Genomic DNA, 72,089 nt, shown 5'->3' on the forward strand with positions numbered 1-72,089 from the left:
CTAGATAGTTATTTCTAGTACTAATTATTATTTCTAATATTAAATAGGAAAATATCATAGATTGTGAAATTAATTGTTTCCTAATTAATTTTGGTACAATCTAAGTTTAGTATATTTTCCTAGTATTATACTAGAATTAATAATTAAGTTTCCTCTTTACTTAATTATTTGTTTCTTGAATTTAATACATTTAATTAAATTAAAATTTTCAATATTTAAGTTGATTTTTTTAATCATGATACTTTAATATTGTTATTTTCATGTTATTTAATTAAAGTTGAAAATTATTTTAAGTTTGGAATCTTATTTCAGAATAACTTAAGTTTGAATAATTTTCAAAATATATTTTATTTTATTTTATTAATCATTTCCCAAAATTTTGAAATTGCATTTCTTTAATGCAGAAATTTCGAATTTTATTTGAAAAATAGATTAAAGTTGAAAATTATTTATTTAATTTTGGACCAACTTAAATCAATAATTTTTTTCATTTAATGATTAATTAAAATAAATGAACTAAAATATATTATAATTAGAAATTGAATTAATTAGTCCATGAAAATCTAGATAGATATTATCTGTTTTGCTTGAAGTATTTTTCTAGTATATTTAATTAAATAGAAAATTAATATTTAAGTTAATTTTTAATCATGATACTTAAATATTTGAAATTTTTCTTAGATATTTAATTATATAGAAAAATTATATTTTTTGTTAAAAATTAATTTTTATTAATTTTGGGCCAACATAAAATTAGAGTAATTTTCGAGGATTTATTTTTATTTTATTTTAAAGCATTTTCGAAATGCAATATATATTTATAGAAAATTAAATTTGAGTTGTAAATTAATTTAAATTAATTTTGAAACAACTTAAATTGAATAATTTTCTAAATATTTATGGAAATTATTACTAAGATGGAAATAATTCACGTTATTTTCGTATCCATCTAAGTATAATTTATAAATATTACATTAAAATTTATATTTAGAATTTTTCATTCTAAATTGGAAATTTTAATTAAATAAATATATATTTAAAATAAATGGATTAAAATAAATATTAGAAGAAAATACAACCCTTCATTAAATAATGAGCTTTATTATAAGGATATTCGATCTCCATTGTTGGTTTTACATAGCTATTATTTTAGTGAGTAATCCTCCCTAATGGAGGAATGTTCATTAGCAAGTTAGCACCGTTTAATCTTGAAAGATAAGTAATCTTGTAAGTTTTTTATATAGTTTATGATCACCCTAATGGTGGCGACTGTATAAGACTTGCAAGAATATGAAACAATGGTGGAAGCTCATAAGATAGAATAGCCTTGACTCTCGCCTAAACGGGACAACGCGGATTTCAATCTTGATCGAATAAAAGGTTGCTAGAATGTTGATCATTTTAGATGAGCTGACAACTCTATTCAATGAATGGTAGCTTTGACTCTCGCCTAAACGGGACACTGATATCAGTTTGTTGAAAACCTTGGAAATTATTTAGGATTGTATGTTTTAGTATTTTCACTTGTCATTCCTACTTGCTATATGCTTGATAATTTCTGAATTGTGTATGAATTTGTATTGAACCATGTTATTTTCTGTTATTAAATTGTAGTTTAATTTCGAATCTTCATTGTTGGTCTAACTTGATTTGTTTTTCTAATGAGATAAATCCCTAATGGATTTTCACCATTAGACTAACATAATAGTGTTAGATCTCGAAAGATAAATATTGTATATGCAACATCTAGCTGTTCATCAATTGATGACACCTTAGACTAGTATTTTACAATATGAAACAAGAAGATTATATAAATAAGATTACTTTGACTCTCGCTAATCGGAGCATCGTTGGATTCTTATTTAAAACGAAATTATCCTAATTCCTCTTAGCTTAATGACATATCATTGGATGAATGGTCTATAAATCATATAAAGTCTTATTTTCTTTAAGAAATTAGATGACACATATGATTATATTCCCGGAATTCTATCCCAAAATGATATAAATCCTCAATCTTAGATATCTCCTACTTGTATAGGCAAATCATAGAGTTAGATTAGTAGTGGTGGTCCAAGAAAGAGTTACTAATTATACAGTTACACTTTCACAAGTGTTTCATAACTATTTTCTTTCAATGGATTCAAACTGTATGAGTTGAGTATTCTGTGACCAGAATCCACTTGCACTATTCTAAGAACTCTTTGATGTAACTAACCTAAGTCATAAAAAGATACAACCACATATTTTATAAATCTAAGGCATTTGTATCTTGATCATAGTGGTTTTGACAAGATCATTCTTTGCAAAGAGATAATATGCCTATATCCACTGAAAGTAAGTTCATCTCATTCGCAGATGGATGTACATTCAGGGGTGGATATGAGTTTTCGTTGTATTCTTAAAACGATCACTCTAGATTTTACCTTATGCAAAAGAAATTTGAAATGTTTGAAAAATTTCATGAATTTCTAGCAATGGTGAAGGTAAGTGGTTAAAGATCTTGCGAACTGATAGGGGTGGAGAAAAAGTTAGTAGATATGCAGTTCAAAGATCATTAATTTGATTTTGAATTATATCCAAACTTACCTCCCCAGAAATTCGAGTTGCATATTGATGATTAGTTACTAGTAGTTGCCTAAATCCTTCTATGGTAATAAAATTTCAGAATGATGCAATGGTTGTATACTTTATGTAAATCATTACTAGATTCATGGATGACCTAATCAAAATCTTAAGAAAAGCTAGAACTGCTAACCTTGGTTTGCATGTTTGTTAGCTATTCTAAGTGATTAGGGGTGGAGCATCCCATAGTCATTAGATAAGAAAGTGTTTGTTTAAACAAATACTACTTTTCTAAGAAAATGACTAAGTCTGAAAATAAAGGAGATAATTTTTTTCTTGATTCCATAAGTGTTCTATCATCTTATTCGTTACAAGATGATCCTACTGCCTCTGTTGTCTTAACACAACTGAAGAGGTCTATACCATTTAGTTTTCTTAGACATAATTCACGGTACCTTGTCGTAGTGGGAGAGTTTCAAGGAACTCACCTTCTCATGACTTGGAAGACACTAGTGATTAAAATCCATTGTGAGTTTAAACAAGTAATGGATTGTCAAGATAAGAAACTAAGAAGAAAGCCAAGAGAACTATGGTTTGATCCATTCACATGGAGTAACCTAAAGTTTGCTGTTACAAGGACATGAAAGGAAATTTTCGTTAATAAGTCTATTCAATGGACTTAACAAAACTTCCTGTTCCTAGTATTATAGGTTTGAGTTTATCAAAACCTATGGCTTGTGGTATACCTGGAAATTACTTACTCTAATGCAAGCATGAGATGCTGATGCATTTTCTTTCCAATGGAAATCTATAGAAGCTTCACAACTTCTTAGATATAGATTTTATTTATCTAAGGAAAAGTCTCAACTATTCCAGAAAAGATAAAGCCATGAAAGAATTCTTAAGTCAACAGTGAGAGGTCTCAGATATGCTTTAGTATGCCTTAGACCAGACACCTGCCGTTGAGTGGGAGTAATGAGTAAGTATCAAATTAATCCAGGAGAGGAACATTGGAAGACAATCAAGTAAATTTTTAGGGTAAATACCATTTTGGACCCTCTGTTTTATAAAAGTTACCAATTAGACCCTGTATTTTGTTAAATGACAAAATGGACCCTGTATTTTTTAAAATAGTACAAATAGGACCTGAATTGATTTTTTTGTCAAAATAAAGTTTAATTATAATCCGATCTAAAAGTGCTATGACAAAACTGTTTACATTTTTTGTATCTGTTCGTATTAAGCATTGTCTTCAAGTTGGTTGTATTAAAAAAAGTTGTAAAAAATTAAGCTCAGGGTCCTATTTTTACTATTTTAGAAAATACAGGGTCCATTTTGTCATTTAACAAAATACAGGGTCCAATCTGTAACTTTTGCAAAACACAGGGTCCAAAATAGTATTTACCCAAATTTTTAAGATTAAGAAGATGAACTATATGTTAGTCGATAAGGGTGTTTTTGAAACTCTTAGACTACACCACATCAGATTTCGAGACTTGCCTGTGTGCTAGAAAGTCAGCTGATGAGATGGTGATTACTTTGGGGGTGGAGTAGTGATTTTGGAGAAGTGTAAGAACCTATCTAAAATCTCTTGGTCTACCAGAAAGAGACTGAATGTTAAAAGTTGCAGGAAAGATACTTATTCAGTCTAAGGAAAGTTCTATACATTTGTGGCACCGTTCCAACTTGCCTTAACTACTAGGGTTACTTCCTGAATAACCAAAGAGTAGTTGCCAAAAGTATAGAATCCAGTATCCCAAGAGAGTAGACATATAGAGAGGAATTTCACATTATCAAGGATTTTGTGATTAAGGAAGAGTAATAGTGGAGAAAAGGTTGTTGTTAATTCAACCTGTCAGATCCTATTACGAGGAGTTTACTACTATTACACTTGATTGGTATATCAAGGTGTTAATGATTATTTGAAATGTACTTTTTGTTTTATATTAGTGCAAGTGGGAGTTTGTTGGGTTTTATGCCCTAAATAAAACTCATTTCATATAATCAGATTTACTTATTAATAAAGATCAGAAATAACATTTTATGTTGCATGGTTCACATGATTTATTTCATGATTATATGTATATAATGTATGAATTCTTTTTAAGTCCAGAACATATGTATTCGTTAAAGAATATAGTGTTGTCAGCACAGTGGAATATGATCTTTATTATAAGTTCAAAAGTTTATTCCCTGATTTGTCAGAACATTGGATTTAGACTGACATGGTATAATCAGCGATAGGTATTCTTACACCTTGGAAAAGTGTTATGTCCTTTCTAGGACATTGGCAAAGTTTGCCAGTATCGGATGTATGGAGTATACATCGGAAGGGACCGATATTGAACTTTGATTAGATATATTAAAACTTACCGTAATATCTATTCAATTCAATATCACCTGTTGATCCTAGATCAAATGATCTCAATCCTGATATGGTTAGGCTCAATCTCAAGAGTGTTATTTGTGTTCTTTGATTTGTTAAGTTAAGCCTACTTTTGGGTCAGGGTGATACTTACATTTTGGGAACACGGTAGTGCAACTGAGTGGGAGCGCTAACATAAATATGGAATCTGTAGCTTCTATCTGGCAAATAGAAGTAAAGGATGATTTCCTTCGAGCTTAACCAAACGAAGATAAATGGTGGAGATCTCATTTCACTTAGCTGAAATATCATTTATACAGGGTTAAGTGTTTTAAGGATAAAATACATTGAAGGTGTAGCGGTAACAGTAGTGCCTTTTCAATGTAGATCATCTATATAGAGGATCATTGATCACATTAGGGTTATAACAATGGATAACTAATGACGTGTCTACATCGTGGAACATATAGAGCGTTCTATATGACTAAGAGTGCAATTCCAAGTTCTAAGTGTGGATTCAATGAGGAATTAATAAGTTAGGGAATTTACTTGGTAAATTCGGTTCGACTTATTGGAAGCTCGGTTATATAGACCCATGGTCCCCATACTAGGTGAGACCATACTGCTTGTAAGACTCAGTTAATTGATTTTAATTAATCAATTAAAATTCTAAAAGTTAGACTATGTCTACTTTATGAATTTTAACTAAGCAAGGGCGAAATTGTAAAGAAAAGAGATTTTAGGTTTATTTATTGATTAAGAGACTTTACAAGTCTAAATTAATAAATATATTAAATGGCAATATTATTTAATAATTATTTTTCAAGTTATTAAATAATTAGAATTGACATTTAAAAAGGTTAAATTGGAAAATTGGCATTTTTGAGAAAATGGGAATGGAAAATAACAAAATGGGAAAGTTGCAAAGTGAGGACCAATACCCTTTGTATGGCCGGCCCTATGCATGAGAAATACCATTTGTAGTTTCCATTATTTTAATGCCATACAATTCTAACCTAAACCTAGAGGGTTTTCTATAAATAGAAAGTGTTGGCTTGAGGAAATACACACACATCTTTGATCACTTTGTTTCTCTCAGAAAAGCCTCACACGCCTCTCTCTCTTTTCTTCTCTCTAAATTTCGAAACTTTGAGTGAATGAGTAGTGCCCACACACATCAAGTGGTATCTCAATCATAGTATGTAAGACTATGGAATTTCTGCATCAAAGAAGGAGAAAAGAAGATCCAGGTTCAGATCTTGGTGATGCTCTGCTACAGAAAGGAATCAAGGGCTAGAGATCTGAACGGAAGGAGTCATATTATTCCGCTGCATCCACTGTAAGGTTTTCTAACTTTATATGTGTTTATTTTCATTGTTTTAGAATTCATATTAGGTTGTTAATCCAACATACTTGTTAGTAAATCTAGATCCTGGTAAAATAATTTCCAACATTGACACCTTTAATTATATATATAAAATTAATTTAATTAAATATTTTCATTGTTTTAATTGTAAAGTTATTTCTGTTAGCCCAAGATATGTTTCCAAGAAGGGAGGTGAATTGGAAATTTAAACTAATTTCGGAAAATTAAAACTTTTAACACAAAGATATGCAATTAGCCAATTAATCAAGTAAAAGCAAGTAGTATGGCAAGCAATATATTAAGACAAATAATTAAACTTGTAAGGTAAAGAGTTTAAGGATTAGAAAATGCAAACTCTCGATTTTTACAAGGTTCGGTAGAAATATGCCACCTACGTCCTTGGTCTTCAAAGCTATGGACCTAGCTTTGAGTTCCCATATCGAGCCAAGTTAACGGGCTTGACTAACCCTTACAACCGGGAAATTTTCACCAAGGTATTTCCAAACCTCTTACAATAGTTTCGCACCCCCGAGGACTATTAACCTCTTTCTCGGATTGTTGAAGTGCCAATCTCACTATTACCGGGTTGTTTACAAAACCGGTGCCAACCTCACCTCAATCACAATATGGAAATGTGTTTGATATACAAGCTAAAATCACTCTAGAAATATGATGATACAATGGAAACCTAGAGTGAAAAGCAAGCACACTTAAGATGAATAAAATCAAATTTTGGCTCAAAGTGTGTGAAAAGTGTTGGTTTGGATTTCAAACTTAGAAGCTCCTTAATCTCACTTAGATAGGTTAGATATATGTAATAAATGCTCAACCAACTTATTTTTTGAAAGAAAAATCGAGTTTATATAGTGTTTGATAAAAAACTAGCCGTTTCTAGCCGTTAGCACGTTTCTCGAGGTGAGGTCAGCCATGAACCGGAAGTCCGGATGGGAACCGGAATTCCGGATTGATTACAATCGGAATTCCGGTTGCCATCCGGAATTCCGGATGACTGACCAGAGGCAAAAGTGCCATTTTTCGGGACTTAAACGCGCATAACTTCTTACTCGATTATCCGATTTCAGAAATTCCAACTTTGTTCTCTTAGTTAAACAAAATGTAATTTAGAAATTCAATCAAAATTTTTTTTGAACTATCGTGTGAGAAAACTTGTTGCACAAGTTAGTGAATGGGCCAAAATTCAAATTTATAAAAACTTAGTGTGCTATGCAAATCACTTTAACAAGACTAAAGTAGATTTATACCATTTAATTTTGAGTAGTCTTGATGTAGATGAGCCTCCTAGCTTGATTTGCATGTTTTTGATCCCAAGTTGACTTTTCCCGAGAGTTGACCTTGACTTTGACTTTGACTTTGACTTTGACTTTGACTTTCGGGTTGACTTTTTGACTTTGGGCTTTTGAAGACCTCTTTTGAATAGGGTCTTGAGTTGTTGATCCCTTGATGAATCTTTTGCTCTTGATATGCTTGTTGAATCCATTTAGTGTTGCTTTCAAAAGTTTGGTAAAAATACCAAAATATTTATTTTCTCTTTAAATTTGCTACAAAATCAATAAATCATTAGTAACAAATAATAATCAAATATTTGTTAATCATCAAAACAAGGAGATCGAAAAGTTTGAGTTAACAATCTCCCCCTTTTTGATGATATCAAATATTTGATTATTTTGAAAGGGAAAGAAAAATTTAAGCAAAGTAAGTTGGATTAGCTCCCCCTTAATGTGTGCAAGAAAAAAAAATTTACCTTTTAATTTTACCTTGCATGAATTTGTAAACTCCCCCTCAATTTTTACTTATGATAAATAGATTAGATACCAAAAAAAAATTTAAGGAGATGCCAAAAATTAATCAATAGTTGTTCTCCCCCTTTTGATTCATCAAAAAGGGTGGCAAGGAATTCACAAAATATAAAAGAAAAAAATAACAAAAATAAAAACAAAGCAACAATCCAATGCATTAAAAAAAATAACATCCAAAATAACATTCAATACAACAAAAAAAAATAATAAAAAAAATAAAACAAAGAAAAAGACCAACTAACACAAAGTCAAGAGGCATAAAGCCTTTGCACACAACCAAAAAAAATAAAAAGAAACTAAATACGCCAAAAAAAAAAATTATGCAAGAACTAGTTTGGTGGGGGGCCAAAGCGATCCATGTATGCCCTCCATTGTGCCATCTCCTCTTGCACATTTGCAAACCCATGAACCATGTCACTCCTCATGGTGTTGATGTCATTGTTGAGGTTGGTGAGTTGTGAGTTGAGATCATTCCTCAAGGTTTGAAATTGATTGTCAACCGAAGTGTGAAGACGAGTAAAAGCTTCCTCAAGGTTGAATTGGGGAAAGTTAGGCATGGGAGGAGCTTGAGGAGGCATCTCTTCTTCTTCTTCTTCTTCTTCACTTTCACTTGCGGGCAAATTAATTTCTTCATCATCACTCTCCAAATCAATTTGCATTCTTTGCCCTCTTTTGGGTGTGAACACCCATTCATTGTTAAGGAATTTGTAACCCATAGCCTTGAAAGTTTTGGATCCTAGAATGTCACTAGAGGTAGGATCATTTTTCTTTTCATGTAGGGTAGGAATTCCTAAGAGAGGAAAAAGGTAGCTAAGAAGAAAACCAAAGGGAAGTGCCTTAATCATATTAGGCTTGTCCACATCAATTATGAATTTTAAAATAAGATAGCCTAGGTTGATGGGTGTAGTTTTGGCTATGATGAGATGCATGAGTAATTGATCAATGGAATTGATCTCATCTTGGTGGCCACTTCAAAAAGCAAGATTTGCAACAATAAATTTGTGGAGAATTTTAGCCTCTAAAGTGAGTTTGTGTCTTTTTGGTCTCATAATAAAAGGGCCATCACCACAAATATTCCTAGAACACTCATCAAAGCTAAAAATGGCATCATTTTTGAGAGAAAGTTTGGGTTCAAGTAATATGCCACTATTTGGTGCTCCTAACATGTCATTGAGAGATGCTACATTGAGTTCAAAAGCTACTCCTCTAAGGGTTCCTCTAACACCTAAAGGTTCTAAGGTAGGCTTAATGCAAGCATAAAAACCTTGGACTAGTCTAGGATACAATGGAGTATTAATTTGAATAAAAGATGTCCATCCTAGGGTATCAAAATGATGACTAAAATCAACATAATCAAGGCTAGGGAGATCACAAATTTTACCTTTAAGAATCTTCCTAGAAGAGAAATCATTGACAAACTTGTTGTGATCCTCATCATTGAAGAAGAGAGTGGGCTCTTGCCTTGCTTTTGCCCTTATTTCCCTTTGTTGAATTGCACTAGCCATTCTCTTGGGAGCTCTTGAGGACAGATTAGATGAGGAAGCCATTGAAGTATACACTTCTCTTTTTTTTTTTTAATTATTGGAAGATGAAAGTGAGGATTTGAAAGAGAGAATTTTAGAGAAAAAGAGAGGAGTGGCTGCTGTATTAGGGTTGAAAAAACTGAATGGGAAATGAAAAATTCGGTGGTAGGGTTTTAAAAGGGAAAAAATCGCATTAAAAAGACAAAAAAGCCCCTTTTTGCTGGTCCTGCGCCATCCGGAATTTCGGATGGTACAACCGGAATTCCGGTTGGTGCAGCAGACCAGAAAATTCCCCCCAAAAACGTCCTAAAAATTTCAATTTTGACCCAAATGACCCCAAACCAATTCTAATACCTTTAATATGATAAAACAAAATTGCTCAAACAAGAAAAACTGAAAAATAATGAAAAATGACGATTTACGGTAAGTTTTTCGAAAATTGCCAAGAAAACTAGAACCGTGCCAAAAATGAGTTTTATGCAACGAAATTGAAAAATTCTTTTTCCAGCAGTTTTATAAAATAAAATGTGAGGTGTACAAACTTACGGAATCGAAAAATGTTGAAAAATGAGAGAGTTTGGCGAAAAACACTCTTTTAGGCCTAAAAATCTAAAAATTCAACAAGTGAGGTACCAAAAATTTGTTTCATGCATATTTCAATCAAGATAAACCTATAGGCATACTAAATACACTCTATTTCACATATTCAAGCATATAGACACATAAGAAAATCAAATATACAAAAATTCACATGTTCACTTGTTTAAAAACAAGTCCAAAGTTCACCAAAAATCCACATTTTGACCTATAATTTTGAGTTTTTCAACAAGTATAGTTCATATAGGTCAAGTATCAATAAATTTTCTCATCTATGCATATAAATCTCATCAATATCATATTTGGAACAATTATGCATAAATAAGTAAGTAAAGAGATATGAAATTTTTATAGCTAACAAACCTTATATTTCATTTAAGTTGGTCATGCCTAGCTCTCTTCTAATGAAACTAAATCTCTCATCACTAAGAGGCTTGGTGAATATATCCGCTAATTGGAATTCGGTGCTTACAAAGTCTATCATAATATCACCTCTTTGGATATGATCTCTAAGGAAGTGGTGCCTTATGTCAATATGCTTGGCTCTAGAATGCAATATTGGATTCTTAGAGAGGTTAATGGCACTAGTGTTATCACACTTTATGGGTGTACATTCAAAATCAATATCAAAATCCTTAAGAGTTTGTTTCATCCAAAGTATTTGTGCACAACAACTACCCGCGGCTATATATTCGGCTTCGGTTGTGGATAGAGCTACCGAGTTTTGTTTCTTGCTAAACCATGACACTAAGGAATTTCCTAGAAAGTGACAAGTTCCACTAGTACTTTTTCTATCCGTCTTACAACCGGCAAAGTCGGCATCCGAGTAGCTAACTATTTCAAAGTTTGAGTTCTTGGGGTACCAAAGTCCTAGATTCATTGTGCCTATCAAGTATCTAAATATTCTCTTAACGGCACTCAAGTGGGATTCTTTAGGACAAGATTGGTACCTAGCACAAAGACCAACACTAAACAAAATATCCGGTCTACTAGCGGTTAAATATAATAAAGAGCCAATCATACCTCGATACTTGGTGATGTCTACATTCTTACCGCTTTCATCTTTGTCCATCTTTATGGATGTGCTCATGGGTGTATTCATGGACTTTGCATTTGCCAAGTCAAACTTTTGAAGAAGATCCTTAATGTACTTAGTTTGACCTATGAATATGCCATCCTTTTGTTGCTTGATTTGAAGTCCAAGAAAAAAGTTGAGTTCTCCCATCATGCTCATCTCAAACTCACTATGCATACACTTAGAAAATTCTTCACAAAGAGCATCATTAGTAGCACCAAAAATAATATCATCAACATAAATTTGTACTATAATAATGTCTTTAGATTTTCTTTTTATAAAAAGTGTATTATCCGCTTTACCCATTGAAAAACCATTTGAAATAAGAAAAGTGCTTAATCTTTCATACCAAGCTCTAGGAGCTTGCTTTAAACCATATAAAGCCTTTTTCAATTTGTAAACATGGTTAGGGTATTTATGATTTTGAAAACCGGGTGGTTGAGAGACATAAACCTCTTCCATAATGTACCCATTTAAGAATGCGCTTTTTACATCCATTTGGTACAAGATAAAATTCTTGTGGCATGCAAAAGCTAACAACATTCTAATGGACTCAAGTCTTGCTACCGGGGCAAAGGCTTCCTCATAATCAATTCCTTCTTCTTGATTGTAACCTTGGGCCACTAATCTAGCCTTGTTACGCACAATGACCCCATGCTCATCTACCTTATTTCTATAGACCCATTTTGTTCCAATCACCGATTGATGTGACGATCTTGGAACTAACTCCCAAATATTATTTCTTATAAATTGATTTATTTCTTCTTGCATAGCTAGAAGCCAAAATTCATCAACTTCGGCCTCTTTAAAATTCTTTGGTTCAATTTGAGAAATAAAAGCAATGAAACTACACAAGTTTCTAAGGGAGTTTCTAGTAGTGACACCTTGAGAAGGATCACCTAGAATTTGGTCTATAGGATGAGCACTTTTGAATTTCCACTCATGTGGAAGGTTAGAGTTCATACCTTGGCTTTCATTTACCTTTTCCACGGGTGGTTCCTCTTTGGGAGTTTGTGAAGGAGCATTGGAAGTCTCTCCAATTTCGAGATTTTGAACCTCATCTCCCAAACCTACAACATCATCATCTAAACTTTTGCTTGTAGGCGGGTTAGTCTCATCAAAAGCAACATGAATAGATTCTTCAACAACATTAGTTCTTTTGTTATAAATTCTATAAGCTTTACTATGTGTTGAATACCCTATAAAAATTCCAACATCGGATTTCGCATCAAATTTTCCAAGGTTGTCCTTGGTGTTTAAAATGTAACATTTGCATCCAAAAACTTTAAAATAGCCAATGTTGGGTTTTCTTCCTTTCCAAAGCTCATAAGGGGTTTTATTCATGTTGGGCCTAATGAAAACACGATTCAAAATATAACAAGAAGTATTGACGGCCTCGGCCCAAAAATATTTTGGAAATGAAATTTCATTTAGCATTGACCTAGCCATTTCTTGAATTGTTCTATTCTTCCTTTCGACAACTCCATTTTGTTGTGGAGTTCTTGGTGCCGAAAAGTTATGGTTAAAACCATGTTCATCACAAAACAATTCTAAGGCATCATTGTCAAACTCACCACCATGGTCACTCCTAACGGAGGTAATAGAATATCCTTTTTTATTTTGCACACTTTTACAAAATTTGACAAAGTTTTCCAAAACATCACTTTTAAGAGTCAAGAAAATAACCCAAGTAAATCTTGAAAAATCATCAACAATTACAAATGCATAGTATTTACCACCAAGACTAGCAATTCTAGAAGGACCAAATAAATCAATATGAAGCAATTGCAAAGGTCTAGTAGTTGAAATCTCTTTCTTAGAATGAAAAGATGTTTTAATTTGTTTTCCAAATTGGCATGCATCACAAAGTTTATCTTTAACAAACGGAATAGATGGCAAACCAATAACAAGATCTTTTCTAACCAATTTTGAAATAGAATCCATACTAGCATGTCCTAATCTTCTATGCCACAACCAAGAATTATCATTCATAACGGTTAAACATTTATTTTTACTATCAAAAGAATCAACATCAATAACATACACATTATCCTTCCTTACTCCAAGGAAAATAACTTCATTGGTTGAAACATTTTCAATGGAGCATTTTGAGGATTCAAACACAACACGAAAACCTATATCACATAATTGACTAATACTAAGCAAGTTATGTTTAAGATTATCAACAAGAAGCACATTTTTAATACATGGAGAGTATATGTTACCGATATCACCAATGCCCAAGATTTTTCCTTTTGAATTATCTCCAAAAGTGACAAAGCCACTTTCCTTGCTTTTAAAGCTTGAAAATCTTGATGGATCACCGGTCATATGCTTTGAACATCCACTATCCAAGAACCATAAGCTTTGGCTCTTTCTTGTTGATTCCTACAAGAACAAGTTCATTTGTTGGCTTTTGGTACCCATATAACTTTGGGTCCATTCATGTTAGTTCTAGAACCCTTTGGTACCCATTTAGTCTTGCCTAGATATGCAAATTTCTTTACATGACAATAGGAAATAGTATGACCATCTCGGTTACAATATATGCATGTAAAGTGAGGTAGACTAGATGATTTCACAAAAAAGTTTCTCAAAAATTTTTGTTTCTTACTAGGATCATAACCAATACCATTTTTTGAAAAACCACATGATTGGTTTCCCACCATGAGATCATAGCCTTCCTTACCTCTAGTGAAGGTATATATGTCATTTTTAGGCTTCTCACATGGGCTTTCAATTCAATAATTTCTTTCTTATGTGAAGCACATGTAGCACATTGAGATTTAACTATAAGTTCTTTTTCATTTATTTTCAAAATCTCAATTTCTTTTAAAAGCATGTTGGTCTTCTCTCTAAGGGTTTGGTTTTTAACAAGCAATTTACCAAAATCATCAAATAGTTCCTTAAATGAATTAGACAACTCATCATATGACATATCTAAGTTATCATCATCATTTTCGCTATCACAATCATTTTGGTTAGAAATGCTTACCCCATCATCAAGTGCCATCATGCACATGTTTGCCACTTCATTCTTTCCTTCTTCTTCGGAGTCCTCTTCGTCACTATTGAGCCAATCCGCCAACATTGCCCTTCCTTTGTATTTGTTCTTCTTTCTCATTGGACAATCCATCTGCATATGTCCGGGCTTCTTGCATTCAAAGCAAATTGGTGGATCATCTTTGCTTTTTCTTTCTTTTGAGTCACTCCCTCTTTGTGGCTTCTTCCCAAAGTTCTTTTTGAATTTCATGAACTTTTTGTATTTCTTAGAGAAGAGTGCCAAGTCCTCCATGTCACTACACAAGCTTTCCTCATCTTCTTCACTAATGGCATGGGAGGAGGAAGACTTGAATGCAATAGTCTTCTTTTTCTTCTCAACTTCCTCTTCTTCTTGAGCACTCATGAAAATTTCATGGTTCATGAGTGAGCCAATTAGTTCTTCCAAGGGAAGTGTTGAGAGATCCTTGGCTTCTTGAATGACAACCACCTTTCCTTGATAAGCCTTGGTGAGACTTCTCAAAATCTTGGTCACCATATCCTTTTGAGTAAGTACCTTGCCAAGAGAGTTCAAACCATTAGTAATTGTAGTGAAGCGAGTATACATATTAGCAATGGTTTCATCCGATTTCATCTTAAAGTTCTCATATTGAGTGGAATAAATTTGAATTTTAGTTTCCTTCATAGCACTAGTTCCTTGATGAGTAACTTCAAGCATTTTCCACATATCATAAGCGGTAGAGGCTTGTTCAATATTTTTAAAAATGTCTCTATCCAAACCACATATAAGAGCATATTTAGCTTTAGCATTTTTAGAAAGCATTTTCTTATCATTTTCATCATATGCTTCATAAGTCTTAATTACCTCAACACCATTTATGACATGTTTAGCAACATAAGGACCACTAGACACAATATGCCACAAATCATAGTCAATAGATTGAAGGTAAGTTTCCATTCTAATTTTCCAATAAGGAAAATCTACTCCATTGAAGTATGGTGCTCTATTTGTGCTAAAACCTTCTAACATGTTATTTTGTGAATTACTTGGAAACGCCATGCTCTAGATTGTGAAATCTAATCAAATAATTTGAACCATTGCTCTGATACCAATTGTTAGCCCAAGATATGTTTCCAAGAAGGGGGGTGAATTGGAAATTTAAACTAATTTCGGAAAATTAAAACTTTTAACACAAAGATATGCAATTAGCCAATTAATTAAGTAAAAGCAAGTAGTATGGCAAGCAATATATTAAGACAAATAATTAAACTTGTAAGGTAAAGAGTTTAAGGATTAGAAAATGCAAACTCTCGATTTTTACAAGGTTCGGTAGAACTATGGCACCTACGTCCTTGGTCTTCAAAGCTATGGACCTAGCTTTGAGTTCCAATATCGAGCCAAGTTAACGGGCTTGACTAACCCTTACAACCGGGAAATTTTCACCAAGGTATTTCCAAACCTCTTACAATAGTTTCGCACCCCCGAGGACTATTAACCTCTTTCTCGGATTGTTGAAGTGCCAATCTCACTATTACCGGGTTGTTTACAAAACCGGTGCCAACCTCACCTCAATCACAATATGGAAATGTGTTTGATATACAAGCTAAAATCACTCTAGAAATATGATGATACAATGGAAACCTAGAGTGAAAAGCAAGCACACTTAAGATGAATAAAATCAAATTTTGGCTCAAAGTGTGTGAAAAGTGTTGGTTTGGATTTCAAACTTAGAAGCTCCTTAATCTCACTTAGATAGGTTAGATATATGTAATAAATGCTCAACTAACTTATTTTTTGAGAGAAAAATCGAGTTTATATAGTGTTTGATAAAAAACTAGCCGTTTATAGCCGTTAGCACGTTTCCCGAGGTGAGGTCAGCCATGAACCGGAAGTCCGGATGGGAATCGGAATTCCGGATTGATTACAACCAGAATTCCGGTTGCCATCCAGAATTCCGGATGACTAACCAGAGGCAAAAGTGTCATTTTTCGGGACTTAAACGCGCATAACTTCTTACTCGATTATCCGATTTCAGAAATTCCAACTTTGTTCTCTTAGTTAAATAAAATGTAATTTAGAAATTCAATCAAAAAAATTTTTGAACTATCGTGTGAGAAAACTTGTTGCACAAATTAGTGAATGGGCCAAAATTCAAATTTATAAAAACTTAGTGTGCTATGCAAATCACTTTAACAAGACTAAAGTAGATTTATACCATTTAATTTTGAGTAGTCTTGATGTAGATGAGCCTCCTAGCTTGATTTGCATGTTTTTGATCCCAAGTTGACTTTTCCCGAGAGTTGACCTTGACTTTGACTTTGAGTTTGACTTTCGGGTTGACTTTTTGACTTTGGGCTTTTGAAGACCTCTTTTGAATAGGGTCTTGAGTTGTTGATCCCTTGATGAATCTTTTGCTCTTGATATGCTTGTTGAATCCATTTAGTGTTGCTTTCAAAAGTTTGGTAAAAATACCAAAATATTTATTTTCTCTTTAAATTTGCTACAAAATCAATAAATCATTAGTAACAAATAATAATCAAATATTTGTTAATCATCAAAACAAGGAGATCGAAAAGTTTGAGTTAACAATTTCAATTAGATATATTTAACTTAATTTAATTTTGTGTTATTTTTCAATTTTTTTTTTTTTTTGAGGCGGTGATCAAAATCACACAAGATTATCAAAGCAGCAATCCACAATCGGCGACGGCGCATCCTCGAACCAGGATAGCTCATTATCTAACTGAAGGGCATGCTTTGCCAAACCATGCGCTGCAGAATTCTCATCCCGAGCCACATGGGACAAAACTGCCCCCGGAAATTTAGACAATAAAGCTATAACATCATCAAACATCACCTTCCCATTATTAACTAGTTGTCTTTAGAACAAGGCGAAACTGAAAAATTGCAACACCATAACAAAAGAACACTTATATTAGAATGACAAACTTTAAAATAAAATAATATATAAAATTAGAAATTAACACACACACTTCATAGCTCTAACTCTCAGCAATACTAAAAACTAAAAAATTAAGAGAATTTCTAAGAATAACTAGCCAAAGGTATTATCCTTTGGCTAGTAACAACAAACTAGCACCCTAATATAAAAGTACTGAAAAACTATATCAAACAAATTAAGTTTAAAATTAGGATTGTCAGTAATTCTTTGTAATTGTAGGCGCCCTCCACAAAATAACCTACAAAATAACAAAAAATAAAACTCTATTACCATACAATATAATGAAAATGATAATGTGAAATAACAATAGTAAACAAATCCATATTTAATATAAGGACTTAAACTTGAAATACTTATCTGTCGAAAGAGAAAAAATCGTTGAAATAGAAATATCATCAGCAGAATCACTTCTCTTGCCAAATGACCAAACTACAAAACTACTATAAACAAATAGGGACAAGCCATAAAATGGCACAAAAGCCATAAAAAGCACAAAAGTTGTAAAAAGTATCAAAACTATCAAAAAACAATGCAAAAACCCATGAGATCTCATATATACTTTTACACAACTATTAATACTATAATAGTCAAAACAAGGAGTAAATAACATCTTAATTAGAATTAAAATATCCCACAAAATATATATTTATATATAATATAATATTTTAAGAATTTTTAAATCAAAACTCAACTAAAATAAAATATATTTATTTATGGTAAAAATAATTAATTTAATAAAATTTAATTATAGTTTTAAAAAGTAATGGATAATGAATGCAAAAAGACATTATAAATTAATAACTTTATGTGAAACAAAATAATAAGTGAAAAACAATAGTAAGAAGATATAAAATATTACACAAAATTATAAATGGTAAGAAAAAAATTAAATGATAATGTAAAAATAAATTTTATTTAAAGTAATTTAATGAGTTTCATAAATCTTTTCCTAAAAAAGTATCATATATAATAATCAAAATCAATTATTTTTTAGATTTGAGGTACAAATCAAATGTCATTTTTGAAAACTAAAAGAAGAAGTCAAGCTCAATTAAGCCCAATACTTTCACTCAGTGCTATTCTCTGTACCAACAATTCATAATAAAAGGAAAATTTACATAGTATACTAAGTTTTGCCATTTTTTTACAAAAATACTGTCAGGCGGTATTTTTTACTTTTTTACTGTGTTTTTTTATAAGTTTCATACTGCAGTATACTGTGTTAAGTTTTCACTGGTGTTCTAATGGTGTTTTACTAGTGTTCTACTATTGTTTTGAGTTGTTCTGCTTTGTGTTTTACTGGTGTTTTATAAAAACACAGTATTTTTGAAAAAATTTCTGTGTGACAGTATTTTTGTAAAAGTTAACCCAAATTCCAGTATTTTTGTAAGTTTTCCTAATAAAATGACAATCAAAGCAATAATATGGGTCCAACTTCTTTGAATCATGTCCAAGTCGCCACTCATTTTTCAAACATTATGCTTTCAGTGGGTCATCACCAAGCCCAACACATTTGTTCAAGCAGGGTTTCTCTATCCCACATGTTTCCAAGTTTTTAACTGTTGGGCCGAAGTAACCACGCGTATCCCACATCCCAGACTTTTCGTTCACTATGCTACTCCACTCTTCTCCAACAGAAATGGGATGCATAAATGGTCCCATCATCTACCACTTTGGTCAGCGTTTTGGGCCATTTTCCCACTATAGACTACACAAAATGTGCCAATTGAAGCCAAATTGGTTCTTTAAATAGAGTCAATTTTAGAGAGCAAAGCATCAGATTTTACTAGTAGTTATTACAGAGTGTTCCAGATTGGAAGACCGCAGGTGTTTTCTTTAAGATACTGAAGTTGGTTAAGTCTTTTGAGTATTGTAATTTTGCTTTTGCTAACCGTGATTTTATCTCGGGAGTCAATGATCTAGCTTCCCAAACTAGACTTGGCAACATCATGGACTATGTTTGTGTAGGGGAAGGATTGCCCCCTGTCAATCCTATTTTGCTTGGTTAATTTCGAATGAACTGATGTTCTCTTTCAAAAAAAAAAGTTATTACACTGAAATTGTGTCTTTTCTTTCCTTCTTCTTTATTTTGCTTTATTAATTTTGGTGTAAAGACAATGCCTTTTCTAGGTTAATTTTTTTGGCAAGACTCAAGTGTAAGTTCATCCAATTTTTATTTTTCTAATATATTGATTCTCTTTGTTCTTCATTTCCACATTTGTTATATTAAATTTCTCTTCTTCTTAATTGCACTTTAAATTTAATAGTACCTTGTATATAAATTCAGTCATGTTTTTCTTATATAAGTTAGGCTATTAATTATTAGAGTGTTTATTATATTATATGATTTTTACTGCATTCTGCCGGTGGTATTTTGTCGATTTAAATTATATAATATGATAGTATTTTTAGAAGTAGTATTAATTTAATTAGAGAACATATTTTTCTAGTGAGTTTAATTATACACATTTTCTAACTATAATTAATGGTATAGAATTATAGTTGAGGTTAAAGAATCAATTTTATTAGGAAAATATAATTGCATGTACGAAGCTTGTGTCTTCCATAATCATTTTCTGATCACTTCTCATTTTAAGTACTTGTTTAATTTTTAAAAATTATTTTCTCAATATTCTCATCACATTCAAAGTTCATATTTGATTCTCGTAAAATTACTAACTGTCTTTTTGAGTGTATTTTTCCTCCCTGTGGATACGACATATAGCCCGTTTACTACCACGACCGCAGTGTAACTAATTGGGCGACATCAGTGATGATGCCAAATGCCTTTGTTTTTCATTGACATTAACCAAGTCCGTTGAGGATTGGTGAAAGAGACTGTTTTCCGGATCGATTCACGGCTAGAAAGAGTTACATCTACCTTTTGAAAACAATTTATCACTACTAGAGATTATGACATGGAGGTCGGTTCCCCAACCAATCTCAAATAATAACCAGCCAAAAGCTTGAAGAACTCCATCCAACGGATGATGAAAGCAGTAGCCAAAACTAAAGTCAGTGATGACATGAAGCTCATGGCCCTCCAGTCTGGACTAATTGTAGGCTCTTTTTTATGGAGCAAAATGCAAAGAAAAATGTCTGAGACCTTTTCTAATGTCATGTCTAGGGCCCAAGGGATCATCAATCTAAAAGATGCTTATATGCAAGCTTTTTGGAGTCGCTCCTATACCAACCCTACCAGCTGCAACACCCACTTACAGTCTGCAAGAAACTGTCCCGACCGTTATGCTTCCATGAACCCAATTTACTATAGTAAATGGACTCCCTGTCTCTGGACATGTACCTGCACAAACTAATTTCTATGAGTTTGGAGCGACACAAACTGGATGGAGTATTTCTCCCCGACAGTCAATGAAAAAGACGGAGGTTTTAGAATCAAATGTTAGCTATTTCAGAAACAAAAGGGGTGGGAAGAGTCAGAACTAGAGTGAGGCTCCAAAGAAAGGAGGGAAAGAATATGAACACAAATAGACCGAGTACACTAGTCTGATTGATACTCGGCAGAATATTTACAAGGCACCTTGTAATATGGTCCATTACCAGAAGCCTCCAAGAGTGTTCTAAGGAGGAAAACAAAAAAAGGACCAAAGTAAGAAATGTGAGTATCAGGGTGATGTCGGGCACACCACCAACGAATGTGACTACATGAAAGATGAGATATAGACGTTAATCAGAGCTAGACCCCTTGGCCAGTGGTTCTGGATTCCGATCATTTATCATGGGCAGCGCATAGCTCACGGATAACTTTTCGTTCCGGGATAACATGGAACCGTAACTCCTCCCAAGGGAGTGGGTCCCCCTCAAGCTCCTGAAACAAAATTTTTGGCTTTATTGCTCTGCCAGCATGCGCTGATGTGGTAGTCCTAGCTCTGGGACCAAAAAATCTTTATCTACTAGGGTTAGCTCCCCCACCCGTTGACGACCATGTCGCCACTATCTCTGGAGGCTCACATCTCGTTGGAAACACTTGCAATTTCCAAAAGATGAACGAGTTGGAACATGAAGAGGAAGTTTGCACTTTCGTACAATCACTGACTCAATGTTTAAAAATGATGAACCTTCCCATCACCTTTACAGAGAAGGATGCTAAGCATGTGCACTTTCCCACAATGACCCTTTGGTTATTGAAGCACAAATCAAGCACAAAAGATTATCCAAAGTGTTAGTCGACAATGGCAGCTCCGTCAACATTTTGTTCAAGTTTGCTTTCCAAGCGATGGGACTGACTGAAGTAGAGCTGTCACCTTGTCTACTACAACTACAAGGATTTAATGGAGATTCTCTAATACCGATGGGGAAGATCTAACTCCCAGTCACCTTGAAAAGGTGAACACAAATGTCACTGACTTCAAACACTACATGTTTGTAGTAGTGGATTGCCCCACCGGTTACAACACTATATTGGGACGCCCTATCTTAGTTGATTTTGGGGCAGTTACTTCCATCTGGCGCTTATGCATGAAGCTTCCATGTGATAATGGAAGTGTGGGAGTAGTTTGAGGTGATCGATGGGTCGTTTGCCTTTAGATTTATTGGTGAGAGATTTAACACCTATTTTTGAAGGTTTTTTCAGCAATGGTGATGGGCAAGATGAAGACTGAGTAATAGTCATTTATTAAACAAATCAAAGAAGAAAAAAAATAAATAAATAACGTGGGTAGTTGATGGAGGAAGGAAATTGAAGACAATGGATAATATCAATATTTTTTTAATGAAACCAGGTTTTTGATCGTGAGAGGAATTTTGAAACAGAAAACGAAAATGAAAAGTGAAAAAGAAATTGAAAATAAAAAGAAAAATGATAATAAAAAGAGAGGGAAAATAAGTGCAAAACTTGTCAAATGATATCATACATGCTAGTAGAGTGTCTAAGTGGTATTTGTGTAACTAAAACACTATGAAAAGTAAAAAAGTAAAAATGGTCATGTAAGCGTATTAGTGTAATATTATTGAGTTTTTATATTTTTTATATATATTTTCCATAGTTATAGCTATTAATACAAATAATATAAAATGAGATTACGTAAAATAAATTTATTTGGTGAAATTTTTGATGTAATATTTAGTGTGAATTATTGGAATTGTTACACCAAAAGTAAGAAATTTTATACCAAATTAGTATAAATTCTACACTAAATTAGTATCATCATCAAAGATGGTCTAGAGATTGTTCTCTCTCACTTTTTTTAAAGGAGATTATTCATTTTACTTGAATATACGTAAATACTTCCAAAAAAAAAAAAAGCATTGCAGCTCTCCCCAAAATAATTTCTTTGGAACTGCTTTCTTTAATACAGATCTCAGTTGAGGACAAACCACCTTATTATTCATGGGGAAAATGGGTGAAAGAAAGGGGGAATACAGAGAGCAATATCATATCTCAACTTATTAGTAGCTCATCGTCGCCTCATTTTAAATTATTAAAGGGAAAAAGAAGAATGGAAAAGTAACAACTAAATCTAAATTATACAAAATCATGTCTTGAATTTTTGGGTGAGTTTCTCCACTCCTTCCCTACAATCTCCCGCAACTCGCTTTGCACCATCTTTAATGACCGAGCTAAACTCGGAGGTGCTCTGCTGAAGCTTTTGTGCCGAACCACTAGCCTTAGCAATGGCATCATCTCTTAAATCTTCAGCCCTTTTTCCAGCTTTGCAGGCCCATTCCTTCAAATTTGATATCAACAAGGCTATTGTTTGAATGATTCTATCAAGTGTATTTCTGGATTTCTCTCTTATGCCTGCTGACATTGCCTTGAGCTTGTCCATCAAGTTTTCGGCCCTGCCCACAGTTTCATCAACTGAAAATTGCTTGCTGGCATCAACCCATGTAGCTTCAGCGATGGACTCTTCACGGAGGTCATTGTCAACAACCACCTTGATGCCACGTCTCTCCCATCGATCTCTAGCTTCCTCGAGTACCTTAGCTTGTTCTCTTGCTCTTCTTGCCTCATCTTCAGCCCAAGCCCTGTAACATGAGGAAAATGAGCATAAAAGGCATTCATAAAAGTTTTGCACAATGAACTTAGTATTTTGTCAGTTGTCTAATTACTTGATTTTCTAATTTGAAGCCATCAAATAAATGCTAGCTGCAGTTGGGATTTGTTGCATCAATACCTGGCCATGGACAAAGCTTTTCTTTCAACCTCTAGGTCATGTTGTAAGCGCAAAATTTCCTCACTTTCAACTTCTGCATTTTTCCTAAGTTTGGTAATTCTTTCCTTCTCATAAGATATTTCTACTTTGTTACTCATAAGGCTCTGCAACTGTTCCTCTACCTCATGTCTTAATCTTGACAACACTTCCATTTCTGATTCAATAGCTGCACGCTCCTTCAATAGAGTGATACTGTCTTTTTCTCTCTCAGCTCTTAACCTTTCCAATTCACGAGTAGCTTCTTCTGCCATTTTCTCCACCGCATCTATCTTCTCTCTCTCTAGCAAAAGCTCTCTCTCAAAACTTGCATTAATATCCTTCTCAACTTCAGCTACTAAAGCTGTATGAGCAGATACAGCATTTTCTGCCATAGATTCTGCTTCAATACGAGCAAGCTCCTCACTGACTGTGTCAGAAGCTTCACCGGTAGCTAGAGCAATAGCAGCCTGGGCCTTTGTCACTGGCTTATCTGGCTGGAAAAGTCTTGTGTAGCCTTTCCCAAGAGGAAAACAAATCAAAGAGAAGTGAGCTATCAAATTTGCAAAGAGCTTGTAATGACAATTAGAAGACATATCACTAACCAAATGAGAGAGCAATAATCCCATGTTCTCCAGCAGACAGGTCAGCAACAAGGGCAGGACATGCATCTTGATGTATTTTATCAGTGTCGATAAATCCGGATACTTGATAGAGTGCCTGTAAAAGAGCATGACTGTTAAAAATACAAACTACAGTAATCAAACAATAAATAGAAGCAGGTACTACACAGAACTGAACTCAAACATCATATTATCGACCTTTCTGTCAGCTTCTGGCAGATGCCTTTTCTCTAGTGCCATCTTCCAACTTACAAGATCTTGACGAGATAGAGGGCTGAAGTTATTTCAAAGCAAAAAATAAGATGTAAGAAAGAAAACTAATAACTCTGATGAATCTCTGCAGCAAAAAAATCATTTATGCAGACAACTCGTTATGGAAGTATAGACAAGCTTAAAAGATTTAAGATAATGCAAGGAATAAGAAAATTGGAAGGGAACTTTAGAAAACTAACTTAAAGGGGTAGAAAACCAAATATCATAATTTAATTGAAGCCTTTTGGCAAGGGTATGAATAGCAGTAATATGAGCATTTCTCAAAGATCAGACAAAATTCATGTTTCAAGAAAAAAATCCAACTAAAACTAGTCATGCGTTTCAAGAAAAGAATTGTGAACACCTTTCCGGAGAGAAGAAGTATGAACTATGGTCTTCCTCTACAGAAGAAAGCATATCACCTCTAGAAAGCTTGCTTGATATAAGTCCAGCTTCGGCCAAACCTGAAAGATTAAAAACATTTTAGAAAATTCTACGACACAAAGAAATCCCACAGCAAATTCAGTGATATAACAAAATCCAATCTATCACACTAACACGAGAGTTTTTCAGCCATGGTAGCTAAGAAATTAAAATCTTCTACACACCTTGAATAGATGCAAAATCAGGGTCTTGAGGAGTAATATCATCAAATGCAAGTTCAGTCACATTTTCTATGTACATTGCAGGATATACTTTAGACATTGAGTTCCTGCATACACCATGTCATATAGTCAGTTCTAGACAAGGAAAGAGTTCTATCCTACCAAGTAGAAAAATGCGATTGATATGTACCTTGAGAGAGCATTGCTAGCAGTCACTAACCACCGAGCATACTCACGCCGTGTACACAAATCACTAGGTTGAACATCAGCCTCAATGACCTAAAAATGTAATATACTTTCTTAATATATGATTTTAACTTGAGGTCATACATAAATCATAAGTACAATATAAAAGCTTGATCAGAAATTTTCAGTTCATTGTTGATGATGCTTCACCCTTTAGAAGGAAACCGAAGCTCCATATTCAACTTCTAATACTTAAGTGGACTAACAATACTTGAATATAAAAAGTAAATGCATAAAATGAGAGGATCAAGTACCTTTAACACTTGCAATGCTGCTAGCGCCTGCCCTTGAGCCTGATCAACAACTGCAGGAACCAACACCTTTCCAGGATGCACCTGTAGAGCTGAGAAAACCACAGATGGAGCAGGTATGCCAGCAGAAGAGAAGGAAGTCGCAGGTTTGGGTGATTCTGAAGTGCTTCCATTAATTTCATAATGACCCTCATTTATGCTATGCAATTCCAAGGTTAAACTATTTTTCTCAACTGAGACCTGAGGGATATCACTCAACTCAAGATTTTCATTGTTTGAAGACAAGGCTATGTTGGATTCGGAATCAACATGTTGTTCCAAATTTGTGTTTGGTTCGGAACCAAATGGCACATTAGGAGCCACAGGTTCAAATGGTACTTGGGCAACTGAACTATCATCAAAAGAATGATCACTGCTTGAACTAGGAATTGTATCCTTATCAAGGCTTAAGTTTGATGGAACATCATCGGAAATGAGCAAATTGTTCGATTCGACATTGACTGGGATCTCTTTAATATCAGGAATTGATTCTGCTATACCTACAGCAGAGTCACTGTCCAACTCCTTAAAACCAGAAACGACAGATGAATCATTGCTAATTTCAGAATCATACAGATTATATGAAGTTGGGACAGTGTCAGCATCAACTGACTTATCATTAGAAGTAAAGTCATGTTGTGAATCTTCTTGAATTGAAGAATTGTTGATGGCATCAATACCATCAGATGTGTTTTTAACATCATATACAGACAAATCCCTGATTAAAGAATCATCACCAACTCTATTTTCACTGGGAACATCAACAAGTTCAGAAGATGAAGATAAATCCTTATAAGTACCTGTCCCACCTTCTGGACTACTTGCGTCTTGCTTCACAGTGTCGTCTTCAATTTCATCTCCCAAAAGGTTATCAATTTTTTCATCAGCAAACAATGACAGTTCCTGCTCCGTTGTTAAGGGCTCCATGTGTTTTGCCTCTGTGTACAGCAACATATTATATCTATCTCATGCCACTAGAAACAAAGGGTCTTTTGAAAATTTTGACATATAATCATAAACAAACTCAATGAGAGAGCATCCAACAAATTACTTGACTCGGATAAGAAGAAACGACAAAGCTTAATCTTATCAAGAGAGAAAGAAAAGGATTGAGATTACTCACTGGAAATGCTTCGTTTTCCCAAAGATAATGCTGAAAAGGTAAGCCCTGCAACAAGAACGACTCCCGCTACTCCTGCTCCCACTGCCCCTGAAATTCAAACTACCTTCAAAATCTTAATCACTTCACATTCCACAAAAATACAAAAAAACCCAATTCATACATAATAAAAGGCATCAACGCTAACATTACCTCCAAACCATTTCTTCTTATCCGAGTCAAGTGATTCCTCTCCTCCGGCGTCCTTACCAGACCATCCCGAAAACCCGTCAACGCTAGAATCCGACCTGATCAACGGAACCACATAACAACGTCGTTCAAGTCGAGTCCCATTCGTACCCCAAAGTAGGCGAGGAAGCAAAGGACTCTGCTTCCTCACATGGGTCCGTACAAGAAGGAAAGGAGAAGGAGAAGGAGGTCTCCTTGAGTTTCCGGGACTGAGAGCGAAGCGTAGCTGGAGCGAGCTGGGAGAGGACGTGGCAGCCATGAAAGGATAATGAGAAAATAAACGAAGGTAGTTGAGTTGGAGTTGGTTGGTTAATGGTTACATACAAGAAACTTAAAAGTGAGAGAATGGAGTGGAGAAATTCTAGGGTTTTGGGGGTAGTTGGTCTGTGAATTTTGATTGATTATATGATATGATCAGACAAAGTAATGTAATTGTATAAAATTATCTTGTCTCCACAAATTACATACACGAGAGACGATGTTGTAGTTGTAGACATTTGGATTTTGGACCAGTATATATCTCTCAAACATTTAATTAATATTTAAATTAAAAAAAAAAACACACACATTCGTGTACAAAGATTCATCCATTCATAATTTCATATCCCAATAATTTCTTTTTGGACTGAGTACAACTGGGAGATCGAAAGTAATTTTAGGGTGGTGATCAATGTTTTTATTGAGGCAGTGTAATTGGGGAGACTGAAAATTATGTGCGTCACTGTCGATGTACTTTTTTTTTTCTATTTGTTGTTTGTAATTTTTCTAGGTCTTGTAATTTTGTGGACTAAATGGGTGTTTATCTGTAATGTTGCCGACTTACCATCAAATTTATTTTGTAATGATCAGAAGATTTAACGCTTTTAAGTTTTAACCTTTATATTATGCTTTTCTTTTTAAAAAATTCATTTTAGCATTTCTTTTGTTTTTGAGTTAAACATATGATTTATTAAATTAATTCAATTTAAATTTTGTAATTTTAGAATAATTTATTATTGGGTAAATGGCGGCAAAACCCCTAATACTTTAGTTTTGGTTTCGTTAAACCCCCACAACCCAAATTTCTGCGGGTAAACCCCCAAAACCACTATTCTGTTAGCAATTTACCCTTTCCGTCCAAATTTAGATGTTAAGTGCCAAGTGGGCTTGTCCACGTGGACACAATATACACGTGTCACAATTTTATTGGTCTACGTAAATAATTATATTAAAAAAATTAAAAAAAATAAAATAAAATTAATTTAAAATTAAAAAAATTATAAATATTATTTTTTTTCCTTTCTTACTTTTTTTTTCTTTTCTTTCTTTTTTTTCTTTTCTTTCTTTTTCTAATGCCCTTTCTCTTTCTCTCTCTTGCTCGCAGGTAACAGCAAGCACTAGGCACCAGCCCAAACCCAGGTTCTCGATCCCCCTCTCTCTCGATCTCAGCCATCTCTCTCGATCCCCTTCTCTCAGCCATCTTCTCTTTCTCGATCCCCCTCTCTCTCGATCTCAGCCATCTCTCTCGATCCCCTTCTCTCAGCCATCTTCTCTTTCTCGATCCCCCTCTCTCTCTCAGCCATCTTCGCTTTCTCTCCCCATCACCACCGACCCGTCGCTGTCGTCGTCGAGGACCACGAACCCATGCCGTCGCCGTCGCCGTCGAGGACAACGGACCCATGCCATCGCCGTCGTCGAGACCACCAAGCCAGGTAAAACCCGACCCTATCTCTCTCTCTCTCTCTCTCTCTCTCTCTCTCTCTCTCTCTCTCTCCTCTCTCTCTTTCTCTCTCTCTTTAGATCTAGGGATTTCTACAATTTTTTTTTTTTTTCAATTATCAAGATCTGTGTATAGCTGCAAATATTTGGGTATTATTGTGTTCATTATTTTCAGATATGAGAAAAGATAATTGTTGTGGGAAAAATAAAGTTAGGGTTTTCAGATTTGAGTTTTGGACTGAAATTTTGTGTATATATTTGTGTGTGTTTATTTGTTTGTTGGATTAAATTTGTTTAAATTTAATTTTAGTATTTAATTTTTTTGTGTGATATGGATTTGAAAAATAGGTTGTGGTGGTAGTTTCAGTAATGGTCGTGTTTACGGTGGTTTCGGTTGTGTTGGTGGTGGTGTTTACAGTGAAGGTTTGTTGATGGTGGTGTTTACAGTGAAAGTGGTGGATTGATAGAGAGATGAACAAATAGAAAAGAAAATAAAAGAAACTAAAAGAAAAAAAATAAAGAAAAAGAAAAAGAAAGAAAGGAAAAAATTTATTTATAATTTTTTTTAATTTTAAATTAATTTTATTTTATTTTTTTAATTTTTTTAATATAATTATTTACGTGGACCAATAAAATTGTGCCACGTGTATATTGTGTCCACGTGGACAAGCCAACTTGGCGCTTAACATCTAAATTTGGACGGAAAGGGTAAATTGCTAACAGGATAGTGATTTTGGGGGTTTACCCGCAGAAATTTGGGTTGTGGGGGTTTAGCGAAACCAAAACCATAGTATTGGGGTTTTTACCGCTATTTACCCTTTATTATTTTATTGAGTTGATGAGACTTTGAGGACTCTAACTTTTTGTTGGATCGTGTAATACTACTTTCAGAAATTATAGTAAATGATCTTAAATTATAGTATTATGTAAGTAAATGTTCTTATTTTAAAATAAAATTTGTAGAGAAATAGTCTGTTTACAATATTTATTATTTATATTGTCTTTTGTCATATAAAAAAAATTAATATTTTATTTTTTATATTTTTTTTAGAATTAGAAGCAAATTACTTAAAGATCATGATATATTTATATTAATTTTGTTAAAAAAAAATTATTTTAAAGTTATGTCGATTTTTTAAAATTTTTTATGAGTTGTTTTGGGTTGTTGGTATATATATTTTGTTATACAGTATATTTCTGTTTTGTTCTATGGTATATTATTATTTTCAAATGATATTTATTTTTTATTTTACCATGTATAATATTATTTGTGGTAAGGGTGTTCATATAATCTGTAATCCGTAGTTCCAAACCCCAACTAATCCGAACCAAACCATTTGAAACCGGACTAAATGAATCCGGTGTGAATGATTTGATAAATTCGAACTGTTTTAAATTCTCTGGTTCGGTCACGGTTTTAGAAATCTCGGTAGCAGTTCAAACCAAATCAATCCGTATAATTATTATATATATACTTAATATATTTTTTTTGGACAAAATATTGATATTTGAGAACAAATTTAGGTAGAATATTGATATTGAGTTTATATTGTTACGATAATAATTTTTTATTGTTATTTATGTATTATAAACTTATTAAAAGTAAAAAAAAAAATACCGAAAAAATGAATAATTATTGTAAAAAATTAGAACAACTACGAAATGCAAACCATAATTTGAACCAAACCAATTCATTTTTGAGTGGTTTAGTTTGGTTTGATTTGATCATTTAATTGGTGTAGTTTGGTTTTGAATTTTTAAAAAACCGCAATACTAGTTTGGTTTGATTTGATCATTTAATTAGTGTAGTTTGATTTTGAATTTTTAAAAAACCGCAATACTAGTTTTGTTTGAAAAAAAATGAAAATCTGGACCACACTAATTCGTGAACACTCCTAAATAGTGGTATATAACTTTGTTCCCATAATACAATTTTTTAATATATGTATATAATTTTATTAGCATGCAACATATATAAACTTATTACTTTTATGTATTTTAATTGTGTGATATATTATTTATTTTAAATAATATTTAATTAATTTTTTATTTTATTATGTTAGTATAGTATATATATTTTAATTGTTAGTATATATATTTTGGTGAATGGTATATGTATATTTTTTGTTATACGGTACATTATTTTTTTAGAAAGATATTTAAGTTCTATTTTTTATAGTACTTTTGTTGACGTGACATATAATTTTATTAGCATGCTGTATATATATTTCTATTGTAATTTTGTAAGGTATATGTTTTTTGCTATATGGTATATAAGTTTTATTGTGTAGTATATCATGTTATGTTAGATGATTTACTTTTTATTTTATTATATATAAAGATAGTATATAATTTTGTAAGTATAATATAATTATTTTATGGTTGTATATAATTTTGTTAATAAGGTATGTTTAACTTTTCTAATAATATTATATTATTTTTTATTATTGGTATATATATTTTGTTATAAGCGAGTAAACATGGGGAAAAATTACCCCCAAAAATTTAAACAATAAAGTTATAATATCCTTAAACAGTACACCTAGACTATTTGAAAGATCTCAAAATAAAAATCGGAAAATAAATTTTATTAGAATATCTAACTACAAAAAAAAAAAAAAAATTATCAATAAAATACTAAATTCTTAGACTCTACCACTTGATTCAATCAAGTAAAACATAAACTAATGAAACTTAAAAATAACTAGCCAAAGGTGTTACCCCTTTGCTAGTATCAACGACTATTACCCAACTAATTCTACCCCCCGCCAAAATTCAATAATCATACCACACTAACTCATAAAAAAAATGATTTCCTAAATTATTTGTTTATCGAGATTTTCGAAAAAACCAATATAAAATATAATAAAGCTAAAGAAATAGATCAAAAATAAAGAATATGACAAGAGATTTTTACGTGGTTCGAGTAATAACGAATTCTATTCCACGAGTTAGTATTATTTGGCTAAAAAAACCTTTTAGTATTACACAAAATGTTTGCCAAGTTTATGAACCCTAGATTTTGCCTTAGCTTGCAAGAATTCAGATTCTAACCCTTTGCATGAATGAGTTGTCTTCTATTTTATAGACTTAGGGTTCTTGAATGTAAATGTTGTCCACTGATGGGGTAAATAACTTTCGATCCATCTAGTAGAGCTCGACCTATGAGGCATTTGATCTTTTACTAATGTAGATGCCACATCATATTGATATTGTCAAAACTTGTCCTATTTTGTGGATAATAAAGACACATAAATGTTTGATTGGTAATTATCTTATTTCCTTATTTAGAATACCTTATTCTTGGATATAATATTGAAAATAAAGTTATGATATTGTGAGATTTGATAATAAATAAGTGAGATCTCAAGCTTAATATTTGGAGGCTCGTTAACTACTCTTCCAAAAGCACTGCTTGATACTATTTGGAGACCTGCTTTGCTGGGTCGTTATCTTGCTTGGACGAGTCATATGTCTATCATCCAGATGGCTTGACTTTGATAATGAGTTTGACTCATTGTCTTGATTGGGCCTACGTTTGGGCTTGTAGTAGCTGAACTAAACCTTAAAATTACATGTGTCCTCCTTCAGAAAACACGGATAGCATTATTAATAAAGATTATATCGTTTCCCAAAATTAAATAGTTATTTTCTAAATTTTGCTAATAACTCTAAATTTAAAAAACATACAAATTTAACTTTTTTTTTTTTGAGGAAAACAAATTGTTATTATTAATGAATACAAACCATTACAACAACATTTTAACTTGGAAGTAGAACAACCTCCAATAAATACAATTTTATCCAACCAAGAGCAAATTTTGAAAAAACTCACTTCTAAGAAAAAGGATTAAAGGTCATAAACATCAACAATAAAATCTTAAAAATAAGACAATTGAGATGTGTTTACCCATTAATGATGGAAGAAACTAGTAACGAACATTGTTTCAACATGTTTAATTTGCAAACAATGTTGGAGAGCCCATTGCAGCAAAGACTTTGTTATGCGGCCATAAACTCTTGATTTTTATATAGACCAAATACTACACATAGTGCAAATGAAAAGTTGAAACTTTGTCTTTGACAAGTGATAAAGAAAGTCCCCACCAAACGTAGCAGCAAGAACACATAATTCTAAAAGAAATAGAGTGGATTTCCAAATTTTTTTAATTGCCTTGCCATGTAACAAAACTTTACCAATTGATTCCCAAGCATTGTAGCATAAAGAACAAGTGGTAGCAGCCAAAAATTTCCTGTGATACAAAGAGATAATCACAAAGATAGGAGATTGAAAATCATTCCACCATTTGGCTAACAAAGAATCTGTTTTTATATATTGGTTTGAAGAATGTAAATTGTACAAGCATTGTTTAGATAGAAAATGAGGCAAAATTTCTATTGTTGCAAACTGAAAGCAGCTTATATATGTTGTAAATAAAAAAACTAAAACTTTACCAATTGAAAGAAAAATGATGGGAGGAAGAAGGAAAAAGATGAAGGGCAACGATGATTAGAAATGATCCAGAAAATCAATGGCTGAGGAGGTAGTTATTGTAAAAACAAAATAAAAAACTTGTAAAAAACTCATACAAAACTAAAACTGCCACAGAGCATTTTAGTGGACAGACACTCCTATTTAAAATGGGATAATACCAATTTAACTTAAAGCAACTAATTTAATTCAAATTGAAATTGAAAAAATAGAATATCTCATTAGAGTCTTGTCTTTTTACATGCGTGGAATGTGAGTGTGAGTGTAAGTATTTTTCTGACGTTTTCTTTGAGTGATACAGACAGAAACTTTGTTTTGTTATGGCTTCTAGTAGTACTTTGCCACCAGATTTTGAGGATAGCTACTCGAAGATACAACTGGAAGAAGAAGAGGAAGGAACCCTGTAATGTGAATTAGCAGAGGATGTGGGCCAACCAGTTGATGATAGATGGTGTCTCGTAGGTAAATTCTTAACAAGCAGAGTTATTGATTTTTTGTCCATGCAGCACACGATGGCATCGTTATGGCAACCTGGGAAAGGTATGTTCGTGAAGGAACTCCAAACTAACCTGTACCTCTTTCAGTTTTATCATGAAGCTGATATTGAAAGAGTCATAGAAGGGAGTCCCTGGACTTTTAATAAGTTTCAGCTAGTTTTTGAACGTCTCAAGAAGGGAGAGGAACCTATGTTAGTGAAGCTTTGTCGCCTAGATATATGGGTGCAGTTGCATAATCTTAGACCTGGTTTTATGTCTGACTCTATAGTCCAGAGAGTTGCTAATTATATTGGGTCGTATGTTAAGTCGGATCCTAAGAACTTTAATGGAATTTGGAGAACTTATCTGCGTGTAAGAGTTAGTATTAATGATAAAAAACCGTTGAAGAGGAGAATGAAGCTGAAGAAACCAGATGGTGACTGGTTATGGACTGATTTCAAATACGAGTTCATCCCTACATTTTGCTTTATCTGTGGCATTATAGGCCATTCTGAGAGATTTTGCTCGCGTCTATACGATACTCCATTGGAGCTAATTCAAAAACCATATGGCTTGTGGATGAAAGCGGAGCCTAAACGGAAGAATAAGTTGATCGGAGCTAGATGGCTTCGAACAGGCACGGCGGCGGATGCTCAATTTGCTGATAATGTTACAGCAATTAATGCGCCTACAATTACTCCTACGAGTATTCAGGGATTGCAAGATAAGAACACTACTGTTGAGGGAGATTTTGCAATAAATAGCATCAATCATGGGTTGGGGGTTCACAAAGGAATTGCCAAGGATCAAGGGATTGCGTTAATCAATGCCAATAAGGAAATACTAGCTGAAAACTTCCTTACTGAGGCCATGATTATCGTTGATTCTAAAAAAAGAAGATTGGGACAGGATGGCAAAGAAGTAATGGATGAGGATGAGGTGGAAGGAATTGATCATGTGTTTGATGGATCAAAAAATGGGTCTATGGTGGGTCCTGGTTCTCAGGCCCACCAAGGATTATGAGTGTCCTGAGTTGGAATTGCTGTGGGCTTGGGAACCCACGGGCTTTACAATTCCTACAGGATCTTGTATTCCAAAAGAGACCCAATTTTGTTTTCTTATGTGAGACTTTATGTAAAAAAAGAAAAGGTTGAAAGGCTTAGGGCCCAACTAAAGTTTGATGGGGTTATTTCGGCTGATGCTCAAGGGAGAAGTGGAGGAATAGCTTTACTCTGGAGAAATAAGGATGATGTCACTCTGTTGGGGTATACACATGATTATATTGATGTTCAAGTTCACACTGCTGAAGGAAACAACTGGCGTTTAACGGGCTGCTATGGAGAACCCAACCGAAGTCTGAGAGCTAGAACTTGGGACCTGTTACGCACACTTTCAGCTGACAATAACTTGCCATGGTGTGTTATTGGGGATTTGAACAATGTAGTATCGCAAGAGGACAAGAGAGGAGGCTCCCCTTATCCAAATTGGCTCATAGATGGTTTCAACCAATCGTTATTGGATTGTGGTCTTATTGATCTTTCTCTCTCAGGGTATCCTTACACTTGGGAGAAAGGAAGAGGATCTTCGAATTGGATAGAAGCAAGGTTGGATCGTGCACTTGTCTCTGATAGCTGGCTAACGATTTTCAACACGGCAAAACTCGTAAATGTGGAGGTAACTAGCTCTGATCATAGTCCCATTTTACTTGAACCTACTGCTAGGAATTTCAATTCTGAACCAAAGCATTTTAGATTTGAAAATTCTTGGCTTAGGGAGCCTTTGTGTCTCCAAACCGTAAAAGACACCTGGGAGACAAATAACTCTGTGACAATTATGGAGAAAATAGCTCTTTGTGGTCGACACCTTGCTGAGTGGGGTAAGAGTTACACTGGTAACTTTAAACAAAGAATTCATCACTGGAAAAAACAAATTGCTCATTTCAAAGGAGGTAGAGATGATATTTCTATAGCTGAGTTTAAAAATGCTGAAAAGGAGTTGTTTGAGGTTTATGCTCAAAGAGAGGTATTTTGGCGCCAGCAATCGAAACAACTTTGGCTTCGTGAAGGAGACCATAACAGTCGGTTTTTTCATGCTTCAGCAACAAATCGAAAAAGGCAAAATGCCATTATTAAGCTGCAAAACTCCTCAGGTCAATGGTGTGATTGGAACTCTGGGTTGGCCGATGTTGTTAAAGGTTATTTTCAAGAATTATATTGCTCTTCAAGAGTTAATATAGCAGGAGTCATTGACAATATCCCCAGTTCGGTAACTCCCTTCCAAAATGTCAGCCTGCTTGAGATTGTCACGGACGAAGAAATAAAAAAGGCACTTTTCCAAATGCATCCTGACAAGTCGCCAGGACCCGATGGTATGACTCCCGGATTTTTTCAGAAGTGTTGGCACATTGTCAAGCATGATGTTTGTTCTCTCATAAGGCAATTATTTTCTGATGGTGTATTGCCTACTGGTTTAAATCGTACACACATTGTAGTTGTCCCTAAAAAGAAAAACCCGATTAACATTGGAGATTTGAGACCCATTTCGTTGTGCAATGTTCTCTACAAAATTATATCCAAGGTCTTGTCTAATCGGCTTAAAGTGGTGCTTCCTCAATTGATTTCAGACACTTAGAGTGCGTTTGTCCCAGGGAGGTATATGACAGACAACATTTTGATTTCTCACGAAGTCATGCACTACCTAAAGCGAAAAAGAAGAGGTAAAGAAGGCTTCATGGCCTTGAAGCTTGATTTCAGCAAGGCTTACGACAGAGTAGAATGGTCTTTTCTTGAAGCGGTTTCATTTAAAATGGGGTTCGACCCCAAATGGATTTTTCTGGTTCTTCAATGTATTACTTCAGTGGAGTACTTGGTTATTCATGGTGGGTGGAACATTGGACCAATCTTTCCTACAAGAGGCATTCGACAAGGTGACCCGTTGTCCTCTTACTTGTTTTTAATTTGTGCTGAAGCTTTTTCATCACTAATAAAACATTATGAGGTTACACATCAGATTAAAGGCATTAGAGTTGCTAATGGTGCTCCTTTCATCTCACATATGTTGTTTGCGGATGATAGTTATGTTTTTTGTCGAGCCAATGAGAATGATTCTACCAAGGTGTTGACATTGCTCAAAGACTTTGAAAGAGCTTCTGGACAAATGGTAAATTTCTCAAAATCTTCAGTGTTCTTTAGTGCCAACATTCACACTATTGTTCGTATGCAAATATGTCAAAGAATGGGCATTGTTGAAGCAGATGATTCTAGTCTTTACTTGGGATTACCGTGCATTATCAGTAGGAACAAGAAGGCAGTATTTGGTTTTCTAAAAGACAAAATGTGTAAGCGAATTCAGAGTTGGGAAGGCAAGTTTTTGTCAAAAGCTGGTAAATAACTCCTTCTGAAAACCGTAGCTCAAGCCCTCCCTAATCATGCTATGTCAGTGTTTCTTTTGCCTATAAACACTTGCAAGTCTTTAGAGAGTGTCATGAGTAACTACTGGTGGAAATCATCTAAAAACAACTGTGGTATTTCTTGGATGAGTTGGAAAAAGCTGTGCAAACACAAAAGCAATGGTGGACTTGGTTTTAAAGACTTAAGGGATTACAATCTTGCTCTTCTCGGGAAGCAGGCTTGGAGGTTACTTGTTGCTGATAATTCATTGGTCAGTAGAGTTTTTAAAGCTCGTTACTTTGCTTCTGGTTCTGTCTTGACAGCTTCTCTTGGAAATAACCCCAGTTATGTGTGGAGAAGCATCTTTGAAACTAAGCAATTCCTTCTTGCTGGTGTGAGGAAAAGCATTGCAAGAGGCCTTGAAACCAGCATTTTAGATGACCCGTGGCTCCCAGATGGTACTGATCCTTATGTTCGTTCTGTAAATCCCGGCCTTGTGAATAAAAAGGTCTCTTCTTTAATGTGTATGGATCGACTTCAATGGGACAATGATATTTTAGAAGACATATTTGATGTAAGAGACAGGGATTTAATTCTCAACATCCCTTTACCCGAAACTGTCCAGAACGATTGTTGGACTTGGAGCAGGGAGAAGAATGGGGTGTATTCTGTAAAAAGTGCATATAGAGGGATGCAAGAACACTACATAGTTTCTGGTATGCCCACTGAATTTTGGTCTGCATTCTGGAAAATCAATGTGCAGCCGAAGGTTCTTCAATTTGGGTGGCGAGCTCTCACTGGTACTTTAGCTACCAAAGTCCAACTCAACACTAAACATGTGCCTATCTCCCAATTATGCACCTTCTGCAATGTTGCAGATGAAACCATTCAGCATATATTAGTTGATTGTTCTTATGCCAGGTCCTGTTGGCATCGTTCCTCTGTCAATTTCTCTTCAGCTGCTAGCATGGTGTATCACGAATGGTTTCAGCAAGTAATGGTCAGTAATAACACGGGGCAGATTGAAGAAGCTCTAATGGTGACTTGGGCAATATGGAATGCTCGAAATCAGTTACTATGGAATCAAAAAAGTACTACTGCTTTGGATGTGGTTCTGTCAGCAAGGTCTAACCTTTATCAATGGCAAAGTGCTCAACAAAATCGTTTTGATCCTCTTTTATCTTCCTTCGAGATAGGTAAAGAGGTAGAGCATTGGACTAAACCTGTTGGAAACAAGATAAAGGTAAATGTTGATGGAGCTATCTTTGAAGCTTACAACTCTTTTGGTTTTGGTTTTTTAGCCCGTGACACATTTGGAGCTGAAATTCCGTATTTTTAATATTCCCAGTTTGATTATTTAATTAAATGATTAATTAAATGCAGAATAATAAAACTGGTACTGAAAACAGTTTTCTGTAGTTACAGAATGCAACTCTGTAACTCCAGAGAAATCCAGAAAAACAAACAGTGCATAAAAGTAAAAACACACAAGATTTTTGTACGTGGTTTCAACAATCCTTTCAGATTGTTACTAGTCCACGGGGCCACGCCCAGAGATAAGATTCATTAGATCGGTATCAAAAATACAAAGTAATTGACTTATGCATAAATAGACTCCCTCTTATTGTATGCCGCAAGCTTGATGTATTCCACCTACTAACCGAATCTTGATAAAACTCCAAGATCTCGAACTCCCTTCGATCACCTTGAAGAGTGCTTGAATCCTCCCGATTCAAGGCTTAAAGGCTATCTCCCGAAAGCCTATACAACCATCTCCCGAAGGTTGTGTGCTTGTATCCTCCCGATGCAAGACTTCAAAAGCAATCTCCCGAAAGCTTGTAAATACCCTTCTCCCGAAGGTGCACTGATGTTCTTCTTCGTTGTAGACTTGAATACAGACTCAAGACAATACAAACAACAAATAAATAGAGTAAGAGTAGAACAACTATTCTCTACAAAACAAAGACACTCTTTTCTTATGATATGAAAGTGAATAAAAGAGTTAACATAACAAAGACACTCTTTCCTTAAGATATGAACATAATTCTAAGTGTATGAAAGAGATGCAAAACCTAGCAGCTATAGGATGTATTTATAATGAATATACATCTCATAGACAGCTTACATTCGGTCTGAACAAGACCTCAACCCACTAGAAACTTCCCTAAAATAATTCTTCAATCAGTCCAGGAATTTCCGTTTCTGTACCTACAGAATCGTGGGCAGTAACTACAACTTTCCTTTTATAGAAAAGGAAAGTCTAGCTCCGGTTTTCTCTTCAAGAAACCTGATCTTAGAAAATGGGAAACTCAACACAAGATCAGAATAACAGCCGGTTAGAAAAGAATCAATGTGTAATCAAAACTTACCATTTTTACCTCAATTTCCATAAATAGGAAAGCTAGTCAACTTTCCTTCCAAGTTTAGATTTACACAAATAGGGAAACCATATCAATAAATGCCAGCCGAAATATACATTAAATAATAAAATATTTTTGTCAATTAAATATGCCAAAAATGTAATTAACAATCTCCCCCTTTGTCACTTTGATTGACAAAACATTTTATTATGAGAAAACCTGCATCAAGTGTTAGAAACCAAAGCAAATAGCTTTTTAAAGATACAAGAGTATAGAAAATACTCCCCCTGCATGAAAGCTCTCTAACACATAAAACATATAACTTTTTTTGGACGGAAAAGCTTGCAAACCGAAGAACACAACTTTTTAAACGGAAAAGTGTTAAACCACAAACAAGCAACTCCCCCTAAAACCAAGGGTCCAGAGTTGTAACAAAAAGTTCAATGAATCCAAAAAATAATACTACTCCCCCTTTTTGTCTATCAAGGAGCCAAAGATAACAAAAACAAACATGGACAAAGTCATAAGTTCAAATAAACATTAATAAAAAGCAAAAGATAAAAGATTGAACCACTTATTCATCATCATTGGGTCGGAAGTATTTCATGATGCTGTCCATCTTCCTCAGAAGCAGGGCCTGACTGGTCTCCATTCTTCCCAAACGCAAATTGAATTCTGCCATTTCTGTAGAAGCAGAAGTTGAAGCAGATGCAGCAGCAGGATCATTTGTAAGACCAGGGGAAGCAGACCGAGCCTTTCTTTGAGCAGCTTTTCCTTGAGGAGGCTTCTCAAGAATTTTGAAAGTGGTTCCAACAGCAGGCATCTCAATTGATTCATTCTCAAGAATCAATTCCTCTTGATCAGATAAAATTTTATAGATTAAGTGAGGAAAAATGAGATTGAGCCTAGGTTTCTTACCCTTTCGAAGAGAAACAATTTGCTCCCAAATCATGTCAGCCAAATCAATTTTAGCACCAATTGAAATTTTATACAAAAAGAAAGCAAGTTCATTTGAAACATTTACCGGATTGGAGCAAGGAAACCAATTGGATAGGGCAAACCTCATGAGAGCCGCATGTTGATAGGTGAGTTGAGACATATGCATGGTGTCGGAGAGTTCAATTTCATTATCACCAGAGAGATAACCGAACACCTTTTGACGATCAAACTCCACATCAATTGGCTCAATTCCCATAGGCAAATTGAGAGCCTCAGCAACATCCTTCACAGTAAAGGAATACCAGTGTCCTCTGACAAAAACTTTGCTAAACATGAAAGAGTCCTCATCGAGAAACTCATTAGTGATGTTAGCATAAAATTCCTTCACAATTCTATCCACATACCCATCAAAACCGATCAAGGTATCTACCCATTGTCTTTCTTTCAACATGTTATACACTCCAAAAGGCTTATGAGCAATAACATTAAAATTTTTCTCCACAGTAAAGTTCCTATTCTCATAGAATTTCATATCTCTAGCATGATCATTATAACAAAAATAATGAGAGTGGGGCTTGAAGTTATCAAGAGAAATACCAGAGGGCCTCTTTCTTTTCTGTGGAAGAACAGGATTTGTAGAGACAATGGGCCTTTTTCCTTTGTCATTCTTTGGAACGAGCGGGGAGGGGACCGGAGCAGTTACGTAGTGACAGGCTCAGTTTCTGGTTCTTCACTCTCGGATCCAGAATCATCAACAATAGGAAGATCTTTGGGCATCAAATTCTTCACTTGAATCGGACAAGCCCTCTGAATCATGATCCTCCTCACTTTCTTCTGGTTCAGAATCCGAGGAAGAGACCGAAGGGGGATTCTCCTTGAGATTTTTGCCTTTTGAAGATGAAGAAACCACCTTTTTTCCTTTGGATGCAATTTTAGGTTTAACCACTTCAGGCTTTTTAGGAGTGGAAACCTTGGACCTAGTTCGAGAACTCACCGTGGGCAAGGTCACCAAAGTTTGGTCGACATTAGGAGCACCATTCGAAGAAGAGGACTTCGAAAATGTGTGATCGGATGAATGGGATTCATCATGATCACCCAACCCAGGTGTTGGAGAGGCAATAGGAGAGGCACCAACAAGAGGAGATGAGAAATTTGCCACTGATTTTCGAGCTTGGGTCTTCGATTTCTTGGCAGACTTCGTCGGAGCAGAGGACGAACCAGAAGCTCCGGTTGCTGGTGCAGGCGGCGCAGGCGGTGTCACCGGAGAAGCAGAAGCAGATCCACGAGTGGGCTTCTTGGATGGTTGGGCATTCTTAGTTTTGGCCATTTTTCTTTGAAACCTCTTATACTTTGAACAATGTTAGACCTTTGAAAAAAAAAATAGAAGGAGAAGAGAGAGTGGTGATCGTGGGTTTATGGGTAGTTGAGAATATATAACATTTCAATTTTAAATACCCAATTAAAAAAAAAAAAACTGAAAAGGAAGGTAACTTCCTTACCTTTGACCCACGTGTGGAGAGGAAAAAAGGAAACCAAAAAAGGTTTTTCAAAATTTGGTCAATGTTTCCTTAAATGGAAAAAGGAAACCAAAAATCCCCACAAAATCTAAGAATTTAAAACCCTTACCAAAACCGAAATTGCCACCAAAAAGGAAACAAAAAATAATTAATTATTTAGGTACAAGTTTCCTATACACACCAAAAAGACCAAATCTCCACAAATAAAGGAAACATTCTACAATTAAAACATGTTTCCATAAAATGAAAAACTAAAAGAAAAAAATGTACAAGGATTCGAAAAAAAATCGAAAAGAAAAAATATGCCCCCCTTTTTCTTTTATTTTTTCAAAAAATGCCCCCCAAAGAAAAATTGCAAATAAAGAACAATTGAACACACTAAGACACAAAAAGCACTAATCACCACTTAAGAGCAAAAATTGTGTCTAAGAACATAATGAAACATGACAAAAAAATAACAAAATTTTTTAACAAAGCTCATTTGACAACTCGATCACGAACCCTTTTTTTTTATTTATTTATTATTTTTTAATTAAAAGACAGAAAAATAAAATAACCTTGATATTTTTGCAACTAGAATTCACAATGTCCATTTGTCTTTGTCCCTGATGAAAAAATCAAACTCATAAGAATAATCAGAAATTATTTTATCAAACTAATGAAGTAATAGAATGAGGTCATACCGGTTCACAGGAAAAATTGACTCCATCACCAAGAATATTAAAGCACATCAAACAGTATGTAATAGCTTTATCACACCATTTTCGAGAATAAACAAATTTTACCACAAACTGTGTCAAGCATTAGTGTGTGAAAGTGTAAGCAGGGAACATTGCCCAATTTGTCAAAAAGACTTTTTCTGATAAATTGTACCCATAGGAGACGCTGTCACACTACCTCAATGGTAGCCCTTTTCAATGGTAGCGTATCTTCTACATAACTCCTAATTACATAGTTCCAACTTACTCAGAGATGGCTTTCACACATTGAGATAGGTAGCTCTATTCATCCAATGGAGCTTGAACACACAGTTTTTGAACAACATTATTCGAAAATGGTAGCTTACATAGCACTGTTTGATAAGCCTGAATATTCCTGTGAGGAGTGAACAATTTTCCTGACAAACCTGTATGACATCATAATATTACAACATTAGCAATAAAATAATGACTGAAATTCTTATAAGGTTGAAATTTTCTTCTAGGACAAAGACAAGACATTATGAACTCTAAGACAACTTAAATATTAAGGATTATGAAAAAATAAAAGCATTAAACAGTACAAACCCCTAAGGATTTCCTTAGAGAAATAAATCGGACCGAGTCAAGAGCTTTAGTAAAAATATCTGCAATTTGTTTGCTGGTTTCAACATATTCTAAGACAAGAATTTTATTTTCCACAAGCTCTCTAATAAAGTGATGACGAATGTCTATGTGCTTTGTGCGAGAGTGTTGAACAGGATTCTTAGAAATGTTTATAGCACTAGTGTTATCACAAAAGATGGTTAAAGTTTTCAAATCAAACCCATAATCGGCCATCATTTGTTTCATCCATAACAATTGGGTACAACAACTACCCGCAGCAATGTACTCAGCCTCCGCTGTGGACAGAGAGATTGAGTTTTGCTTCTTGCTATGCCATGAAACCAGATTGTTTCCAAGATAGAAACATCCACCACTAGTACTTTTTCTATCATCTGCATTACCTGCCCAATCAGCATCACTAAAGCAAACAAGGTTAGAATTAGTGTCTTTTGAAAACCAAATCCCAAAATCAATAGTGCTATTTACATAGCGAATGATTCTTTTCACAGCAGAAAGATGGGATTCCATGGGATTTGCCTGATAACGTGCACAAACACCAACACTATAACAAATGTCAGGACGACTAGCAGTAAGATAAAGCAAACTACCTATCATACTTCGATACAAAGTTTGATCTACCTTTACTCCTTGTTCATCTTTGCTTAATTTCAAAGTTGTGCTCATGGGAGTGTTGGTATGTTTGGCTTTTTCAAGACCAAACTTTTTCACCAAGTTCTTTGCATACTTGCTTTGAGTGACAAAAGTTCCCTCATCTGATTGCTTCACTTGAAGACCGAGAAAATAAGTGAGTTCACCTACCATACTCATTTCGAACTCCTTTTGCATTTGGGAAACAAAAACCTGCACTTCAGAGTTAGAGGTAGAGCCAAACACAATATCATCAACATATATTTGAGCAACAAGCAACAATCACATCAGAATTAATGTTTTTGATGAAAAGTGTTTTATCAACATTGCCTCTCTTGTAATCACGAGAAAGCAAGAATTCAGTTAGACGCTCATACCAAGCACGTGGTGCTTGTTTTAGACCATACAAAGCCTTGTCTAACTTATAAACATGATCAGGAAAATGTGGATCCTCAAACCCTTTAGGTTGTTCCACATACACCTCTTCTTTTAACAGCCCATTCAAAAAAGCGGATTTGACATCCATTTGATACAATTTAATACCAAGAATGCAAGCTATGTAAAGAAGTAACCTGATCGATTCCAGTCTAGCTACTGGAGCAAATGTTTCATCAAAATCAACACCCTCAACTTGAGTGTATCCTTGGGCAACCAACCTTGCCTTGTTTCGAATGATAGTGCCAAACTCATCACTCTTATTTTTGAAGATCCATTTGGTTCCAATGATGTTCACAAATGGTGGTCTTGGAATCATTTTCCAGACTTTGTTTCGAACAAACTGATGAAGCTCATCCTGCATAGCTAAAAACCAATCTTCATCCATTAAAGCTTCTTTTACAGATTTAGGTTCTAAAGAAGAAATAAAACATAAAAATTGAATTATATTGGCATATTTTCTTCTTGTAACCATGCTCTCATCCAAGCTTCCGAGAATGAGATCTGAAGGATGATTCTTTTTAACCCTGGAGGATGGTTCCCTCTGTATTGGATCAGTGATTGAATTTAAAGGATACTCGGATTCTTTTGTTGTTGGATTTTCTGTAGCAACAGATTCCTGCACGATAGCCTCGACGGCGCTTCGAAGCTTCGTCGGGTTCCTTTTCCTCGCGAGCGAAGCTTTTCAAGCAAATCTTCAATCTGTTCTTCTGTGGAAAACTCAGAAAAATCTTTTAGATCATCAACAACAACATTAGCAGATTCCATAACAGTTTGGGTTCTCATGTTATACACACGATATGCCCTACTATTTGTGGAATATCCTAAGAAAACACCTTCATTACTTTTAGAATCAAATTTACCAATGTAATCACGATCTCGTAAAATATAACACATACATCCAAACACATGAAAGTGACTTACATTTGGTTTCTTACCTTTCCAGATTTCATATGGTGTTTTGTGAGTACCTGGACGCAAGAATACTCTGTTGATGGTATAGCAAGCAGTGTTAATGGCTTCGGCCCAAAGGCGCTTTGTGAGCTTCTTGCTATTCAACATTACTCTAGCCATTTCTGTTAGAGTACGATTCTTTCTTTCAACCACTCCATTTTGTTGAGGAGTTTTAGGAGCAGAAAATTCATGAGAAATACCATTAGCTTTACAAAATTCATCATATACGGTATTTTCAAATTCCTTACCATGATCACTCCTAATCCTAACAATTTTGCCAATGTTACAATCTTTTTCAACTCGTAATTTCAAACACAGAGATTGGAAAGCTTCAAAAGTATCAGATTTTTCTCTCAAAAAATCCACCCATGAGAATCGAGAAAAATCATCAACACAAACAAAAATATACCTTTTACCATTTAAGCTTTCCACCTGGATTGGACCCATTAAGTCCATGTGCAAGAGTTCGAGAACTCTAGAAGTATTCACATCCGGGACACTCTTGTGAGAAATTTTTAGTTGCTTACCTAACTGGCATGGTCCACATTTTCCCAATGAATCTTTACCTAATTTAGGTAATCCTCGAACAATCCCTGAAACAGATAATTTTTTCAGATTTTTAAAGTGAATGTGACCAAGTTTTTCATGCCATAGGTCATTAACATTTTCAATGACAGAATGACAAGTGGCATGCGTAGTGAGTGTATAACAATTATCACTAGATCGCAGCCCTTGTAACACAATTTCATCAAGAATATTATATACATAGCAATGATTGCTATCAAAGCTCACAGTATAACCCTGATCACAAATCTGACTAATGCTAAGTAGATTAGCTTTTAGTCCTTCAACCAACATGACATTCTTTAGTTTAGGAAGCCCTTCGAACTTGAGAGTTCCCATTCCTATGACTTTACCAGTAAGACCGTTACCAAATGTAACTTCTCCACAGTGCATTGGTCTTATGTTCACAAGAAATTCTTTTTCACCTATCATGTGTCTAGAACAACCACTATCAAAATACCACATGTTAGAAGCAACAGTTTTAAAACAAGTAGAACCTACCAAGCATTTGTTTTTGACAACCCATTTTTGTTTTTGTAAAACATGTTTATTTCCAATGTAATTAGATTTAAACATGTTATGCATGGTTATGCATTTAGGTCGAATGTGACCTTTTACTCCACAAAAATGGCAAATAGGAATGAAACGTCTTCCCGTCCCTTTGAAATTGTCAAACTTACCGTGCTGCTTCTTTTCTGTAACAACAGAGTGCTTTCTTTGTAGAGACGAAACACTCGCGAGGTAGAAACAGCTTCTTCCGTAGAAACAAAACTATTAGTGGTATTAGAAACGAGGTTGATTTGGAACATAACCCAACCCAGCATGATTGGTTTGGCCAGATTTTTGAATTTTTTCAAAGATGGTGGAACCTGGATTTAACATTTTAACATTCTTTTTAATGTTATCAATTTCCTTGGTTAAAGAAATAATTTTTGACTCTTTTAAAGACAATTCAGATTCACAACATTTGAGTTTATCTTCCAACTCATTAATGTTGTTACACAAAATTTTATTATCTTTAACCAGGGAGCGATTTTCAAAGGCCACAAGTTTCCAACCACTTACCAAACATTACCTTGTAGGATTCAACCATGGAATCCTCATCAATTTCTGACTCATCTGATTCGGATCTGGATTCTTCCTTGTTGTCATTGATCAGGATATTGTTCAAGCAAATGCTTTTTCCTTTTTCCTGCAAATTTCTTGACAAAACACTTGTTAGGACAACTTTTTCTTTTTCATCCTCACTACTCTCAGAATCATCACTCCAAGTAACATTCAATCCCTTTTTATTTTTCTTTAAGGTATTAGCACATTCGGATTGAGTGTGACCAAAACCTTCACATTCTCTGCATTTAATACCTTTTTTATTGTTAGATGAAAAAGGTTTAGAGGGAATATTACCAGAAATGTTACCTTTTGGGTTCTTTGAAAAGAACTTTTTATTTCCTGCAGATTTCATGAATTTTTAGAAATTTTTTGCCAATAGAACCATTTCATCCTCATTTTCATCATCAGAAACAATATTTTCAGAAGCATTAAAGGCAATACCTTTACTTTTCTCATTCGAGAGATTTTGCTTACTCTTTTTCTTGATTTGTTGATTCAACTCAAAGGTTCTTAAAGATCCCATGAGTTCCTCAACCTTCATTTTGCCAAAATCCTTTGCCTCTTCCATTGCAAGCAATTTTGTGTCAAACCTGTCAGGAAGGACTCGAACAATTTTTCGAACCAAGACAGATTCATCTAGTTTTTCTCCCAAGGCAAAAACCTCATTAGAAATATCAGATAATCTTTCATAAAAATCATTTAAAGTTTCAGTATCCGACATTCTCAATTCATCAAATCTAGTTTGCAGCATGGTAAATCGTGATCTCTTTACATCAGCAGTACCTTCAAATTGAATTTGAAGGATTTCCCATGCTTCCTTTGCAGATTCACAAGATGAGATTAATTTAATAAAGCCTTCACCAACACCATTAAAAATAGCATGTAAAGCCTTATTATTATAACCAGACAGTTTTTCATCTTCAATGGTCCAAATGAGTTCAGATTTTACCTGAATATTACCTTTTTCATCATTTTCAGTAGGTTGAGACCAACCTGTAAGAATAGCTCTCCATGGCTTCTCATCTTGCGATTTGATGAAAGCTCTCATCCTGACCTTCCAATAAGGATAATTCGACTCATTCAGTAGAGGAGGTCTAGAGATAGAACTTCCTTCTGCAAACAAAGACATCTTCACACAAAACAAGTTAAACGGAATAACCTCAAGATCTCACTAAGAATTTAGTGACGTGCTCTGATACCAATTGAAATTCCGTATTTTAATATTCCCAGTTTGATTATTTAATTAACTGATTAATTAAATGCGGAATAATAAAGCGAGTATCGAAAATGATTTTACAGTAGTTACGGAATGCAACTCGTAACTCCGAGAGAAACCCGAAAAACAAACAAAGGCATAAAAGTAAAAACACACAAGATTTTTGTACGTGGTTTCAACAATCCTTTCAGATTGTTACTAGTCCACGGGGCCACGCCCAGAGATAAGATTCATTAGATCGGTATCAAAAATACAAAGTAATTGACTTATGCATAAATAGACTCCCTCTTATTGTATGCCGCAAGCTTGATGTATTCCACCTACTAACCGAATCTTGATAAAACTCCAAGATCTCGAACTCCCTTCGATCACCTTGAAGAGTGCTTGAATCCTCCCGATTCAAGGCTTAAAGGCTATCTCCCGAAAGCCTATACAACCATCTCCCGAAGGTTGTGTGCTTGTATCCTCCCGATGCAAGACTTCAAAAGCAATCTCCCGAAAGCTTGTAAATACCCTTCTCCCGAAGGTGCACTGATGTTCTTCTTCGTTGTAGACTTGAATACAGACTCAAGACAATACAAACAACAAATAAACAGAGTAAGAGTAGAACAACTCTTCTCTACAAAACAAAGACACTCTTTTCTTATGATATGAAAGTGAATAAAAGAGTTAACATAACAAAGACACTCTTTCCTTAAGATATGAATATAATTCTAAGTGTATGAAAGAGATGCAAAACCTAGCAGCTATAGGATGTATTTATAATGAATATACATCTCATAGACAGCTTACATTTGGTCTGAACAAGACCTCAACCCACTAGAAACTTCCCTAAAATAATTCTTCAATCAGTCCGGGAATTTCCGTTTCTGTACCTACAGAATCGTGGGCAGTAACTACAACTTTCCTTTTATAGAAAAGGAAAGTCTAGCTCCGGTTTTCTCTTCAAGAAACCTGATCTTAGAAAATGGGAAACTCAACACAAGATCAGAATAACAGCTGGTTAGCAAAGAATCAATGTGTAATCAAAACTTACCATTTTTACCTCAATTTCCATAAATAGGAAAGCTAGTCAACTTTCCTTCCAAGTTTAGATTTACACAAATAGGGAAACCATATCAATAAATGCCAGCCGAAATATACATTAAATAATAAAATATTTTTGTCAATTAAATATGCCAAAAATGGAATTAACAGGAGCTGTACTTGGAGCTGCTGCCACAAGCAATTCTGGCAGTGTTGCTCCTGAAATTGTTGAGCTAATTGGAATTAAGGAGGCCCTTAGTTGGATAAAAACCAAAAGCTGGAACTCTGTAGAGGTTGAAACTGATTGTCTTATGGCAGTTCAAGCTATCAACAATAACATGTTTCTTCCTTCTACATTCGGGATGTTGGTCCATGACTGTCAACATCTTCTCTCTGAGTTATCTTATGTTACTTTGTCTTTTGTTAAGCGTTCTGCTAATAAGGCCGCGCATTTTCTTGCACGTAGCTCTTATTACATGTCAGATCGCACTATTGATGCTAGTAATTTACCATCCGAGTTGGTGGAAATTGTAATGAATGACTTTCTTCATTAATAAAGCATCTCTTTCATTCAAAAAAAAAAAAAAAATTGAAATTGAAAAACTTTAATAACTTTTATTTTAATTATTAACACATATTTTTAAAACAAATGATACAATAGATTTACCTGCCATATCTTCCTTAGTTTTTACATTTTCATTGATTTTTTAAGTGTTAACTGACCCATTCATTAAAAGGCTATGCCTTACGAATCACATTACCAGTCTACATGCCATTGTGTGAATTATTGGGAAGAAAAAAAAACTCTCTCAGCCGTTTTGGCATCGAAAGTCTCGAGAAAAATAGGGTTTTAGAATAACAGAATTGAAGTTTTTTTTTTCTTGGAAGAAAACAGCATTGAAGTTATACCTTTGATTTTAAAGCGAATTACGAATAAGAATTTTTAACAAACAGGATCAAAAATGATTACTATTTCGATACAAGAAAGAAGTTACAATTTATTTTGTTGCTTACCAGGACCACCACCACCCTACATGTCAAATATGATATTACAGACTAGAAATCAACCTTTTTCACTTTACTATTTCAAATAGTTAGCAAAAATAGAAGACAACCGGGTATAAGAAACTGCTTGAAATTTGCCATTTTCGAATCACCTACAAGGGCTGTACTTCATATTATCACCCTGGCTATTTCACATATTATCCGAGCTGTGTTGCTGTCTCGGTGACAAGAGAAAGGAAAAAAAAAATTACAAATGGATATTAATTGTAGAAATTTGTTGCATCATATACCAAAGAAAGAAAAAACTTCTGATTTCTCTTCGAAATGGTACATTTCCTTAAAAACCTACCAACTACAGTTGTTCTAATAGAATCACACCATAACAGTCAATCTTTCACTTCTTAAACATTCTAGATTTAGGTGAATTACATTGCAATGGTGATAGGGGCTTTCTTGTTGTATCTACCTCAGTAAAATCAAGCTTCTTTTCAATTGGGCTACTAATCCTTGAACTAGACGACTTCCGCTTGTTTGACTGCAAAAAAATAGACAAAGCTTGAGACTAGATAGATCCACCATAGAAAGTTCCATAAATCTAGAAAGCTGTCATCTAATTTTTCACCTTAGCTGATACATTGCTTCCATTCTTTCCACTAGAATCATTGTGGATTCTTTCTTTACAGCATAGTGACAGCAATTTCTTGTTTTCCTCTTCTAGCAAATTGTTATCTTCAAAGAGAACCTTGACCTGCACCATCATAGCCTCACATATCATTTTTAAACCAAGGATCCGTAGAGGAAGATGGACGGCAAGATTAAGCAGTGGGAGTGGTCCTTAGGATTGTCTCACCTCTTCTTCAGCTTTACAAAGGTTGATTCTCAGATGCTCCTTATCATTCTCTAGTACCTTTAACTTGGAAGCCATTGACAGGACTTTTTGAGTTGATGGCTTTAAACTATAAATAATAGGAAATGAATATGAGACTTGATTTATAATGATAATTATACAACTCAATTACACAGGGACTTACGAATTCCACATTTCTAGCAACTTTTGACATGATTCGTGATTGCTGTTAGCTTCTAGAAATGACCGCCCCAACGCAACATTTTCCTCATTAATCAATGTCCCTAAAACAGACTCAAGTAAGGTGTCTTGAGTAGTTGCGCCTAGAGATGAATCAGCCTTCAAACCATAGCAAAAAATGAGAGAGCAGTTCATAACTACCATAAATATGAAGGCTTTATCATAAGCACCTGATGAATTTACCGTTGAATTCTTTTAAGAGGTGAGTGCTATTTTATTACCTCAAGCTTATTAAGCAGTGAAATATTACCTATATAAGATCAAAGCAAACATATACTCGGAAAAAAAACTAATTTTATCATCTACTAAAGTATACATTAACACATTTTCAATTCAAAGAAGAAAATCAAAAGGTTCTTCGAGAGTAAATTCAGTATAAAGAAAGTAATGCAAGTTATTATAGTCTCAATCTATTAACAAATTGCCATTTTCTTCCATATTTATCAAAACAAAAGTAGATGTTAAGAGAAACAAAAGAAAACACAAACGAATTATAGACATTACCACACGCTTCTCATGTTGAGACTTATAGAACAGCAGTTCCTTTGATAATCCTTTCATTTCCTCCTCCAACTCTTGACAGCGAACCTCGGCGTCCTTGGCACGTTGATCAGCCTCATTCCCAAAGTCCATCAGTGCTTCCCTGTCACGATCATATAACGAACACTCTCGTTCCCATTTGTTACACTGGCTCAAGAGACTATTGCACTCAGATGCCAATTTCTGATTTTCCTCGATGAACTTCTTCAAAGCTATAGCATTCATATTTGATTCAGCCTAAAAACCATAAAGAACACAGAAAAGAAACAAACTAAATCACACAGAAACAACCTCTTCAAGACACAATTCAAGCCTCTTCAAGACAAATATAAAAGAAAAATGCCAGAAACTTTTTTGCATGGAAGAGATGGTTCTTGGAGTGCAAATTATGCATCAAGATTCAGGAATTGAAAATACCCCTTAAAACTTAAAAGATACCCATTTCTACATCTAGTACACACATTCAAGGGGAAATTTTTAAGAAGGAACAAACCCTAACGCGTTCGATGGTTTGATCTTTTTCCTTCAATCGGGACAGTAGTAGCAAATAGCGATCACGAAGTTGGGTTTGCGCTTCTTCAATTGATCGAAGCTTCAACTCAAGCGTCTTAGATGAGACAGGAAGGCCTACGGTGTAATCAATCGACCCTTTGATGTACTCGTCGACTTCTTTTGGAAGATCCATTGGCGGGTTCCGGTGCTGTACTGTACTTGAAAAGCCTTACAATTTCTGAAAGGAATCGAAGAAGCTTCGATGAGCGAGGGTTTCCGAAATTGAAACCCTAGAAAGCAAAATACGATGAAGCAAAGAAGAGAAGAGGGGGTTTGCTTCTGTTTGGGTATGAAAGAAAAAGCTTTTGGGGAACTTTTCAGTTCAAGATTTCAAATTACAAAATGAAATCTCCTAGCCGTTAGAGCGCCCTTAGCATTTAATTAAATATATACATAAATAAAAAAATTACATGAAAATTCAAAAAATTACATTTTTATTTGGAGAGTTTTATTTGCAACCGATAAATACACCTATTATTAAAAAATATAAATTTAAATAATTTTTAAAAATTACTTTTAATATTTTTTAAATCTTTTTTCTCGTATTATTTTATGTTAATTTCAATACTTATTTTAATTTTGTTTTTATAATTTTTTTAACTCGTGTATATATTTTTTTTATTTTTTTTAAGAAAATTTTATATAATTTTTTATTTTAATTTTTTTGTTATAATATTTAAAATATAATTTATTTTTATTTAATATGTATATTTTTTAAGAATATGAATTGGAAGAAAAAATTAAAAAAACTTAGTACAATTAAAGATATAAATTTTACATAAAATAATAATTATTAAAATGAAGTGTCTTTAAAATTTTTTGGGGTGGAGTGTGGTCGTTTCAAGGACTTATTGGATAAGTATACGGCGGCGTCCGGTCAGGCAGTCAATTTTACCAAGTCTGAGATGTGTTTTGGTGCATTGGTTGATAGAAGTCTTCGGAGTCGGTTAGCTGCTTTGTTGGATGTGAAAGTGGTAAATAATTATAGTTAGTATTTGGGACTTCCGTCGTTTGTTGGAAGGAGTAAAAAAGAGCTGTTTGAGATGATTAAGAATAAAGTTTGGCAAAAGGTTCGTGGTTGGAAAGGATCCATGTTTTCGGTGGCTGGTAAGGAGGTTCTTATTAAAGCCATCCTTCAAGCTATGCCGACATATACGATGAGTTGTTTTCAGCTACCGAAGAGTACTACAAAGAGTCTGCATAGTATGGCTGCTCGATTTTGGTGGGGATCGTCGGTCCGCCAAAAGAAAGTTCATTGGTGTAAGTGGAATTATATGTGTAAGCAGAAGGAGAAGGGTGGTTTGGGATTTAGAGACTTGGGGTTGTTTAATCAGGCTCTTTTGGCAAAGCAAGTTTGGCGGTGTTTGCGGTGTCCGACACTTTTGAGTAGTCGGGTTCTAAAGGCTTGTTATTATCCTGGTGTCGATGTGTTGGATGCTAAATGTGGTAGTCATTCCTCATTTATGTGGCATAGTATGATGTGGGGGAAAAAGCTTCTTTTAAAGGGGTATCGGTGGCGAATCGGGAATGGGAAAGGGGTTCAGGTATTGGATGATCCATGGTTGCCTCGGCCGGTCACATTCCGTGTTTATGATAAACCGGAGTTCCCGCAAGAGTTGTATGTGGTGGACTTGAAGTTGGCGGATGGGGGGTGGGATGAAGGGTTTATAAAGGCACATTTTAATGAGGAAGATGTTGATTTGATTTTGAACTTGCCAAGTGGGTCGTGGGGTGTGGAAGATAAAATAATGTGGCATTACACTAAAAATGGTGAGTATACGGTGCGTAGTGGATATCGGTTGGCTCATGATATGCGGGAGGTCTCCTATCAATCTAATGACAAGGAGAAGGAACAGTGGTGGAAATCTTTATGGAAAGCGAAGGTGCCGCCAAAAGTTAAGCATTTCGCTTGGAAGGTATGTCATACATGGCTCCCAACGAATTATGCATTGTCTAAACGAGGCATTCCGGTGGTGCCTACGTGCCCTCGGTGTAAGGGAGGATGGATTGAGGATGGTGCTCATGTGTTGTGGGATTGTTCTTGGAGTAAGGAGGTGTGGAAAAAATGTGGTTTGTGCGATCAAGTGGTTAAGGTTAGATCAAGTGATGTGTTGTTAGTTCTCCAACAGCTTCAAAAGGTTTGTTCTCCTTCCACCTTTGATTTTATTCTTGTTGTTTCATGGCACCTGTGGTCGGTTAGGAATAAGTATGTTCATGGGGGTTATCCTCCTAAGGCGGGAGATATTGTGGAGTGGTATGGGAAGTACGTTCAGGAATTTCAGCAAGGTGTTGGGCGATCTAAAGGGGGAGGGACTCGGCAAAAGCAACGATGGGAGCTGCCTGCTGTTGGGTGCTTTGCGGTGAATGTTGATGCGGGGTTTTCTTTACAAGAGGCAGGGGCGTCTATGTTGGAAATTATTTTACCAGGATCTTAGATCTACTCACAAGTATGTTTATTAACACCCTAAATATGAACTTTCTAAAACGATGAAATAAACACATATAAAGTTTAGGAAACCTTACATTGAGTGCAGCGAAATATAATGACTCCTTCCGTTCAGATATTTAGCCCTTGATTCCTTTCTGTAGCAGAGCATTATCAATATCTGAACCTGGATCTCTTTCTTTGATTCTTTAGCGCTGAAACTCCTCCTTGCTGAAAGTCTTTCTTCACGATCTTCCTCACTATGATTGAGGTATCACTTGTTGTGTGTGGGCACTACTCATACACTAAGAATTTCGAAATCTCAATGAGGAAGAGAAAGAGAGTGGATTCGGCCAAAGATAGGGAGAGAGAAGGCTCAGGTTTTTCTCTGAAGGAAAAATAGAAAATTTAAGTGTAATTTTCCTGAAGCCTTCACTATCTATTTATAGCATTCCACTAGGGTTAGGTTTGAATTATTTGGCATTAAAATAATGAAAATATCAGAGGGAAAAACCCTACAAAAGTGGTCGGCCCTACATAGTGGATTTGGGCCTCACTTTTTGCAATTTTGCAGTTTTATCTTTTCTGCATCTGATTTTCTCAAAAACGCCAATTTTTTAATTCAACCATTTAAATGCCAATTCTAACTATTTAATAACTATAAATAATCATTAAATAATATTGTCATTTATCATATTTATTAATTGAACCATACAAAGTATCATAATTAACAAATATGCCCCTAAAACTCTTTCTTTACAATTTCGCCCTTACTTAGTGAAAAATTCACAAATAGACATAGTCTAATTTGAGAATTACAATTGATTAATCAAAACCAATTATATGAGTCTTACAAGCAATATTATCTCAACTAGTGCGGGACCATGGGTCTATATAACCGAGCTTCTAATAAGTAGATTAAGAATTTAGCACTAAAATTCACTAACTTATTAATTCTTCGTTGAATCCACGCATAGAACTTAGAATTGCACTCTCAGTATATAGAATGCTCTATATGTTCCACCATATAGACACATCATTAGTTATCCATTGTTATAATCCTAATGTGATCAATGATCCTCTATATGAATGATCTACACTGTAAAGGGATTAAATTACCGTTACACCCTACAATGTATTTATTCCTTAAAACACTTGACCCCGTATAAATGATATTTCAGCTTATGTGAAATGAGTACTCCACCATTTATGTTTGTTTGGTCAAGCTCGAAGGAGATCATCCTTTGCTTACTATTCGCCAGATAGAAGCTATAGATTCCATGTTTATGATAGTGCTCCCACTCAATTGCACTACCGTGTTCCCAAAATGTACGTATCACCCTGACCTAAAAGTAGGCTTAACTAACAAATCAAAGAACACGTATAGCCTTTCAAGATTGAGCCTAATCATAACAGGATTAAGAACATTTGATCTAGGATCAACTAGGCGATATTGACTTGAATAGATATTACGGTAAGTTTAATAAATCTAAGTCAAAGTTCAATATCGGTCCCTTCCGATGCATACTCCATGCATCCAACCTGAGCTTTACTTTAACCAATGCCCTGGAAAGAACATAACATTTCTCCAAATGCAAGTAAACTCTTGTTGTAGATTATCATATCAGTAAAACCCTATGTTTAATAAATCTAGGAAATTTTATTCACATAGTCATGTTTACTTTCCAATGTGTTGACGGCACAATAAACAGGATCAAGTATGTGAAAAGGGTTTCAGATGAATTGATACATTATGTACATATAATCATGGAATAAATCATGTGAATCATGCAACATTAAATGTTATTTCTGATCTATATTAATAAGTGAATCTGATTATATTGAAATGAGTTTTATTTAGGGCATAAAACCCAACAAACTCCCACTTGCACTAATATAAAACAAAAAGTGCGTTTCAAATAATCTCAACACCTTGATATACAAATCAAGTGTAGTAGTAGTAAACTCCTCGTAATAGGATCTAAAAGGTTGAATTAACCACAACCTTTCCTCCACTATTACTCTTCCTTAATCACAAAATCATTGATAATGTGAAATTCCTCTCTATATGTCTACTCTCTTGGGATACTGGATTCTATATCTTTGGCAACTACTTTTGGTTAATCAGGAAATTAACACTAGTAGTTTAAGGCAATTTGGAATGATGCCAAAAATGTATAGAACTTTCCTTAGACTGAATAAGTACCTTTCCTGCAACTTTAACATTCAGTCTCTCTCTGGTAGACCTAGAGACTTCAGATAGGTTTTTACACTTCTCCAAAATCACTATTCCACCCCGAGTAACCACCATCTTATCAGAAAGATTTACTAGCACAAAGGCAAATTTCGAAATCTGATATGGTGTAGTCTAAGAGTTTTAAACACACCCTTATAGACTAACATATAGTTCCTCTTCTTTATCTTAAGATTTACTTGATTGTCTTCCAATGTTCTTCTCTGGATTAATGCGATACCTACTCATTACTCCCACTCAACAAATAGGTGCCCTCGGTCTAAGGCATACAAAAGCATATCTAAGACCTCTCACTGTTGATTTAAGAAATTCTTTCATGGCTTTATCTTTTCTGGAATAGTTGAGACTTTTCCTTAGATAAATAAAATCTATGTCTAAGAAGTTGTGAAGCTTCTATAGATTGCCATTAGAAAGAAAATGCTTCAGCATCTTACTAAAGTAAGTTGCTTGCATTAGAGTAAGTAATTACTAGGTATACCACAAGCCATAGGTTTAGATAAACTCAAACCTATAATACTAGGAACAGGAAGTTTTGTTAAGTCTATTGAATGGACTTATAAACAAAAATTTCCTTTTATGTCCTTGTAATAGAAAACTTTAGGTTATTCCATGTGAATGGATTAAACCATAGTTCTATTGGCTTTCTTCTTAGTTTCTTATCTTGACAATCCATTACTTGTTTAAACTCACAATGGATTTTAATTACTAGTGTCTCCCAAGTCATAAGAAGGTGAGTTCCTAGAAACTCTCCCACTACGAGAAGGTACCGTGAATTATGTCGAAGAAAACTAAATGGTATTGATCTCTTCGGTTGTGACAAGACAACAGAGGCAGTGGGATCATCATATGTCAAATAAGATGATAGAACACTTTTGGAATCAAGAATTAAATATCTCCTTTATTTGCTACTTTATTTTCAGACTTAGTCATTTTCTTAGAAAAGTAGTATTTGTTTGAACAAACACTTTCTTATCTATTGACTATGGGATGGTCCACCCCTAATCATTTAGAATAGCTAACAAACCATGGTTAACAGTTCTAGCTTTTCTTAAGATTTTGATTAGGTCATCCATGAATCTAGTAATGATTTACATTAAGTATACAACCATTGCATCATTTTGAAATTGTATTACCATAGAAGGAATTAGGCAACGACTAGTAACTAATCATCAACATGCAACTCGAAATTTCTGGGGAGGTAAGTTTGGATATAATGCAAAAATCAATTTAATGATCTTTGAACTGCATATCTACTAACTAGTTCTCCACCCCTATCAGTTCGCAAGATCTTTAACCACTTACCTTAATGGTTTTAACCATTGCTAGAAATTAATGAAATTTTTCAAACATTTCAAATTTCTTGCTAAAAGGTATAATCTAGAGTTATCGTTTTAAGAATACAACGAAAAACTCATATCCACTCCTGAATGTACATCCATCTGCGAATGAGATGAACTACTTTCAGTCGATATAGGCATATTAACTCTTTGCAGAGATTGATCTTGTCAAATCCACTATGAACAAGATACAAATGCCATAGATTAAAAAACATGTGGTAGTGTCTTTTGATGACTTAGGTTTAGTTACATCAAAGAATTCTTAGAATAGTGCAAGTGGATCCTGGTCACAGAATACCTAACTCATATTCCATACAGTTTTAATCCATTAATAGAAGATGGATGTTGAACACTTGAGAAAGTGTAACTGTATTGTATACGGAATTAGAAATATAAGAAAATTTCTGTTTGGAATCTAAAATTAAAGTCAAAGACTTAAATTTATACCAAATATAATGAGTAATTCTATCTTGGACCACCACTACTAATACAAACTCTAAGTCAGATTTGCCCATACAAGTAGGAGATTTCTAAGATTGAGGATTTATATCAATTGGGAATAGAATTTCGGGATTATAATCATATGCGTCATTTAATTTCTTAAGAGAAAATATAGAATGACATGAAATGATTTATAGACCATTCATCCAATGATATGTTATTGAGCTAATTCGAAATGAATAAGCTAAGAGGAATCAGGATAATTTCGTTTAAAATAAGAATCCAACGATGCTTCGATAAGCGAAAGTCAAAGTAATCTTATTTATACAATCTTCTTGTTTCATATCATAAAAATACTAGTCTAACGTGTCATCAATTGATGAACAGCTAGGTGTCGCATATACAATATTTATCTTTCGAGATCTAACACTATTATGTATGTCTAATGGTGAAAATCCACTAGGGATTTATCTCATTAGATAAACAAGCCAAGTTAGACCAACAATGAAGATTCGAAATTAAACTACAACTTAATAACAGAAAATAACATGGTTCAATACAAATTCATACACAATTCAGAAATTATAAGCATATCGCAAGTAGGAATGACAAGTGAAAATACTAAAACATACAATCCTAAATAATTTCCAAGGTTTTCAACAAACTGATATCAGTGTCCCGTTTAGGCGAGAGTCAAAGCTACCATTCATTGAATAGAGTTGTCAGCTCGTCTAAAATGTTAAACATTCTAGCAACCTTTTATTCGATCAAGATTGGAATTCAGCGTTGTCCCGTTTAGGCGAGAGTCAAGGCAATTCTATCTTATGAGCTTCCACCATTGTTTCATAATTTGCAAGTCAAGTATGGTCGCCACCATTAGGGTGATCCATACCATACAAAACACTTACAAACTACTTATCATGCGAGGTTAAACGGTGCGAAATTGCTAATGAACGTTCCTCCATTAGGGAGGATTACTCACTAAAACAAACGTGGTGTAAAACCCACAATGGAGATCGAATATCTTAATAATAAAGCTCATTATTTAAAGAGAGTTGTATTTTCTTTGATTCTCTTTATTTAATCTATTTATTTTAAATATATATTTATTTAATTAAAATTTCCAATTTAGAATGAAAAATTCTAAATATAAATTTTAATTTAATATTTATAAATTTTACTTAGATGAATATGAAAATAACATGAATTATTTCCATCTTAGTAATAATTTCCAATATATATTTTGAAAAATATTCAATTTAAGTTGTTACAAAATTAATTTAAATTAATTTACAACTCAAATTTAATTTTCTATAAATATATATTGCATTTCGAAAAATTAAAGTATTCAAGGACACAATTTTCGAAAATGCATATTAAAATAAAAAATAAATCCTGGAAAAATTACTCTAATTTAATGTTGGCCCAAAATTAATTAATAAAATTAATTTGCAACAAAAAATATAATTTTCCTATTTAATTAAATATATAAGAAAAATTTCAAATATTTAAGTATGATGATGAAAATCAACTTAAATATTAATTTTCTATTTAATTAAATACACTAGAAAAAATACTTCAAGCAAAAATATCACCTATCTAGATTTTCCTTTGACTAATTAATTCAATTTCTAATAATATACTTTAATTCAATTTATTTTAAATTAATCAATAAATGAAAAAATCATTGATTTAAGTTGATCCAAGAATTAATTAAAATAAATAATTAATTTACAACTTAATCTATTTTTTAAATAAAATTTGAAATTCCAGCATTTAAGAAATGCAATTTCAAAATTTGATTAATAAAATAAAGTAAAAAAATATTTTGAAAATTATTTAAATTTAGTTGAAAAAATAAATTTCAACTAAAAATAATTTTCTATTTAATTAAGTGTCATGAAAAAAAAATATTTAAGTATCATGATGAAAATCAACTTAGATATTTAATTTTCAAATTAATTAAATGTATTAAATTCAAGAAATAAATAATTAAGTGTAGAGAAGGCTTAATTATTAATCTCTAGTTTAATACTAGGAAAAAAATAAATTGTACCAAAATTAATTATTTAAATAATTAATTTCACAATGTATAATATTTTCCTATTTAATATTAGAAATAATAAGTAGTCTAGAAATAACTATCTAGAAAATATCTTATTTGACTAAGTATCTTTTCCACAAAATTTGAAAAAATATCTAATTTAAGTTGTATTAGAAAAAATCTAGAACTTAAATATTTTCAAATTTAAATTTAATTAAATATCAAAATTAAGTTATAACCACTTAATTTCAAAATATTCCATTTTAAGTTAATATTCGAAAAGATATTAACTTAAAAAATATCTAAAATATTCCATTTTAAGTTAATATTCGAAAAGATATTAACTTAAAAAATATCTAAAGAATCTTAATAACCAATGCCTAAAATTCCTCAACTTAATTTTGGAATTTTAAATCCAAAAGATATTCAGATTTAAGTTGGTTAGTTGTAGATAACTAAATATCAACTTAAATAGGAATATTTAATGAAAAATTTAAATTAAGCTCCAGAAATAATCTAGATGGTTATAATTCTATATTTAATTAAATACAAGAAAATACATATAGTTTAGCTTAGAATAAAGAATTCTTTAAACTATTATTTTCTTAAATTAATTTCAAAATAAATGAAATTAATTATGTTGCTAATCAATTTTATTAGGTTAAACTAGTTTAATTAACCTAGTACAGTTATTCAAATCAGGCAAATGGGCCTTCACAATTGGGGTGGTTCATGTGAGGGGGTGCTGGGTTCAGTATGTCGTACCCACTACTATGGCTCCCAACTCTCACACAAGGCCCAAAAGAGAGGAATTTAACCTTAATAAGAACAACTGTTATTAATTGAATAGGCCCAAAAACTAAATGGACCTAAATAAATTCTATCAAGAACTATGATAATTTATTTTAGCAACAGCAACCTATATGCATCTATAATAAAATTAAACACATAGGCTCACACAGGCACACTTTGGATGGGTCCTATCATGTTGCTAGGTCATACACAGATGAAAGAAGATTGTAAATATACCTGTTACAAATTATTATCTTGACCAAGGGAGCCATCAAATCATTAGATCTGGCAAAAAGTAATCATGGCTATTTGCAATCAAGTAATAATAGGTTTTGAAAACTTACAAACAAGCTAAAACACATACTCTTGCAACAAGGTTAGCTGGATAATTGGATGTAGGATTTATTTAATTTTAAATTAAATTATTAATTTCGAAATAATTAATTAAATAAATAAAATATTTATTTTTCGAAAATTTAAAAATAATAAAAAAAAATCGATTTTTTTTTTTAAAAAATTAAATTTAAAATTAAACCTACAATTTTGAAAAATTAGGTTTCAACCAACCTAAATATCATTTCAAAATTTGCTAACTACTTTTAAAATTTAAATGTTATTTTATAAATAAAAATTAAATAAAAAATTAGAAAAGATAAATGAATATCTTTTTCAGATTTTAAATGTAATTTAAATAAATAAAATAACAAAATTTAAAAGTTAGCAAAATATCTTATATCTATTTAAAATTACATGATTATAGTTATCTTATTTTAAATTTAAATAAGGTCAAATTATTTAAAAAAAAAATTAATTTAAAAATTTAAAATCTGACCTTAAATTTAAAAATAAGATAAGATATAATCAAATTTAAAAATAAGATAGATAATTAAGCAAATAAGATAGATACTACCTATTTTAAATTCAAATTACACTAATATCTTGAATTAAATTTAAAAAATATTAAATTAATTCATAATGATAATTAGAATTGAATTAGGAATAGTAATAGTATAAATATAGAACTACACAAAAAATCGGAAGTTAATTCCATGAAAAAGCATGAAAAATCGAAGAAAAACGAAAAAATTGTGAGCTGTACGGACAGTTTTCGCGATCGCAGGAAATTTTCAGCACAGCCCCGTTTTTTTCGAATCTTCAAAAAATCATAACTAATTCAAATTAAATTCGAAATTGAGTTCTGTAAAAAAGTAACTTGCTTAATTTTTTCCATACTATCCAATAAAAATAATTCCAGAAACAGAATCGCAATTATTTTTCACGAAAATTCACAAACATCAATCAATCATCAAATAACACTCAATACAACATGATACCATCCAAAAACAAACAAACAATCGTTTTAAAGTCCAATTTTCTTGCAAGTAAATCAATTACCATGGCTCTGAGGCCAGTTGTTGGAAATTATTTTACCAGGATCTTAGATCTACTCACAAGTATGTTTATTAACACCCTAAATATGAACTTTCTAAAACGATGAAATAAACATATATAAAGTTTAGGAAACCTTACATTGAGTGCAGCGGAATATAAAGACTCCTTCCGTTCAGATATCTAGCCCTTGATTTCTTTCTGTAGCAGAGCATTATCAATATCTGAACCTGGATCTCTTTCTTTGATTCTTTAGCGTTGAAACTCCTCCTTGCTGAAAGTCTTTCTTCACGATCTTCCTCACTATGATTGAGGTATCACTTGCTGTGTGTGGGCACTACTCATACACTAAGAATTTCGAAATCTCAATGAGGAAGAGAAAGAGAGTGGATTCGGCCAAAGATAGGGGGAGAGAAGGCTCAGGTTTTTCTCTGAAGGAAAAATAGAAAATTTAAGTGTAATTTTCCTGAAGCCTTCACTATCTATTTATAGCATTCCACTAGGGTTAGGTTTGAATTATTTGGCATTAAAATAATGAAAATATCAGAGGGAAAAACCCTACAAAAGTGGCCGGCCCTACATAGTGGATTTGGGCCTCACTTTTTGCAATTTTGCAGTATTATCTTTTCTGCATCTGATTTTCTCAAAAACGCCAATTTTTTAATTCAACCATTTAAATGCCAATTCTGACTATTTAATAACTATAAATAATTATTAAATAATATTGTCATTTATCATATTTATTAATTGAACCATACAAAGTATCATAATTAACAAATATGCCCCTAAAACTCTTTCTTTACAATTTCGCCCTTACTTACTGAAAAATTCACAAATAGACATAGTCTAATTTGAGAATTATAATTGATTAATCAAAACCAATTATATGAGTCTTACAAGCAATATTATCTCAACTAGTGCGGGGACCATGGGTCTATATAACCGAGCTTCCAATAAGTAGATCAAGAATTTAGCACTAAAATTCACTAACTTATTAATTCTTCGTTGAATCCACGCATAGAACTTAGAATTGCACTCTCATTATATAGAATGCTCTATATGTTCCACCCTATAGACACATCATTAGTTATCCATTGTTATAATCCTAATGTGATCAATGATCCTCTATATGAATGATCTACACTGTAAAGAGATTAAGTTACCGTTACACCCTACAATGTATTTATTCCTTAAAACACTTGACCCCGTATAAATAATATTTCAGCTTATGTGAAATGAGTACTCCACCATTTATGTTCGTTTGGTCAAGCTCGAAGGAGATCATCCTTTGCTTACTATTCGCCAGATAGAAGCTATAGATTCCATGTTTATGATAGCGCTCCCACTCAATTGCACGACCGTGTTCCCAAAATGTACGTATCACCCTGACCTAAAAGTAGGCTTAACTAACAAATCAAAGAACACGTATAGCCTTTCAAGATTGAGCCTAATCATAACATGATTAAGAACATTTGATCTAGGATCAACTAGGCGATATTGACTTGAATAGATATTACGGTAAGTTTAATAAATCTAAGTCAAAGTTCAATATCGGTCCCTTCCGATGCATACTCCATGCATCCAACCTGAGCTTTACTTTAACCAATGCTCTCGAAAGAACATAATATTTCTCCAAATGCAAGTAAACTCTTGTTGTAGATTATCATATCAGTAAAACCCTATGTCTGATAAATGTAGGAAATTTTATTCACATAGTCATGTTTACTTTCCAATGTGTTGACGGTACAATAAACAGGATCAAGTATGTGAAAAGGGTTTCGGATGAATTTATACATTATGTACATATAATCATGAAATAAATCATGTGAACCATGCAACATTAAATGTTATTTCTGATTTATATTAATAAGTGAATCTGATTATATTGAAATGAGTTTTATTTAGGACATAAAACCCAACAGTCTACTGGTGTGGTGGTGAGGGATGAAGTGGGAATGGTCCGGTTTGCATCTGCTACTGTCGTGCGGTTTGCAAGATCACCGTTAGTGGCTAAGCTTATGGCCATTTGGGAGGGGTTGCTGGCTGGTATACAACGCTGGCTGCCAAGGTTTCTTGTTCAGACGGATTGTCTGCAGCCGGTGCGACTTATTCATGGTGAAGAGTTGGGGTGTCGAGAGGAGGATGGTCTTATTATGGAGATTCAAAGATTGCTTCAACATGGTTCTGTTGGCGGGTTGCGGTTTGTATTTAGGGAAGCTAATGTGGTAGCTCATGTATTAGCCAATTATGCTTTGGTTAACAAAGTTAGAGCTATGTGGATCGGGGTTTCTCCCCCTTGTGCTTGTCACGCTATTGATCGTGACTTGCCAGTTCCTTGTAATCGGTAGTATTGTTTAATGAAAGGTTTTGTTCTCAAAAAAAAAAAAAAAATGGGGTGTAAATAAAATTTTCCTTTTATTTTTGCAAGAAAAACATTTATATCTATTTTTTATTTTATTTACCAAAATCCCACATACACATAATATTTATATATTTGATACTGCCATGTTCTTCTTTCACTTTCTCATATATTTTTAGTTTCTCTTTTAATTTTTTATTTTAAGTTTTTGTTTGAATCATTTCCACACAAGATAAACGGTATTTCCTCTTCATAAAATTGCTCGTGTATGATCTCCAACTTCTCTTGAAGAAATTGTCCAAGTTTTCTTCTTTCTTTTTATTTTCTTTAATCAAATTTTATATAAATAGTTGTCAATCGTTCATCATCTTCTCTATCTCAATCTGTTAAAAAACCCATTCTTAAGAAGCAGGTTTGAAAAAGTTCTAAATCTTAAAAAATTGTTGAGAAATCTTTGGCCAACAAAAGTAAAAGGAAACGAGCTATCGTAAAATCGTTTTTAAAAATCTTGTTGTTGATATATTTATTTGTTATTAATTGTGCTTATTTGCCCATAATTTTTTTTTGTTCTTTTAAAAGTTGGATTTTTGTGTGTATATATGTATATAAAGGTACATCTACCATATGTTCGATGAAACGCCTGAACTCAGCTAAATTAGTTATACCTCTAACTAGGAGTGTTCGCGGTGCGGGTGGTGCGGTTTTTGACTATTTTTCAAACCAACCCGCACATGCAGTTTTTCCAATTTCTCAAACTGCACCCGCACCGCGAAACTAAAAACCCGCAAAAACTGCACCGCAAAAAATAGTACAGTGCGGTGCGGTTTTTGTGGTTTATGCGGTTTGGACTATCACTAATTAATTAAATTATCACAAATACAACAAACTTTGAGCAAAACTTGTCAAAATACCATAAGGCTTGAATATAAATATGAAAAAAAAAATTAAATGTCAACAATATAATAATTAGTGGAGTTTGGGTTGAATATTCACATACTGGACCTAAATAAATATAAAAATTGGTATTTTTATAATGTGCGGTGCAGTGCGGTTTGAACCGCATATTAACAATTCAAAATCGCAAACCGCACCGCACCGCGCGGTTTAGGAAAAATTCAAACCGCGACCGCACCGCAAAGAATTTCAAACCACATTTTTTTTGCGGTGCGGGCAGTTTGAGCGGTTTGGGCGTTTGATGAACACCCCTACCTCTAACTAACTTAGCTTCTTCGTGCCTATGTATATACATTCACTTGTAACATTCAAAACACATAGTAATAAAATAAAAGCTCAATTGCTTTTACTGCTTTACTCTGTTCTTCCTCATATGGTATCAGCAGAAAACACGCTCACTGCATCAATGGCGAGGCCTTCCACACGCTCACAAGATGGTGTTCCTCCATCCACAAATGAGCACACTCAAGCCAAATCACATCTTGATGCTACTTTTGCTCCCGTTGTCAACAATTCCGTTGCTCCATGACAAAATCCACCTTCAAGATCGCGTTCTCAAAACATCGAGGACATTATCGAACCAGTCCAATCTTCTCCAGACCCTCCTGCTGGTGATCTTCGTCAAACTGTGATTCCTAGACGTCATTCTTTGACTGTCGATCGTCTAGCACATGAAGATGTTTCTAGTCCTTTCTTCCTCAACACCGCAGATCACCTTGGTTTGGTTCTGGTTTTAATAGTTCTTAATAGTGCTAACTATCAATCTTGGAAAGAGAGATAACAATGGCGTTGACTACAAAAAATAAATCTGCCTTCATTGATGGTTCTCTACCTCGACCTGCGAATGGTAATCCTCTTTTCAATTCTTGGATTTATTGTAACAATATGGTCATGTCTTGGCTCATCAATTATGTGTCTTCTGAAATAGCACAAAGCATCATGTATTTTGATCTTGCTAGAGACATGTGGCATGATCTTCAAGAAAGACTCAATGAGGGCAATGGACCTCGAATCTTCAACTGTAAACTCAACTTACTCAGTTGCAGCAAGGTGATCAATCTGTCACCTCTTATTTTACAAAATTTAAATCAATTTGGGATGAACTAAAGGAGTTCCAACCCAATACCACTTGCACTTGTCTTGCTATGAAGCTTTCTCTTGATTACTACAATCAAAACCATGTTTTGCAATTTTTTATCTGGTCTCAATGAGTCGTATGCTTCAGTACAGGCTCAGATTCTTTTGATTGAACCTATCCCCAATCTTTCTAGACTGTTGGCTATGATAGTCCAAGAAGAAAGGCAACGAATCCTTGGTTCATCTGATTTGCCTTCTTTAGCATCTTTAGTTCGACCCTCCACATCCACAAATCCTCCACGCTCAAAGAAACCTCAACCATCATGAACTAGGCCACTACGTTGACAAGTGCTAGTTCTCCACGGTTTCCCACCAGGCTTTGGAGATAAGAAAATAATTGACAAAGGAACAGTTGCTACCAATCTTGCCACCAGCACTGATTCAGAAAATGATGTTGCTACTTCCCAGTTGGATCTTTCTACCAAATGTCAGCAATTTGTTCACTCCTCAGCCAACAATTGAGTCAAGCACCACCACGCGATGATCCCAACAATGTCCATGCAACATCTAACATGGCTGGTAACTCATTTTCTTTTCCATCTTTTTCTTGGATACTTGACAGTGGAGCCACACACCATATGTGCTCCAACAAACATTGTTTTTCTTTCTTTACATCTATTGTTGCATTTCCACTTCATGTTCTTTTACCTAATGGCACTACAATCCCAGTTCAAGGCATTGGTATTGTCCAAATCAACAGACACATCACTCTAACTAACGTGCTTTTTGTACCAACATTTAATATCAACCTATTTTCCATTACTGCATTTATTGACAATACATCTAATCTAGTTTTATTTCAACATAACTCTTGTGTCATACAGGCTCTTTCCCTCAGGATCTACCAAGAAGCCACAAGAGAGGCAAGCACATTGAGAGAAAATACTATCTTCTAAGAGATATAGTAGAAAGATGTGATGTGACAGTCTTAAAGATTGCATCAAAACATAACCTGGAAAATCTATTCACAAAGACGCTACTAGCAAAATCTTTTATGGGTTATATAACTAATATGGGATTAAAGGAGATGCCCAATTTACTTTTAGGGCAAGTGAGAGATTGTTAGAGTTTATGTCCTGAAAAACCTTTTAATTTTTTTGTGATTATAAATAAGAGTTGAATATTGTTATATATAAATATCAAAAAAATTCTTACCCATACATGAGGTTGTGACTTGTATTGTATGGAGAATTAAGATCACTTAATCATGAATTAAACAGTCAGCAACATATTAAAGTTTTAGACTCTTTAATCAACAGTTACTAGTGTGGTGCATTGATGGTCGTTATTCAGTGCAAATTACTGATGTATCATAACTTCTAAGTGAAAGTGTTGTATATGATAGAGATTATCTATGACAATGATCGATATGTATATAGGTTGTCTTTATCAAACATGTTGTTTACTATAAAGACCTAATTTATATCATAATGATGATCAATAGTAGATCGGCCTAAATTCTGAGTAATCATGAACTCATGTCCATGTTATTAGTTTCTTTGATTCACTCGTTAAAGTTTCTCAAAGAAGATGATTCTTACAACTTCTGTTTTGAGAATCTAATAATGTGGATGTCTGGAAACATAATCTACAATTATAGAATCCTGACTTTCCTTAACGAATCGAATGTTGGTTCCCTTTATGTGTTAATTCTAGAATTAAAAAGTTCCAGGCAAATTTAGATTGGATCTAAATTACACTTTGACCAGTGAATTATTAGAACTAAAGGATAAAGAAGTAATTAGAATGGTAAAATAGTAATTTAACCAAAACTAATTACGAACAAACAGAAGGAGGTTAAATCACTGGAATTTATTTTATCAATGGACACTACAGTAAAACTCAATAAATATAATTCTATAATTACTAAGAGTTCAATTCTATGTTTATAGTTGAGTAATCATGGAACTAATAAGGGTAAATTCTATTTTGGACCCTGTGTTTTGTAAAAGTTACAGATTGGACCCTCTGTTTTGTTAAATGACAAAATGAACCCTATATTTTTTAAAATGGTACAAATAGGATCCTGAGTTCAGTTTTTGACAATTTTTTTGATATAATCAACTTGAAGACAATTCCTAACACGAACAGATGTAGAAAATTTAACCAGTTTTGTCATAACACCTCTAGGATTATTATTAAGTTTAATTTCACAAAAAATCAAGTTATGGTCCTATTTGTATTATTTTAGAAAATACAGTCTTTTTTATTATTTAACAAAACAGAAGGTCCAATCTATAACTTTTACAAAATACTGGGTCCAAAATAATATTTATAAATAATTTATTTTTCATATTAATTAATTAAATAAATTAAGAAAAATAAATAAAAATCGTCACGACAAAATCTCTCTCAATGGCGACCATAGTCGCCTCTAGGCTGCACACAACTCACCTCTCCTCTTTGTAACCTCGTGACCCCAAAAGCTTGGGAGAAATAGGACATACAGAACAAGTGAAGGAAAGAGAAGATTTTCTCCAATTTTTGTTTTTTTTTTCTTGAAAAAAAATATATAATTATTTAATTTTAGTTATATTTATTTTTTAAATTTTAATTTTTTAATTTTTCTAACTTAAAATGATTTAAATGAGTTTTTAAAGTAAAAATCCACATGAAATAATTAAGAATTGTGGCGTATCCTGTGATATTATTGCCAAGAAAGTGTCATAAAAAGATATTTTTACAACCAAAAAAAAAAAACTTAAATATTTAACGTAAAACTTAAATATTTTTGCCAAATTAATCATATATAAATACATATATGCTTCCCCGTTTTATTTTAATTTTTAAGGTACACCCAAAAATTTTACACTTCAATTATGAATAAATCAACTTAAATTAATTTGGACTTAATATTTAAATGAAAAAATATATATTATTTCATATATGTATTCTTTTACAATGTAAGAAGGAAGAAACAAAATAAAAATATTATACATATACATATATTATGCAAAATTAAACTAGTAAAACAAAAATAAATTTATACATTTTAAGGAACAAACAAAACTCCATTAAAAAAATATTCACTCCTATATATGAAGTGTAGGAAAAGAGTGAGCTTAGTACTCCTTGCAAGTTTGTATAATCGCTTGGAAACCTTTTGTATTGTTGCTATCATTAAATAATACAGCAGAACCTGCCTCCAATATTTTCCTGAATTGTGTTACCCTTTCATTGAATTTTCTACGTGATAACTGACAATTGATTTGCTAAGCTACAGCCTACAGTCACATTACCAATCTACATGCCATTGTGTAAATTCCAAAAAAAAAAAAAAGAGAAAAAGAAAAATAATAATAATAAAAAAGAAAACTCTTCTCACTGAGAGCCCTTTCAGCTTCACAAGTCTCAAAAAAAATGGGGTAAGAATAAGTTTGCCTTTGATTTTAAAGCAGATAAAACTGTGAATACAGATAATCTCTAATCTTATAATAATCCTCGCATAAGGGCCCTTCAATAACAATTTGCTGCGTACCAGGACCACCACCCTACATTTCAAATATGATTATCAAGTCAAGCATCTTGGATTACAAACTAGAAACAAACCATTTTTTCCTCAGAGAAATGCTAAAGAGGACCTTAAAGGTGCCTAACACTATACCTTTATTTAATATGCTTCAATTAATTTTAAAATGAAACATATTAAATCTATTACTAAATTATACCAAAACCGATATGCTATGTCCTAAGGTAAACTATTCATATTTAACAAAATAGAATTCAATTGGGTGAGATAATAACTGACCTTATGGCTGGCATCCCCAACCTTTCGCAGTGTCACATATTCACCGCATCGTAGAGCACCCCCGCCAGCAAATTCAGCCTGTGAAGCATATAAATAGTAGCAAGGTATTATTCGATGAAGCATAAATGATATTAAGACCAGATACATTATGCAGTCTGTGATCGCAAAGCAAAGATCGGTGTCTATTTTTCAGTTTGGCAGGACATTTATATATTAGGGGATGTGGGAGGTAAAATACATATATCTTATTTTAGCGACAAATGAAAATTGGGTACCTGAACACCATTATCGGCAAGAAACTGCTTGAAATTTGCCATTTTCAAATCACCTACAAGGACTGATTTATGTGGCGGTGGTGGTGCCGTTGAGAGGGGAAGTAAAGACAGTGTGTCATTTTCTGCCTTCCCAACTTCAGAATCAACCCAAGCTATTTCATATTCTCCGAGCTGTGTTTGCAGATCAGTAACGTCAAGAAAAATTACAAATGGATTATGTGAGATAAACAAAATTCTGAGGCTTTGGTGCTCACCTTCTTAAACAACACATTACTCATAAGCTTTTCTGACAGTTGTACCTGTTTTTCAACATAACGTAAGCCAAATTAATTGTAATTTCAGAAATGACAGACTAAGAAGGGGAAAAAAATTACATAGAACAATACCTTATAAGCACATAAATCAGAGGTGACATCAATTGTTTCTTCAAGTTGAGGAGCATAAACATGAGGACAAACTTGCTTCATGCAGTGTTGCTTCAAATGTTCTGTGGCTTCTGCTGTTCCATGGACCAGAACCTCCAAGAAGTAACACAGAACATAAGATTATGTACAATAAATCAAATACCCACATAAAATTGCTGAAAGATTAAAAATAGTCATATATAAATACAAATATATTTTTATATATATATTGACTTATAAAACTTATTCCGAAATACTCTAAGAAATGCTGGGACCTTTGCCTTGAGAGCATTCAGAATTAACACGCAAAAGAAATTTAAAAATTTATTTAAATATTTTGTTACTAGTGTCATGTTATTTGGACAAAGAAACCATTATAGGATGAAAGGTAGGGCCATGTTGCATAAAAAATTGAGAAATGTTCAGGAAGA

The 72,089-nt window shown here is 33.7% G+C and overlaps 4 protein-coding genes across 8 annotated transcripts in view; 1 reads left to right on the plus strand and 3 right to left on the minus strand.

Moving 5' to 3' along the window:
• Positions 1-22,560: 22,560 nt before the first annotated feature.
• Positions 22,561-27,554, minus strand: LOC115715894 (uncharacterized). 4 transcript variants are annotated; one of them, XM_061115389.1, is made up of 11 exons: positions 26,752-27,338; positions 26,563-26,649; positions 26,240-26,377; positions 25,404-25,939; positions 25,094-25,182; positions 24,907-25,010; positions 24,663-24,762; positions 24,245-24,320; positions 24,029-24,143; positions 23,409-23,940; positions 22,561-23,259 (listed from the first exon to the last, which is right to left on the minus strand). In XM_061115389.1, the coding sequence occupies exons 1-11, from the start codon at positions 27,044-27,046 to the stop codon at positions 22,767-22,769; spliced, it is 2,565 nt and encodes an 854-aa protein (XP_060971372.1). In that variant the 5' UTR covers positions 27,047-27,338; the 3' UTR covers positions 22,561-22,766. The 4 variants fall into 4 exon arrangements, with proteins under 4 accessions (XP_060971372.1, XP_060971374.1, XP_030500430.2 ...); XM_061115391.1 differs by having other exon boundaries at positions 25,404-25,492; positions 26,752-27,327; XM_030644570.2 differs by having other exon boundaries at positions 25,404-26,377; positions 26,752-27,554.
• An 8,554-nt stretch (positions 27,555-36,108) lies between these two features.
• LOC133038153 (uncharacterized) lies at positions 36,109-36,843 on the plus strand. Its single transcript, XM_061116210.1, has one exon. The coding sequence runs from the start codon at positions 36,109-36,111 to the stop codon at positions 36,841-36,843; it is 735 nt and encodes a 244-aa protein (XP_060972193.1).
• A 13,193-nt stretch (positions 36,844-50,036) lies between these two features.
• On the minus strand, positions 50,037-52,469 carry LOC115715672 (uncharacterized). Of its 2 annotated transcripts, XM_061115392.1 has the most exons (7): positions 52,041-52,465; positions 51,512-51,784; positions 50,952-51,106; positions 50,771-50,876; positions 50,543-50,668; positions 50,387-50,455; positions 50,037-50,134 (listed from the first exon to the last, which is right to left on the minus strand). In XM_061115392.1, the coding sequence occupies exons 1-7, from the start codon at positions 52,230-52,232 to the stop codon at positions 50,111-50,113; spliced, it is 945 nt and encodes a 314-aa protein (XP_060971375.1). In that variant the 5' UTR covers positions 52,233-52,465; the 3' UTR covers positions 50,037-50,110. The 2 variants fall into 2 exon arrangements, with proteins under 2 accessions (XP_060971375.1, XP_030500190.2); XM_030644330.2 differs by having other exon boundaries at positions 50,037-50,455; positions 52,041-52,469.
• Positions 52,470-70,300: 17,831 nt separating this feature from the next.
• The window catches only part of LOC115716829 (cleavage and polyadenylation specificity factor subunit 2), a 6,199-nt gene continuing 4,410 nt past the window's right edge, over positions 70,301-72,089 (minus strand). The window contains exons 14-18 of the mRNA XM_030645738.2: positions 71,641-71,772; positions 71,509-71,553; positions 71,255-71,425; positions 70,980-71,057; positions 70,301-70,722 (exon numbers count right to left, since the gene is read on the minus strand). Coding sequence (XP_030501598.1) covers positions 70,621-70,722; positions 70,980-71,057; positions 71,255-71,425; positions 71,509-71,553; positions 71,641-71,772 — 528 coding nt within the window. The 3' untranslated portion in view covers positions 70,301-70,620. The remainder of the gene's footprint in view (positions 70,723-70,979; positions 71,058-71,254; positions 71,426-71,508; positions 71,554-71,640; positions 71,773-72,089) is intronic.

This window comes from Cannabis sativa, chromosome 5 (genome assembly GCF_029168945.1).
Source record: "Cannabis sativa cultivar Pink pepper isolate KNU-18-1 chromosome 5, ASM2916894v1, whole genome shotgun sequence".
Taxonomy (NCBI): Eukaryota; Viridiplantae; Streptophyta; class Magnoliopsida; order Rosales; family Cannabaceae; genus Cannabis; species Cannabis sativa.

Coding starts and splice junctions, on each gene's coding strand:
- LOC115715894 (XM_030644570.2), bottom strand. CDS start 27,046: ATGGCTGCCACGTCCTCTCCCAGCTCGCTCCAGCTACGCTTCGCTCTC. Junction 24,321..24,662: donor TACTTCTTCTCTCCGGAAAG/GTGTTCACAATT, acceptor AAATAACTTCAG/CCCTCTATCTCGTCAAGATC. Junction 24,144..24,244: donor TGCCAGAAGCTGACAGAAAG/GTCGATAATATG, acceptor GCTCTTTTACAG/GCACTCTATCAAGTATCCGG.
- LOC133038153 (XM_061116210.1), top strand. CDS start 36,109: ATGACAGACAACATTTTGATTTCTCACGAAGTCATGCACTACCTAAAG.
- LOC115715672 (XM_030644330.2), bottom strand. CDS start 52,232: ATGGATCTTCCAAAAGAAGTCGACGAGTACATCAAAGGGTCGATTGAT. Junction 51,107..51,511: donor CTCAACATGAGAAGCGTGTG/GTAATGTCTATA, acceptor TATGGTTTGAAG/GCTGATTCATCTCTAGGCGC. Junction 50,877..50,951: donor TTGCTAGAAATGTGGAATTC/GTAAGTCCCTGT, acceptor TATTATTTATAG/TTTAAAGCCATCAACTCAAA.